A 72,089-nucleotide genomic window follows, 5' to 3' on the forward strand; every position below is an offset into this window, starting at 1 on the left:
GAGAAGGAGGCAATACATGCAAGATTGCGTCTGGAGGCTGGCACACCCTATAATGTCGCAACATATACTTGTTTATTTTCAAATATGTATCCATTCACTAGTTACCTTGAATATTTCCTGCATATTGTAGCTAAGGTTTGGACAAATAGTGCTGTTTTAAAACTGCCATGCTGCTTAGCACCCTTTATTGCCTAACCTCGCTCTGTTGTTCTACCTGAGGTCAATAACTCCATCTTGCATGGGAAAGCTGATTTGTCTAATAATTTAATCACCTCTTCGTATAAGGATGGAGAAAATTTGGCAGAGGAAGCTTGTTATCAATCTGGGGTACCGGTAATCAGTTATTATGTGTAATGAGGCTTTTGTCTTGCAGCATTCTGAAGAACATCTTGAACTTCTCGCACTTCAGCAAAGGGACTGTCATGTTGAATTTTCCTTTAACATTTTCCCCAGTCCCTGAAAAGAAATTATAGGTTGTTATATGGAAGCTCATTTGAAGCCTCAATTTTCTTGAGTATCCTGCTCTTGTGGGGAGTACCAGGTGTGCAAAGAGACTGTGGCCTTCAGGTTCAAACTCAACTGGCATTCTACAAATCTTTGATTTTTTTCCCTTCTGCTGAAGAGGCAGTGGTTGTCTTGACAGCAGGAACAAAGCTTCATCCTTGTACTTTGATGTGGAGCAAGGTTAAAATAAAACCAAAATAGGCTTTCAAGAAACTGAATATTTTTAAGACAAAGGTTGCAGTAAAGGCTCTTGTGCTGATAAGATATATAAAAAATTTTTGATAGTATTCAGGGCATTTTCTCACACTGCTCACTGTAACATATGACGAAGCCACCCATAAAAAACATTTGCTCTGCAAGGTGATTTGCGAGGTGTATAACACCCTGAACTCTAAATGATGTTATGCACTCAGAATCATATCCCAAAGGAAGACAGAAAAGCACTCAATGAATTAGTTTTGCTGAAGAGGGACAAATATTGAAAAATAACATGATTGCATAAAACCACTAAAAGGAGTCCTGGAGTCCTGAAGGACAAAAGAAGCTATTTAAAGAGAAAAAAAGCATTTTGCCTTTCACTGTTTCTTAGAAATTCCTACATCAATGATTTTTGTAATGTTGGCCAGATTTGCATGAACCCATGTTCAACTATTCTGTATTGATAAGAAAGTCAACATAACACTGGAGGAAGCATTACAAAACCTGTTTATGACACTGGAGTTTTGATCTTTTTAACGAAATTGTAACATGACTTCTGAATGCAGCTGAACCCAGGACACGTAACTTACTGTTTTCTCAAATTAAAACATATTTGACTCAACAGCGAAGCTCTATTTGTATAAAAAATTTTGGTGAAGGCAGAGGTTAGCTATTCATCAAGTTCATTTGGAACTATGAATTCTTGTTACTATGCTGTATATAAAATGGAATTTTCTACTTCACATTGTTGCATACATATCTGAATAATTTTTTTAGTAACTGTATCTTCCCACCTCCTCCCCCCATTGTTAGCACTTGGGTAAAATAAAAATACAATAAATGAACTAATAGTGAAAAGAACAAGCCAAGAAGCTCATAAACTTCTCAGGTGAACTACTGTGAGTATAAAAAATATGCCTGTATTAGACTGATTTCTCTACCATACAACTGAAAAGGAAATCCAAGTGTTAGAAGACCCTATTCACATTCAGATCTGCATCTGTTAGCAGTCAGTGAATAGCTTTTCTATTATTTATTTAGTTCTATTATACATATGGAGATCGTATCAAATCATATCTTAGAAATATACACCTGATCATATTTATATTACATCAGTTTCAATTGCTATGACCTGTATGTGATCTGCAAATAGATGTTTGCTTTACGAGAAAGAACATTAACATAAATTTCTAGTGCAGCAGACTTGCATTTGATATTACTAGCTGTAAAAGTAGCAAAAATGGTAAAATGGGGTCACACTTACTGATAGTTTTGGGAATATTGTCAAAGGATATTGCAAAGGAGCTCTGATATTTCTGAGTAGATGACGTTAGGAAAGTTTTTGATAGGGAGGCAAAAAGTCTTGCAGGGAGTTTATATTGACAGATGATATTTCTGGTTAACCTGATTTAAAGTAAGATTTAACTAGTCCTTAGTGTGGTTTTAGTGGTCATGGAGTGTTACTGAAAATTAATTGAGTCTGATGCTCATCTGAAACATTGCCACCTCTACAGTCATATGAATAAAACTTGCAAGTGGTGTTGCTGGTAGCAGAGCTCTTGGTTCTTGGAAATTCAGTGACTAGACACTGCAGATTTACTCTTGGTGTGTAAGAAGAGATTTGCAACATGTTACATTGTGAACTGTAGCTCTACACAGACCTACATGTAGCTCTGTGTTTGTGTAGGAAAGATTGCTGTCACTGGCAGTTTTCTGGTCATTTACAAATTGCTCAAAGTTGCTGGTGCTTGACTTTATGGGATGAACAGAATGGGATGAGCCCACCAAAGAAAGTTACTTATTGTTTCAGTTGTACTTTCCTTTTTATGCTTACTGAAAAACTTGTCTTGTGCTTACAAGAATTTTTATAACACATTTAAATGGGAAATGAAAATTAAAAGACTTACAGTATTATCTCAAGCTTCTATAGAGCAGAATTTTCTCATGCATACCTCTGTACAGATGAGTCTCTGTTCTACCTTGCACATTAGTACCTTGTCAGCCAAATTCAGGGCCTTTCTTCATTTGTGACACAGGCCAAAATGAAAAAACAAACATGAGGGGTAGATCTAGATCTCTTGCTGATCTTCTATTAAGACAAAATAAGCATGCAGGCAAATACAAACTTTATCTGCATTTAGATATTAGCATACTGGATGTGCAATACCTCATGAAGAAGATTATATCTTAGAATTCGATACATTTTTCACCTGCTGACATAAGTAAATCTGCTAAAATGAAGCTAGATTATTTTCTATTAAATGGATTTCAGTTAATTGCAGCTTAATCACTGCAGTATATAATTTATTTTCATTAGGTTCAATCAGTCTCCTGGGAGATAAGGGTTTAAGGAAATTCAGCAGTTGTAGCATCAGCTATCTTTTTTTTTTTCTGACCTGTGTTTTTAGACTTGTAATTTATACTATTTCAAGCAGTTTCTCTTTATATACCCTCTTCATAACTGTATATAATTATCTTAAAGAACACCAAGAGGAAATAGCAGAAAAAACAAAACGTATTATGAGTCTCTTGTGTGGTCCAGAGAGAACTGGGTCACAATACTATAGCACGGCTTTTTCTTGTATATGGCTTTGTATATTTTTATGTAATTATTTGAAAACCCACTAAACACTAACCTAATAAATTAGCAACTGAAAGCTAATTCATTTTAAACAAATATAGAATTAACATCTAAAGATCAAGATCAGAGAAACTGCTTAGAGATGTACAATTACACAAAAATAAAACCAAAACATAAGAACATGTCTGTGGATACTCTTCATCAGTAACAAAACGTATTAAGGCTCTGAGTTCTGGTGTAATGCCAGTAGCAGCCAGCATATGGAATTATTACCATATATTTCATCAAGGTAGTAAAATGTTGCAGGTAGTCCACAAGGCTTATAGCTAAGATTTCTGTTTCCTCTGAAGCACTTACTATAGCAAAAAGCATGCTGCCTGTTTTACGTGAAAGAGGTTCTTTCTTTCTTGTCATCTTTGAAAGATACCAGCCATGGGGCACTGATCTGTGGGACCTTGTCAGCTGCCACACTCACATAAATGGTTATCTTGGTGTGAGGGAAGTTGGGTGCAGCTCTCAGAGCTCAGAGTGTGACTCCAACTTGGCTGGACGGCGGCAGTCGCCAGCCACCTGTGCTGCATGAAGTTGGGCTGGGAGGCCAGCTGTGCCTGTGCTGCCAGCTGTGCCTGTGCTCTAGGGCTGAAACCACAACTCTTCCCCTCTGTTAGCCTCATGGGCTGCCTGTCCCTGGGATGCTGGGATGAAGCTTGTTTTTAACTCTACCTTTTATGGAGTTCCACTCATTCTCCTCCAGGGTCGGACCCTTGAAATCACTATTTTTACTTCTTTCACCTGGCCTTTTCATTTGGGCATTGCCTGCTGTTACATACTCAGTAATACCTTACTGTCCTTCTTCAGCATTCTTGAGGCATAGGAGCTTAACTCCTGTGGTGGTGAGTTGTTCACCATTGGCTGAATTGTAGGGTGACTTCTAAAGCTCATGCCGGCAGCTAGACACCATGCTGAATGAGGTTGCTGCTATCATGCTGTCTAACAGCATGTCAGAGCCTTAGTCCATCTCTCCATCTGCTTGTCCGACCTTTCCTCAGGCAAAACTGTGCCAAACACAGCTCTTTCTGTAACTCAGCAGTCAATGGATCAGTCATTGCCATTACTTCCACCACTTGGCACTGAGCTACACCACAACTGCAGCACTCCCATGACAGGTTTACTTTAACTGCTTCCAGTGCAGTCTAATATGCACGTAAGTGAATAAATGAACATTTGCCATTTGGCATCAATCTTTAACTTTTTTGTTTGTCTGTATTCTCTTGCTAGACACCAAGACAGGCAGGCAGACATCTTCTCTGCTCCTCTATGGCTGCCACCGGAGGCTGGTTTGCCTATGAAAGACAGTTTTCACTAAAGCTCTGAGAAAATTATCATGGGGCAAATTCCCTCCCGTTTCCCACTCACATGAAGTGATAATAACTCGACTGGAAACAAAATCGTTATTGTGGCTGCAGGTGGATGTAAAAGGAGGGACACTGAGGCTCTTCATCAGTCTGTGTGGAAGCTCTGCTGAATGTTTGATTTCTCCAAACAAACAAGGGAAAACAAAATTAGCGGAAATGTTCTGACTTCATTGCTGTTTTGGATGTGTATTAGTGATAAAACAATCAACACCGTTTTTCCTTAAGAGTGAATGTATCTTCCATCCACATCTGGGGGCAAGTGGAGCACATGTAGCAGAATCAAGGATGAAGCCTTGTGTAGGATGCTGACTCAGGTACCCTATTGCAGACTGAATGCAGGGTACCTCTAAAAGAAAGAGAGCAAATAATTTCCAAGATCATCTAAGTGAGTGCTTTTAATGCATCTGCAAGGTATTATACAAGGCAGTCCAAGGCAGTCTGTAATGGTTTGTCAGGCTTGGTTCTGAGCAATTGAAGAAGAGCTCCTTTGTCAGACAGTGACATGGAGGACTCCTACAAGCCACCAGCAGACAGACAGGGTGAAACAGGCCTTCCTGCTAGCAAGGAAGTGGAAGATACTTTCATGCACAACCAACAGGCTGGTTAGCCTTTGCAGGGAATGGGTAGGAAGTTTTGCCAGAGGTCATCCTACTTTGTGACAGCATGTGGAAATCATCTGTCAGCTGAGGTGCTGGGCTTCTCAGTCAGTGGGGATATAACAGTCCCTGGGGGGAGTGAGTGATACAGTTTGGATAGCTAATTGGGATGTGGATGTTTAGAGATGTGGAGGTCTTGGGCTAGAGGACGCGAAAGCATGCTGAGATGCCTAATTGCGTTCCTCAACTTTAAATTTCTCCATAATTTTAATTCATTTTTAGTTTCCCTGCAAATTCTAGCTGTAGGGTTTTGCCTCCTATATATAATCAGTGGGTTTTTTTGGGACACCTGTTACATTGTACCTTCTCTGAACCTATTTTTCTAGCTGACACCCTCAGCTTTCTCCAAGTGCTAGGGGACAATGTGAGGAACAAACCAGCAAACTTACTCATCCCGCCCAAATTACAGTAGGAAAAACTCTGTTCATTCTCACCCATACCTTCCACATCACTCCTAAAGTCTGTCAGCATTCAATGCCCATGAGACATTGCAACTCCAAGAGATTCTGCTATCAATCTCAGCAAATGAAAATGCTGATTTTGGCACAAGGAAAATCCCCAGCTGGTAAGAAGAGGCTTATGTACCATTCCCTCTGTCTGAAGGGGCTTTACCTGAGACTCACAGAACAGCCACAAGTATACATATAGTCTCTTCCTGTTACTTGTTTCTCTTCCCACCACCCTATCAGGTCACACAGGGAAAGAAAGGCAGGAGGAACAGGGGGGTGTTCTGCAGAAGGACCTTCTCCCATTCCGCACATGAAGAGGTCTCAGGATGTGAATGTGACCAGCCTAATTTTCCTTTGTGCTGTTAAAGATTACCATGTTGCTCAGAAATTGTGGCCTGTAAAAATGAATGTGTTCATTGTGAACCGCAGTGGGCAAATATTCCTTTAATCATTATGTTTCTCATATCTGTATGAAAATCATTAATAGAAAAAGGCTTTGCAATTATGTAGTTACTTTCTCTGTGAGTGTTCTTGTGCTCTTCAAAAACTTTGCTAATTTCTCAGTGGTATATTCAAAAGAAAGAGAATAGAACAGAAGACTTTTAGCTGGAGCCTATTATGTGTTTTTCCATCTGTTTGTGATGAACCAGAAAGAGCTATGTGTTAGGTCTTGCCTTATGGCAAATCCTGATCTGCAGTTGCTGTTTTCCCACGCTTACTTAAGCTTCTCTGCACATCCTCACACACAAAGCAGATGCCGGTGCCACAACAGGCCTGAGAGCCTCCTTCTGAGCTTGAGAGACTGTTATACAGCCAGGTCCTTAGGACTAGCCTCCAGCAAAGCCAACCAACCAAACAAAAAAAGCTGCTTACTGTTGACATCAGATGGTCTGAAACTGGTTTATCGATTGAAAAGGCAAATAAAAAAGCGTATGAGATCATCAGTTTTCTGCTGCAGTCCTTCTGGGTTCAGTAGCCTGTTTAGTGAAAGGTTTCACGAAAGGAAAATAACTGCAGAAAGAGCATAATATTTTTCCTGGTTTTGAGTTCCTGGTTTTCAAGAATGTAGCAAAATACAGTCATGCTGAGCCCTTAAAAGGAATAAATAGTATATTTCCCTCTTTTAAAAAGGATGATGGGATAAAACAAGCAGTAAAGTGTATCCTTCCCTGAATTGGTGGTAATTGTTGCCTCTCCCCAGGCTTGAAATCTTGCCATATTAGAATAATTGTGAGTATGCCATAAATATCAATAAGGCCAGGATCTCATCCCTTTTATTCAGACCTGGGCTCTCTTGTTGGTAATTGGCCGCATCTCAAACTTTCTTCCAGGAACCCATTCTCTTTGCATTATATCCAGATTCACATCCAGGTGTACAAACTGTCTATTAGAACTAGACAGACTACTGACAAGAAACAATGAGGTTGATAAATGTGTTGTTAAAAGACTAAAGTAATCTCGGACTTCTCTTAATTCTTTTTTTTCACTATGGTATTTGAAGATTTTTTGTAGCCATTTGGTGTCTTTTGAGTGTGAGGAGGTTGAAATTATTTCCACATGCAACATTATAAAAACAAAACTCATGGTTTATTTATAGAGTTACTCTTACCTACGGAACAATTACACTACAGTTATTAATAAACAGTGCCTTTTTATAACAATACAAAAATCCACCATACAAAATTAATTATTGCATTTTAATAACAGGTGTGATACTTGTTTTTCTTACATGTTGTAATTATAAAGGAAATTGCAGAACTTTATATTCAGACTGACAGAACATTCACAAATATACACAAATCTAAAAGGTAATTGATTTTGCTTCTCATCCTTCCCATACACACTTTTAGGTGAAATTCTGCTTCTATTGTCTCAGCAATTAAACTAAAACTAACTTCTGGTTTTTTATCTATCTTTTGTAAAAAAAAACCAAACCCAACATCTATATTACTATACAGTTTTTGGAATCTTATATCTCAGGGAACCAAATCAATAGTTGCTAATAAGTGTTTTACCAAAACAAAATTATGCTATTTTATCTTTGTCAATCTCATAATGCTTTTTTTGAAGACCTAATTTTGGCCCTAACCTAATCTGCATCAGACTCTATATTTATTCATTTCATGTTTCAGGATCATGTATGGATATTTACATACACCCTTGCAAGAGTTGACTCAAAGGGCTTTGTGGGTCAGCTTTCCACTTCAAATTGGGCTACCCGTATTTGTGAATGGATGTTAATGTCATTTGGCAATTTAATCTTCTCTTTTCCTTTTTAGAGGCCCTCTCTTATGCTAGAAATCTGCGTGAGTCAAAAATATGCAGCTCAAATGATATTTTTTTTATATCTATAGATTCTTGAATATTTGTTTTTCACATTCATCAATTGCTTGGCATTGTTGTTAAAGACTGTATAAAATTTCTCCAGTCTCTGCTTTAAAATATGGGTATAAGGAGGAAACAGTGAGAAATATCTAGCCTTTGTCACAACATTACTAAAAGTCTAGCGGGGGTCTGGGTCTACAGCCCTGAGAACTTTGTACCAAAAGCTCTTTGGATACATAATGGATACTCACAAATGAGAACCTATTTAGGTGGTGTGCTATTGAATCAAGTTCATCAAAGTTAAAGTAGCACATATTTTCTGAAATCTGTAGATGATTACATACTGGTCTACCTTCAATGAGTTCTGATAATCATAATTTCCTGCAATAGAATAAATGAAATTATGTTCTGCCTTGGAGTTCCTTTTCTTATACCAGTATGACTGTAAAATACTCAATTATGTTGCATTTCTGCCTAGCAGATCCTACTTAAAAGAAACCAACTCAACGACCATTTATTTGTTAGAAATCAACTACTCCCATTTTGTTTCTACTGATTCCTTTAATGTGTTCATCCTAAATCACACCTGCCAAGAACAGTTGAGAGCAGGCAACTCCTGACCTACAAGAAGCAGGCAGTGACTGACAGCAGTGTGCTTTTTCTCTTGGGAGAACTTCTGAGGAACCCCCTCCCCAGCACATAAACCATGCTACAGCCAACAGCATCCAAGAGGTAATACACAGGGAAGAGCACAGCCTTTGTTTGCTCCTGCTGAGGATGGTGGGAGCCCATCCTTGCTGCAAGCAAAGGGCATGGGGCAGCCCTGGTGAGGGCAGAGATGCTCAGCACCTTACCGAGGTGCTGATGCTGTCCAGCATCATGAAGATCCAGAGCTTAAACTGCCTGCTCAGGTTTAGTGCAGGGACTGAGGTTACCAGGTTACCCACTCTTTTTGCATGGCATCTTTGAACTATCCTAATATCTGCAATAAAGCTAAAGAACTCCTACTTTTGAGGTTTCAAATGTCTCATTTATGAACAGTGCTGAACCCCACATTTTCATCATTTGAGGGAATAAGGTTTAGAAAAACTTTCTCTTTATTCTTATCCCCAGGTTAATAAAAGGAATTCTTAATCTCACTCATGACTGGGAAAAGTCAGTACAGTGATTTAATGGAAAAATTGAGGTTGCTGTAATTGTATTTGATGTATTACTTGATAGTTTTATAATCTCATTCTCCAAGCCTGTTGAAATATGGTGCTTTTAAGATTATAATTAATGGGAATAATGCAAGAGAATCTCTGAATCTATGCTTGAAGTTATTTTCAATTTCGCAGCAGAAAAAACCTGAGCCCAAATTTTAGGGAAAATCTTGCTATATTTTTTGTTCTATATTAATGTTATTGATCCTTATTAATTTTAAAAAGTCTTGAAGACAGTTTTTGAACCTTTGTGGTTCTAACAGAAAACCTCAACCAGATGGAGAGACCAGATTTCATGGAATGCATTCTTCTGTAGGCTTTCTGGTATTGCTGGGGTTTCATTGAAAATTATTTAAAGGTTACTTCCTATAATTGTGGGTATTTTTTTGTGACAATAATAAGGAACATGTACTGTTAGGGTTTGTTTTGTTTGTTTGTTTGTTTGTTTAATCAAAAGCTGATTCTATCTCCTGTTTACATAATTTTCATAGAATCATAGAATCATAGAATTGTTAGGGTTGGAAAGGACCTTAAGATCATCTAGTTCCAAACCCCCTTGCCATAGGCAGGGATGCCTCACACTAAACCATGTCACCCAAGGCTCTGTCCAACCTGGACTTGAACACTGCCAGTAATGGAGCATTCACAACTTCCTTGGGCAACCCATTCCAGTGCCTCACCACCCTCACAGGAAAGAATTTCCTCCTTATATCCAATCTAAACTTCCCCTGTTTAAGTTTTAACCCATTACCCCTTGTCCTATCACTACCATCCCTAATGAAGAGTCCCTCCCCAGCATCCTTATAGGCCCCCTTCAGATACTGGAAGGCTGCTATGAGGTCTCCATGCCGCCTTCTCTCCTCCAGGCTGAACAGCCCCAACTTTCTCAGCCTGTCTTCATACGGGAGGTGCTCCAGTCCCCTGATCATCCTCGTGGCCTCCTCTGGACTTGTTCCAACAGTTCCATGTCCTTTGTACGTTGGGGACACCAAAACTGTACAGAATACTCCAAGTAAGCAATGAAACAATGATAAAAATTTCATTGTTTCAGGAAACAATAAAAAAATACGTTAGTATTTGCTGTGATGATAACATAAAGTCATCTTGTTCCAGTGGGGCTGAGACCTGTGGAGTTTTGTGGTATCAACAACAACTGATCTTTGGTTACCCACGTACTACTTTTGCAACATGCTTATAACATACAATTAAACAGACGTGTACGAGCAGAATTACACCAATACTATAAAGAAAACAATGGATAAGGTCAGATGCATAATAAAATCTGAGTGAATCTCAGCTTCTGATCTTGTTCAAACACTTGATCTTTGAACTGATGTTTTATGGTATCCTTTGTTAAAGCTCTTTGATATGTGTAGTTCATCTTTCCCCATCCATTACATTTTAGAAGCCAATAAAGTATTCAGACTCATTTGGCAGTGGAATATGGTAAATACTTTTTCATTTACTAACTGTGTGCATAGCTCCCCTGAAATTATTTTGTGCTGAGAATCACATGCAAATACATCAGATGTGTATTTATTGTCCAGTCTCTGTAATGCAGAGAAGACCTGCTGTTATTTCTGGGGAAAATCAATTTAGCAATCATTTCTGAACAGTCCAGCCCTCAGAAACTGCACCCCTTCCCGCTGCAAAGAAAAAAAATGTATATATTGTAATATTTGTTTTGAGAATTTATATATTGGCTGACCATATGAACATGTTCTCATTGCCTACTCAGGCCTTTGAGCAATTTGCAGCCTTTTGTTAGCAAATAAAAGCGCTCTGAGCCTCCTACTTGAGCACTGAGTTTACCAGCTGCTATCCACTCCTAGACCTCATTAGGGGCCTGCTGTTCTGCTGAGAACCACACCACATGCTACGCCCCGCATTGGCAGCAGATTAGCCTGTTGCTGCTCCTTAAATTACCAGGTACAAAAGGTTGCTCTGTTTCTCCATAGAGAACTACCACTCTTATCCTCTTTGAAGAGGCTCTATATCATGATCTCTCTAACTAATTAAGGTCTGCAGACAAGCCACAGGTTGTTATTAGAGGATTTGTCCCCATGGCTGATATCAGTAAGTTTTTTTTTAGGGTTTTGTTTGTGAAGAATTAAAGCTGCTGTTTCTCAGAATAAAGTCCTAGAAAAACCAGCAAATAACATACATGCTAATGTAAATGTTTTAAAATTGTTTCCTAACATCAACTCTTATCAAGCATATTTAATGTTATTTTATTTCTACTTTAGAACATTATTTGGGAGAAATATTTTATAAATTAAAAAAAAAAATCTAAATATGAAGAATAAAAGTAATTAGTTTCTGTGCATCTAGAAATAATTCCGTTCTGGTCACAGTCACAGTATTTTCCTATAATTCTGTTTGGACACGGGGCGTTTAGAAAGAAAAGGTTGACCAGGACAGGTCAATTGAGAAATATTCTTTTTTGTTTATCTGCGGTGCAGTTCTGGTGGATTTATGTGAACACGTGGCTAATTCAGAGTACTACGTGGGAGAGAGGCTGTCATTTACTGACCTGCTTCAATGTCTGCACAAAGCAGCCCTCTGCTCCCACAGCCTCTGTTCGTGGTTCCCAGCAAGTTATCAGTCCCCATGTGTTTATGGCATCCAGCGGGATTTTTCTAGCTTGTTTTTGTTTGTTGTGTGGCAGATTATGTCCTATGTGTTGCACACTGGCATTAGGTATATGTTATTCTCATCCTCAGATGTATAATGCCCAAGAATGAGTAAGAATTAATTGCATTTCTAATAAGGTAGCATGTGTTCCACAGCTATCATGTATTGATCTGAGACCTTGTCCAGCACTCAATGTTTAGTCTAATCTATTGCTCAAATATCATTATATGCTGGTTCCAGCAAAGAGTTGCTATGTGCCTGTGATCATGAAATTATTTACATATAGAAGAAACGTCAATCTACGCATTCTTCAGAGAGGTTCAGATAATAAATATGGAAAGAAGAAATGAATATATCAGTTAAGGAAATAAGTTAAAGACCCTTTTGCTAAGAGAATATTGATTATACAGCTTGTGGTTTTTCCTGCTATTCAGTATGCAGCAGTGTACCTATGGTGCATGGACCTGATCAACAAATGCATTTTGGCATGTAGTTGAATAGTCTTCTTTTAACCTAAAAGGGAGAAAAACAATATTGGAATCTCTTGGGGAAGTCCATTTATGTGATCCAGTGGCCATCAATGGCTCTGTTGTGTGTTCTGCTATCTGTTCAAAAAACAAGCAAGCCCAGGTATTCCTTCCTCCAGGATCTCACAGCAGCATCATAAGGTGCTCCAGCAACTCTACAGTACATGCCAGTATAAATACACAACATATTAAATGGCTGAGACATTCCAATGACAAGGAAATTTCTTCATTTTATATGCTTAGTTTTGTAGATGACTAGCACCAGAGTTCCTGGAGGTCCTAAATATCTATTAATGACAGTATTAATAGGCAGTCCTAAATGTTTATTAAAAATCTATTAATTAAATACCTACTAAGGACTTGTGTATCACATGCAAAAATTCTCATTTGGTAATCTGTAATTAAGCAAATAATGCTTGCTTGAAGAATGCTTTATTTCTGAGAAAGAAATACTATTGTAATTTGAGGACTTCAAATGGTGAAATGGCATCATGTTCATGGCTGTTTCAGGGTTTGGCATCTTTCACTGCTGAAAATTTGCCCCCGTTTGTGATCAGAGTTGTGTTATTTCACTTTGTAACCACTACACCTTCATCTGCTCCATGAAGGAGCTACTTAGTACCAGAAACTTCTTCCTTGAGTATCTTCTTTACATACTAGCAAAGCTAATGACTTTTTTTTTTTAACTTTTGAGAGCTGAATAAGCCTTCAAAATCCACAGATTAGTTAAAACAGTAATAATTTTTTTTTTCCTTAGGTGTCAATTTTCCCATTTTTCATTCCCTACAAATAATGCTGAGGGGTAATATAGCTATTACCTTGGCATCTCTTCTTAGCCAGGACTGCTTAAAGACAAGTGCAGCTTCAGAGATAATGAATAGGAGAGTGACTGTGTCTTCCCCAAGACCCTACAGCTACCAAAGTGTGAATCCCAGCTGTACCAAAGAGGTGCAGATGCAGAGACTATGCTTATAGAGTTGGGAAAACAGATTCCCAGCATAGAAAAAGCTGGAAGGTTGTTGGGTCTGGCACCAGAGAATGGCTCCTGCCTCACCTATGGATCTGCTCCTCCAGAATAAGTTCAGTGTTCTGAGCAGTAGACATGGGCAGGAAGGAGTGGAGATCTTCCTTGAGATGGATGACGAAACAGCCTAGAGCTTATGAGTCAGTACTAGCAGGCATACGATATAGATGATGTTGTGGTGTGAATCTGCTGCAGACCACCTGACCAGGAAGAGCTAGATGAGGCCTCCTCCAGACAGCTGGAAACAGTCTCACATTCACAAGCCATGTTGTTCTCATGGGGACCTTGAATCACTCTGAGATCTGCAGGAGGGACAACACAGTGTGTCTGGAGTGCAATGATGATAACTTCCTGACACAGACAATCAAGGAGCCAACTCTGCTGGACATCATCTGTGCAAACAAGGAGGCTTGCATGGGTGGACAAGGAGCTCCTGGCTAAGCTAAATGTAAGGGGAACCTGTACAAGAGGTGGAAGATGGGACAGGTGATTCGAAAGGAATATACAGACACTGTCTGAACATGCAGGGATGAGGTTAGGAAAGTCAAGTCCATTTGGAGTTGGATCTGGCAAGGGACAAGAAGGGCTTCTACAAGTACATTGCAGCAAAAAAGATAACTGGAGGAAAGTTGGGCTCACTGATGAATGGACAAGTGCACCTCATGACAAAGGACATTGAGAAGGCCCTTAAGTTACTAAGTACTTGGTTGGCCTTAGCCTTTACTGGTAAGATTTACTTTCAACTGAGCTATAGAGTGCCATGTGGAAACAACAGAAATGTATGCACAAATAATCGCATTATTGAGCACTATTTACCTAAAAAGAATTTTTAAATATGAAAGTCAGTCTCATCAAAGGACTGGTGTTTCAGGGAAGTAGGGACAAGGCTTATTTGCCAGTTCCTATGATAATATGTGCAAAGTAGGTAGGTCATTGTATGAACAAATGTCTGTAAATAACCATTTGTAGTGCACTTGTGCTGTTTCCACGTGGCACTGTATACCTACTTTGTGTAAATGTCATGACTTGGAACTAACAGTGCTGGTGGTGCAGCTTTTTGAATGACAGCACTGTGAAAAATAGCTCTTTGATATGTGTACTTAGTTAAAAGTCACAGAGACAGAAGCAACTGGGACATGATTGCTGTGGGCATGGCTACAGCAGAAACCTGCCAGCCAAAGCTGTTCTGTAAATTCAGTTCTGTTACATGCTAACTTCTTGTTACAGATCCAACCCAACACAATCAAGTAATTATATGGTTGCAGCTGGTAAAGCAGACTGACATTTATTTGATTGTAGAACAAAGATGTGTGAAGCTGGTCTAACTACTCAGGACAATGTGGAGGGCTTTAAACAAAAATCACAAGGGTAAACACTGAGAAGCAGTATTTGAAGGAATGTGTAGAGTCCAGCTGATACACTGTGACCACGGGGTTTTAATTGGGTTTTGTCAAAAGCTGGAGGGGTGGAAATTGCATGTTCACACATCAAAAGACTGAAATATATGCTCCAGGCTTGTTTACTTATTCTTTCTAACACCTCTGTTTTCAGTCCTGCAAGCTGGGAACCACGTCACTAAAACATGTTGCAGTTGGAAAAGTGCTGATGTTAGGTTACAGTCTTTTCAGCTTTAAAATGTTCCTTCTGGAGCCTCATACATGTGTGATCAGGGTGTTCAGATTTATTTCTTACAGATTTGTTTCAGAGTATTCAAGCAAGTGGTGATTCTGGCGAGACTGATTTTCTGGAGACTCAGTACAGTTGAGAAGGGTAGCATCCATAGCTGCAAGTTATAGTGATTAGGACTTTGTGCTAGTGAAGTGAAAGTTTAGGGTTGGTTATTGTTTTCTGAGACTTGAGGAAAAGGATGTGCATAAAAGAAACTTGTAAATGCATTTGGAAAATGTCACCAAAGAAGATCTAGTAATGTATATTTAGTCAAGCATTTCAGATGCTCTTTGCCCTTCCACTCAACCTGGGTTTATCTGATATATTGATTTTCCAAAGCAGCGTCTCTGTACAATATAGGCTTTGGAACTCTCAAAATAATAGTTTGTTGGTGGGAGCAGGAGCTCAGATGACCACAGTAGCCCACAGAAAGATATTTTACTACAAAAATTGCTAATACTGACTGAACTGGTAGCTTTCTACTTGGAAAAAAAAAAAGGGAAGAAAAGAAAAAATGGGCAGAGTGAATATAGAAAGATGAGAAAGACAGTTAACATGGTGGTTGCAGAAGATAAAGCACAAGCGGAAATAAGAGAATAAGTTTAAGGAGGAAACATCACACATTTATATTCTGGTTGAAGTGTTTCAGCCCTTGTAGAGGAAGTTTTTTTCAGGAATGCTGTTAGTCATTAGTTACTTGGATACAGGCTGTGAAGTGCAAGTCACTTAAAGATCTGATTCCTTTGATTCCTGGCTCAGATATAACAAACGATTCAGGAGTTTGGCAGGAGTTGGTTCAGGAAGAAAGTAGCATAGATTAGTATTCATGATCATCTTTGGATATACAAAATGTCAGGTGATTTCATGGGATATTTGCTCTTCTTTAATGCATAATGTTGTGGCGCAGATTTTTGCACTCTTAGGTTAGGAGTACTTCTATCTCAAAAATAAATAAACCAAATCTGTAGTTTGGTACTATGGGGATGAGAAGAAGTCTGAAGATGACAGCAAAGATAAAAGGAGTAAAAATAATGAAGTGACACTGATCATTTCAGGTTTGTGTAATAAAGAAAATGGAAATTAATTCTCATTGGGAAGATGCTCATGGACTGTGGTCCTCTTAATTAGTTCAGCTGGGTTCCATGGAAGAGAGAGCCTATTGTCCAGCAAAGCAATTTTTCCAGTGGTATTTGCTTTCTAAACTGGTAAATGCTTTAGTCCATTCTCCCCTGTGTGAGCTGTTGAAGAGGTTAGTTGCCTTCAGGTTCTTACAACAAAGATTTCTTTTTTTTTTTTTTGTTGGCTAGCATTACACCACTGTTCACCAGTAATGCAGCTCCATACCCCTTCTTGCTCCTGATTTTACTGCTAAAAGAAAGACAGCTTTTTGAATTAAAACCCAGTTAAATTGTGCTGCCTTATGTCAGCATCTCATTGCTGGTGGTGGAGAGCCTCTGCCCAAGCTACATCATTAGCTCTCCTCAGGAGAAGCCTTTAGTCTGATTTGCTCCCAAGAGCTGTCACATGGCAGTAAGTGGCTATGGTGCAAACCCCAGAGGTAGAAAGGCAGACCAGGGCTCCAGGGCTCTCCTCCTCACAGACCCCACAGCACCCACTGTGCTGGAAGGGTGACAGCAACAGTTGCTGCAGCTGTATGAAGATTGGCCACTTCAGCATGTCTATCACAAAGTCCTAGAGACACAGCATCCTTTGTTTATATTCTAATGTGGGTGTATCTTCTCTGAATAAACACACAGGTTGTTGGCTGTGTAGTTACCTGTGCATATAGCATGCTCCCCCTTCTTAAGGGTTCAAGGTCTGAAAGAACCCAATATATAAATTGAGGGAAGGGGATGTATCAGGCTTCAGCTCATTAATCATCAATGGACTCATTTACACTGCCTCCCCTTCTCCGCCCCCTGGTTAAACAATATTAACTTCTCAACCTCCATCCACTGTTCAGCATTGCATCACTCCCTCAGCAATGTTTCCATTGTACTAGAGTCCTCTCCTTCAATACTTCTGTCCTAATATGAACAGAATAAACTGTTGAAAGTGTCATGAAATAAGTTTGAGCAGGGGTTAGAATGGGGCAGTATCACTGACCAGCACATTCTGCTACCGATGGGCAGGATGGGATAAAGGATGAGGAAACAGCTACTGCACGCACATTGTCTTCACTGTTCTCATTAAGGTGTGAAAAAACAAGGGTGAGAGAAGCATAAAGTTATCTTTATCCTTGAAATCAAGAATGAAAGTCTAAGTATGAAGTATGTGGCAGAAGGAATAGTAGCAATAGGTTCACACATGGGAATAACAGTCAAAATGATAATCTGAGGAGTAGCCTTAGTTGTGTAGTTTTTCACAAATTGAAGGAATTTAGTATAGACATCAGAAAGTTGCAAGGACCATGCCGCTAAATCATTAGAGCCTGAATGAAATTTAAAGCCTGAGAACCATTTATCTATGCATTGTCATATTTTGGTTAAGAACTCAAGTCCAAGACTTCAGCTTTGGTTGTGTTAAATTTAGGACAAAGATTAAATATTTCAGACAGAATGCCATAACGGCAGGCTAGGATATTGCATTGGCTAGAAGAGGGCAGATGTAGAGATTGAGGCTGTACTTTCAATTAGGATTAACATAAGAAAGGCCATACCGAGTTAGATCTAGCCAGGTATATTGGTTGTAACAATGGCCAAAAGAAGGCACCACTTGGGGAAAGAGAATTGCAATAGAGCAAGCATATGGTGGTAATTTCCTGAAGAGAAGTGGAAAACAATAAAGACAAAACAAAACAAAAAAATCAATAAAACCTGGAGGGGAATCTCATAGACTGAAGGAGAAATAAGGGGATACAGAAAATGAGATGCTCTTATAACAGCTACTCAGTAATGCAGTGAAGTAAGAGAGAATGTATTTGCAAGTTTGAGGGAAATCTGATGTTGAGGAAGTTCAAAGCGCTGGTAAGTGCAGGGAAGAGTATAGGTGTCCAGATAAAGGAACACTAGAGGATAAAGAGGTGCTGTTCTTCCACAGATAATTATTCACTGAAAAAGGATGTCATGGGATGGTTAGTGTATTCATGAATTTATAGTTATTTCAGCCAAAAGAAACATGAGAAGGTATTTAGGATGTATTAAAAACTGCTTTGAAATTTCTTGAATGCTTTATGTTCTGACACTTGTCAGGAAAGAAATAAGAAACAAGTCTTGGGAAGGTGAAGGCAGTTGTCCTTGCTCTTTGTTTTCCTAGTTCAGAAGCCAAAATCCATCTCATTTGAAAGCATGATTTCATATTAGAGGGAGTTGAAATTAGAGAAAGAAGAAAGGCAGTGGCTATATCTGCACAGCTATTCTTACAGTGGCTATATGTAGGAGGAATATGGGGACATGTTGGTGTCAGAAACATATATTGGTGATATTTTGAGAAACTGGCTAGTAGTTGAGGAACAATACCAAGACAGATGAAGGAAGAAGGGCACAAGAACGAGTTTGAGAACTGGTATCCAGAGGGCAGCTAGAGTGGTTAGAGGCTGGAAAATCTTGGAAAAAGATGGAGTAAGATAGTTGCAGAGAGGGCATTATGGGAGTAGCAAGCATTCTCTCACAGATGGTGGGTATGTTCTCTCAGACAGAAAGAGATGGAAACTGATGAAGAAAGAATCTACTTGTGCACAGCACCATGAATATCCAGAGTGTTGAAAATTAAAAGAGCAGTGCAGTATGATCCACAGGTGTGCTCCTTTTTGTAAGAGAAACTCAAAATGATGCTGCTGCTATGATTACCACTGTAGTGCCCCTAATCCTTCCTTGTTGGTAAATCACATGGCAAACCCAAGGCTGGATAAAGAGGTTACCAGCTATCATGATTGGTTCTGACAAGCAGCAGCTTCTCACTGTGTAAGGCTGATTAATATATGAATGACTCATAAAATAGAACAGAAGAGATTTACTCAGAGGTGAATTTGGTCCTTGAGGCCATGCCGTGCTTTGACTTACAGCTCTGATGGTCTGGGGTCAGCCGGGAGTAAGGAGACAATTTGGTCCATCGCAGTTTATGGCATCTATTTTGAGACTTACTCTGGCACAGCTGCATGGCATGCACAATTAGTGTTCAATAAAGAAATGGTAATTATGTACAGATGCATCAGTAACAAAAGCTTTTGACATTCAAAGTCAGAGTTTCTGGAGCAAGCGAACGTGGTAGTGATACCAGTTAACCCCACATAGCAGCATTCAAACAAGTAAGTTGGATTTTCTATTAATGCCTGCAAAGCTGCTGCCTTAGCTACTGAATCGCTGGCCAAGTTACCATTTTAGAGTATTAGTGCTCTTGATGCTGTTTTCAGGCAGTGAAAAGACCTAGAGAGGAGAATGTACTCCAGACAAATCAGTTGACTTTCATCTGCTCTGTCCAGAGCTGGAATGAAAAGTAAAACTTCTGAAATTCATTTAAAAGAAAGATGCTTTATACAAGTCCTTTCAGACTGATTGGAAAATTGGATGATTTTGAAGCCTGACATCTTAAAGTATGATATGGAAAAATGACATTTTACATTGGTGGTTTAATGTACATGCTGACATTTGGGATATCTTGGTTCTGTCCCTGGACTAATTATGCCTGAGATAGGTAGGCGGTTTTTGCTAAATACATAAGCTCTTTCTGCATGAGTTTTCCTCTATGTAGAATGGGTATAAAGCAGTGGACTTAATTCCCTAGAATAATGCAAGTCATTACAGTGTAATGACCTCAAGCAGAGAGCGAAAAGCAAACTTAAAAGCCCACGATCTTAATTTCTTACTCAAGTTTTCTTGAAGATACTGGAAATAAATTAGCTGTGGAGATCTGATCTCATAATTGCTGAATTCAGGGCATGATTTCTAGCTGGATAAATGCAAGGTTCCTACTAAACAGAGCTGTGAAATCCTAGATTTTCTTCCTAAAAATTAGCCAGTCTTTAGTGACTTTTAGTTTGCTAACATAGCTCTTGCTTTTCCTGCTGCTTTCTGTGAAATGGACTCTTTTTCGGCTAGACCGAGATGACTGGAAAGGCAGCCTCTAAGTGGGGGCCGACTGTATTCCCAGTCTACCCTCCCTGCCTGAGGGTATCAACCCTGGGGCCATGGGGAAAAAACCTAGGCAAGGCCAGCCCTGCCCTGGCGCGCCTGCTGGGATTGCTGGCCAGCCTGTCACTAATGCAAATGGTGCTGATGTTTTCTGCAAAGCAGACACCTGCCCATGGGGAACTGGACTGAGACCACCAAATTGTTTTAGGTAGGTCAGCAAACAGCTGTCTGCTTGTGTAATTTGGCTCTCCTAATTTGGAAAGGGATCTTATTCAGAGAGAGAGCTGTTTGCCTGCTGACAAGCTCACACGTATTATGCTGTACATAATGTGCACGATTAATGCCTGTTTACTGGAGCAATTGTGCTCTCTGACAGAGCTATAACTGCTTTTTTATGTGTCAGTGGCAAGCAGTAGCAAGCTCTTGTCCCTTTGGGAGAGGCAGTACAGCATGCAATGCAAAACCTTTTGATCAACAGAGATATTCTAGCCACATGGTAAAGTATGTATTTTGTTGGAAGCACCTCTTCTGGTTACCTACAGGTGTGCATGGTTTAGGCTTGGCAGCCGGTCTGCAGGTAGTAGACAGCTATGATTTTTATTGTTTTGATTTTCAGTCTTCTTCCTCATAGATAGTGCAGACTGACTGGCCACTAAAAAACTTTTTGGCCTAAACGTACTGTAGCTACTTTCACAATTTGCTTTTGAACCTCAGGGACTTCTGCAATCCTATTCTACATAGTGCTTTCACCATTGTTATAGGTATTCTTCTTTGTCTTACTCTGATTTTGCCTGGGAGTGCTAATCATGTAATGCTAGCACAGTTCTCCCACCCTTGTATAACAGAATCTTTCATACAAGGAAACTTTGGTTACATTATGCAATTCACTGTAAGCTTCAGTCAAATGTATAACATTTTCATGTGTTGCATTTACTTAAAAGTCCAGCTTTTTTTAAGATTGATTTCTGTTAATACAGTGCATGTTTTACTTAAAGAATATGGCAGACCACAGTGCTGAGAATTTACAAAGCAGTTAAAAACTGCAAATTAAAAAAGAAAACCTAAGATTGTGATACAAAATGACATTAAATTTTATTCTTATTTGATATAGTTTAGAATTTTTTTTTCATGTGTGAAAAATATTCATATTCAGCTGGTAATTGCCAACATCCACTTTTACACCGGCACATAAGTTTTCCTATTTGTCATTTTCCTAGTTTTGTAGGAATTAAAATAAAAGATGCAGAGACTACTGGAAGAAGTTGAAAAAACGAACAAAACAGAAAGAAGAATATATTTTACTTTTTATTTACCTGTATCAGGCATCCAGCTACTCAAAACCAGAAAGCATATGAAATAAAAATTTCACTCCTGGTTTCCTGCCAGAAAATAATGTAGCACATGAGCAGTTTCTCAAAGGAAACACTTGTCCTCTATTCCCTTGTTGTTCCATTGTTTTATTTAGCACTGCACCCTCAATTTAAATTGACCTACCCATTAATTTATTCTTAAATAAGTTAAGAATTTAACTTATTTCACTCTGCCTGTGAGATACACCTACAATTCTCCCTTGTTTCCTCATCAGGGTTGAAGAGCTTTCCACCTCTTTTCTGCATCCCCAGCTGTGTGTTCTCATCCTCCTCCATGGGAGGTTGCTACCCCCCTTTAGCCCTGCTTCTGCCATTGTTTCTGCAGCCCTGCTTTCAGCTGGATCTGCGAAATGAGCTATTTAACACAACCTCCCCACCCCCAGTGCTTGTGAGAAGGAACATGTTTTGTTTGTGACTAGGTCATTTTTTCAGATTTATTTTATAGGTGTCGTTGAACAGCTTAGTCCATGCAGTGGAGGAGGTGATAACTGGGGAGGTGGTGATGGGGAGAACTAGAGAGGAGCAGGTACAGGGAGGAGGGACCTGGAGCACCACGAGATCTGCTGGGCGAGGAAGTGCACCAGGAGGGGAGCCTGGATCTTGAGGTTACCTCCCAGTGGTGCAAGCATACTGAGAACGTCGTTGCAAAAGGTGTTTTTGGAGAGCTGGGAAGTGTTACCATGTAGGAAGGAGGTTGTGTGTTTGAGTGGATGATTGGCTATGGGAAGAGGGGGGCTGGATTCAAGGGTGAAAAATGAAGGGCTGTTAACTGTTTCCTTTTGTAACTAGCTATCTGTTGGATGAAAGCCAGTAATCTGGGATCAATCCTTAATACCAGCAGTTCACAGAGCTCATCTGATTTATGGGAAGCTGAAGTTCAGATTCCTCCACTGGTGCGTATTCAATTGGTCATGTGCGTTGGGAAAAGGTTGCTTCATGCGAGTGTCAGTCTAGTTTCAGGTAGGTGTTAGGTGCAGACCTGGTATTTCTTTGTTGCCTGAGAGTGGTCCAGCAGGCAGGACGTGCCTCTCTGATAACTACTCTGCATCCTGCCTGCACTTGTCTTTATGTGTGAGTGTGTGATCGAGGTCTGGGTCCCACTTCATGCCCAGGTACTTGGTGATCCCCACTTTGTGGCTCATCACCTTATGGGGCTTGACTGGCTGCACCTGTAGGGCAGAGACACAAGGAAACACTTACAGGGTACACTGGAAGTCACATAGGAGCTTGTTGCACCACCCAGTTTGCCCAAATGTTTCATATTTTGTGTGTGTATCTTTTGAAGGAGGAACAAAGCGATTAAACCCAGTGTTCAGGACATGCTAGTGGTCTATCACAACACTCCTATCACTCTGCATTCTTCCAGATGCAACTTAATGGTCTGGCTTTTGTGAGGATTGATAACAAACACCTGCCATTCCTCAGCTGTGTGTTTTCATTGACTGCAGTGGTTGAGAAAGGCACACAGATCACATTTGCCACTGCACTGCAACCTACCTTTGCTTACCGTGAGTTCCCTGAGCCAGCTGCATTCAGCTGCTGTAAGGGATTTCAGCAGCTGCCCAGGGTCCAATCAAACCTCCATCAATGAGGCCTGGTGGGTGAAGCCACCTTTTTATAAAGATATAAGCACAAATCTTGAGCTCTAAAAGCAGCATAGCCTTTCCTAAATCACAGGAAACATTCCCTGGGTGAATTGAGGACAATTTTCTTATGCCTGTTTTTCAGTGTACAGCCTGATGGATTCTCAGGCTTCAAATGCACAGCTTGCACACATGCACAGAGCTGCTACAGCACTGCTTGCTGAAGGTTCAAACATTCAACTTTGCGTCTGTGCTTGTGAGTTTAGAGCCCGACAGCTTTCATGTCATCTGCGTCTTTTGTGACCCCAGACTTTTGTGCCTTTCTTTTTTCTTTTCCAGCTACCATGGGTCCTCTCTATATTACGCAATATTGCCTTAATTATGTCTATTTATCACCTGTTATACAGAAAATTCACTGTTGTTCTTTCATCCTCTCAGTCAATTTTAATTCTAATCTCCAAACTATTCATCTTAAAATTACAGTGAGTCCCTTAATAGCCTTCTGTTGCTGAATTTTACTGAAGGCTTTTAAAACAGAACTCTCCCCCTCTTCCCCCCAGTTTTATTTTTCCTCTGATATTTTCTTGATTCCCTGGAGGAATTATTTTATGTTGATAAACAAGACCTTTCTTTACATATCCTATCCTACCTTGTACTTTTTGTAGTACACTTTTCTTATGATTCAGTAGTTCCTTATTGTTGAATTCAGTTTACCTGGTACTCTGGTAGAACACCCCATTCTCATCCCAGAGATCTCCACGATGGTTATTTCCTCCTGCCTCCCCCCCCCCAAAGCTTACTGTAGCTTCTTCCCAACCTCCACTTTGAAGAAACAATCCCTCACGTTCACTATGTAAGACAGAAGAAATGGAGACAGGGCGAGTTATTTTCATCTGTGTTATTATGTGTCACTGACCTGGCTTTATGTTTTCATAACTCTGGTTGTCAAGCAGTGTTTGGTAATGACAAGGGTGCGAAAGCATAAGGAGATCTAGCCAAAGAGTCTAGTCAAAGGTTGGGTGAATCTCTTACCTTCTTCTAGACCAATAGCAGATATTTAGGGTATACCTGAAGGGCTAAAGTTTTTGTAGCAGACTGATCCCAACTCTTGTACATCCTCTAAGCTTCCAGAACATACGAGATTAGCGATTACGTCAGCCAAAATTTGAATCATTATGCTTAACAGCCCCCTGTGGGCTTGTGTCTGAATTTATATGAAGGAAATCAGGAGAAGACAGCCATGCGTCCAATCCTCTGTTACAGAAAACAAGATGTTCAAAGTACGTCTTAAAAGTTTGTAGTCTTTTTCTTGAGCCTCTGTGATGTTATAAACTCTCCATTATGTCATTTAGAGATAGAAGTCTGGACTTCTATCTGTATAGCCTGAAATGATGATTATGGTGATAGGAGAGACAGTCTGATGCCTGTAGTATCAAGAGCTCTGAATTAAAGTTTTGTTCTGTCACTGATTTTCCCATGGTCGGGTATTTTATGGTTGACTTCAAATTACCAGTTGTCAGCCTGTCAGAATAGTAGATGCGGGGCTCCACGGTTAGATCTAGGAGGGACTGAAGGTGTTAGAATATCACACTGAAATTAGGAGAGTTTGTAAAGAGGAAATTAAGTCTTCAGCCAGATCATCTGTCCTCTCTGGCTCAAGGTGCATAGGCTGGAATATGTAGCCAGAGCTGGGAGAGGGCTGAGAGTGGGAACGAAGGGCAGTGCAGCAGCCCACAGGTGGATTTGCTGTATGTCAGTGTGGAACTGCAGTCCTGCATGGTGTTCTGATCTTAATTTCATTCTCTAAACCTGGACACTTGGGTCCACTTTTTGCTCCAAAATACGAGTGCTTTCAGCAAGCAGTGTCTGTTTTGTTTCACTTCTGCACTCACACTTTAGGGCTTGTTGAGATAAATAGGTTTGGTTTTGGAATTCCTGGCTGCAATAATACTTTCCTCAGCATTTGACAACTGCAGATGGCATTTTAGGTAGCTCTTCTAAGATAAGGATCTTGTGGCTTCCCTGGTTCTTTGTATAGCACACTAGACATATAATGACATGAATTCCTTTGTGTATTATTACTCGCAGTCACACAAACACATGATTTCATCTGTAGGCTACCATGTGACTCAAAATGAGAGTCAATTAATTGCTGTTTTTGCCGTGGCTGGAGTTCAGTCTGTATCACTGAATGATCTGTAAACAAAACAATTCTGTAGTTGAAATGGTTACAGGATATTTAATAAAGTTCATTTACGAGTATCAGTTATACGAGTAAAAATAGAGTATAAAAGGAGCTTAATATTTCTAGTTCAAAGTTAATAAACTAACCCAGAAAACAACAGCTGCTGTTACATTGTTATGTGCTCTCTGTGGTTTGGATGTGAAGTTGCATCCAATTTTACATCAATATATTATAATTTGGGTAAAACTGTTAACTGAATGTGTTAGATACCCTCTGATACTAGAAGAGTCCAAGAAGTCTGAAAACTAGCCCATGGAGCCAAATAGGGATTAGGATGTCAGTTCTTAGTTGTTATCAAAATGAAGCAATTATCTATGTGCCTTTATTGCCTCAGTGGTAGTTTGCAAATGTTCCTTGGAGACATCAGCCTAGAACTGTTTAGTCAGCAGAGCACATCTTGGAGAATTCCAGGAACTTTCACTCCCTTGTAATTTGTGATGGGACCAAATACATCCCTTCCTTCTCACTGTTACTTTCTTTTTTCCTCTCCTAGTGAGTAACAAGACAGAAACATAGCTATTGCCTTTTTTGCTGCCTTCTTCCCCCTTCTGGCTGCTTAGACTCACCAAGTGCATCTCAGGTTTGCTCAACAAGCCTGTGGATAAGACTCATGCATGCAGAATGTCAAGTAGTCTTTGTAAAGTCATTGCCAAACACAATGAAGGCAGAAACAAACAGGATATAGATACTAAAATTACATCCTGAGCACACAAATAATTTAAGCTATGGTACACCTTAGTGCTTTAATTTAAAAAAAACACTGAACACTTAAAAGGTCTTCAGTGACGCCAGTCTTGTGTTCTGGAATATGTTTGTCTGATTTGTAGCCCTTAAAGTCTCTTGGAGCTCTTTTGATTTCTTTTTTCCCTTTTTATTTTTTCCTCTCTATTGAATGTCAGTCAGTAGAGGATGATATTTTGGATCTCACTTTATTTCTAAGCTCTCTTGGGATCTGAAATCCTATGGTTCAGAACCTCCACAGCCTGAGTACCTTGAGTGCATGGGGCTTTCTCAGGGCACAGCCAACACCACCTACATACTGAGCTCCATACTAAGCTGGCAGTGTCTGGCTTTAAAAGAGTGAAAGAGAAGTTTTGGTGCTTCCTCAGTCAGAGGTGTTTGGTCTGTAGTGTGCTCAGGCAGACCTTAGAGAACCTAGGTTACATGTCGTCTTTTTTTTTTTCCCTGCTGATCATTGAGTAGTCCAGAGATCATTCTGGGGAGTGCAGGACTACTCACCGTTGCAAGGAAGACCTGCTATAATGAGTTATATTTCTGATCAGCCCTGTCGCTTCTCTGCTTAATCTTGTTTGGATATATTTCTCCTGTAAAGTATATAGAGGTTGCTGATCTACAGACTAGTGTTTAATCTGTGTGCCTGTGTATATATATATATATATACACACACACACACATATATATGTATTTTAATCTCAGTGTATTGCGAACTCTTTTTCTATGTAACAGAATAGGAGGGGTAGAAAACATTCCTGCCTTTGCCAGACTGGGTCCTAGAAAGTGTGAATCCTTGCAGGTAGATATGAAACAAGGACCAGTGCAGCCCACAGTACAGGTGGGAACTTCATAGATCATGTTGGGACAGTGAGTAGATCAGACAGTGGTGGGTTCAGAGAACATGGGAGATGGGGTGCAGGTGATCTGTTAAGTCCTGCAGCTTTTTCAGCTTCCCAGTGACAGTGCTATGACACCGGTGTGCAGTAGTCTGTGCAGTGATAACATCTAGGGGCTGCAAGTCTCTGCCGTAAGGACTCCTTAGCTGAATAAAAAGGTTGAGGTGCTTCTCTACAGCCTTCATTACAATGAAGACCCCATGCTCTATGGAGGGTCCTAGCTATGAACTGGGTGAGGAACACTTGTGAACATGACACTTCATCTCCAACAGTAGGTAGATTTAGAATATGCTGATATTTTCAGCTTGTTCTGACAGTTTTTTCCTCATTTTGCAGCTATTTTGAAAGGCCTAGTTTGAGGCAATAAAAAGTATGTGCATTGATATCTTCTCTTGGATCAGGACTGCATTCTTGAACTGAATGTCTCACTCATCCCCATTCACAGCACTTGCTTTGCATCACAGAGTGCTCTCACAGTGCTCAGTCTGGTTTCTTTTTCAAGAAACTACACCAAAAGCTGTGTTCCAGGAGGACAAATGGTATGCTCCAGTGCTGAAGTATTTGGTCTGTGGAACCAGGCTGGAATGCTCTGATGTAAGCCCACAAAATGCATGTTCTGCAGTGAGTGGGTTCCCAGCACCAACACTTCGACACTACAAATTGGCTCCTGTTGGGCTGCAGTACTCCCTAATACAGACACAGCCTAACTAAGCTTTTGTATCATGCATAATACTATAGACCTAGCGCAGGGATTGGAATTTTTTTCCCTGGCCAGGTGCTTTGAAGTTGGGCCTTGTAGGATTTGGAATCAAAACTCTTCAATCCTTTTTAGGTGCAGACCTAAATGCATGTCCTTTGGCATCCACCCATATAGTTCTGCTGTTAAATTTACCAAATAGAGACATTTGTGATAAGCATGTGAAGGAGAGAAAGGGATTTACAGTCTACATTGAAATCTTTCAGCAGGAAGAACACGCTCATTAGTGCAATATTCACTTTAATCTCGTCTTTTTCTTCTGCTGCTGCACACTGCTTTTCTACCAACACTGATTAGCAGCTACAAACCTGGCCTGTTTTTTCTTCCTTGAGCATCCTGCATATGGGGGATGGACCTTAGCTGTTGGTAGACAGGCAGTGAGGCTCTCTCTGTATTATGTTAATTTTGCCACTCACAATGTTTTCATTATAAGCTTCATTGTTTAGTGTTAATTTCCTGGCTGTTACAAATTATATCAGGATGAATTGCAGCACAAAGACTTGTAGACTTGATTTGATTTCCTTTCTCAGAGAAGGTGCAAAATTTTTCCCAGTTCTGTTTTTTGTTTGTTTTGGGTTTTTCTTCTTTGTTTTTAAATGTCTTTGTAATGTGAGTTTTCAGATACTACTTTCCTGATCACATGTATCTAACCAGGATTCTAATTAAAGGGAAAAAAACAATACTATTTTTTTGTTGGCTGCTTGTCCTTAGTCTGCCGAGGTCCTAGAGCTGTCAGTGAAAATACATGGGAGATTTTCAGAAACCAGTTGCCAGCCATCTCTTTAACAGAACTGAGCTGCTGGTTTTCTGTGTATGTGCATCAAGAAGAGGACAAAATATGGTGCTTTTTTTAGACAAAGAAAAAAACTCAGAAAGCATTTTATTTGTTCTTGTAGGTGGCTAAGCTACAAAGGACACCATCTCTGAAGCACACTACTATCCTTAGTGGCAAAAGAAATTATTTAGAGTTGTAAATCTAAATATCAAAGTTTAAGTCTGCAGGTATTCAGTATAGGCTCTCACCTTTTAGAAATGATGTTCAATGGGCACTTGGGAAAACGTGTTAAACAGTAAGTCACAGTTTCAGAGTGCTTATTCATCCATGAACACGAACACAGTAACAGACAATAAAGCAGGGTCTGAGAACGGCTGCTGCAGGTTTTTACAAAATAATAGGGAACGTGGAGTCAAAAGCTCTCAGTTTTGAAGCTGTCATGGAAGGGTATGACTCTCTTATGACTCCTGTTCAGTATAACCCAAGATTCATCCTATAACTAAATTCTACTCCATAGATTGAGCAATTTAGAAAGTATTTGAAAAAAGTTATTAGGGCTGATAAGCTATTTCACTTGTTAGATAGGTCCTTTAGTCTTGGCCCCTCTGCTTTTTAAAGATATATTTCTATTATTATATCTGAATACCTTTGGAGCAAAATACAGCTATAAATAGAATCATAGAATAGATATAGCTGATTTTACTGGTTGCTACAGAATTAAGTGGCTGAATACCATCTTTCCCAGCTGGTACATTAATTTGGGACACAATAATACATTAAACAAATTCCATCTGCACTGGGACAAGCTATAGCTCGTATCTAGGCAGAGGTATTCAGATTTGAATGCTTATTTTAAGTGAAAGCACTCCAGTTCATGCCAAGCAATATCTTCTGATCTACAGCTCTGGCTTTACCCCCCAAAGCTTTTTGTAAGTCACCAAGCTGCAGCGTATTTCTTTGCATGCAAAACCTTTTTCTTACATGGCTTTCAAAAACATAATGTAAGAATATATATAGATTCAACTGGCAGCTGACTGGCTACTGTGTATGCCACATTTGTGATTGTAGTCGAATGCAGCGCTCCAGGAAAGAAAAACGACTCTACAATTTTGGCTACTGCTGGGCATGGCTCAGGCCATCACTCAGACTTTGCTGTGCAGCTCTGTCAGGCACATCAGTCCTGGTTTGCAGCACCTCCGGTCTCCCATCCCCAAGGCAGCATGGCGCCAGCAATATGGTTTACAAATGGGTTGAGGTAGGTATACAGAAAGGAGTGGAGAATTGCCAATGACTTTGCTGCTAGAAAACCTGTGTATTGTTTTTTTTCCCTCACAGAGACGAGAAGGAGCCCTTTTGTATTAGCAATTACATTTTAATTAATTGCAATCTGGCCTGTGTACTAAATCTGGTTTGCAGAGTGCCCTGTCTTTAAAAAATTATTCCATTCCACTAGGGTCACTGGATTAGATTCTTCTCACAAAAATGTGCTCTACTGGTTTTGCAACTAAGACCACCAAATTCACCAATGAAGAATCTCATCTGAATAAGTATCAAAATATTTGGCATATAATACTGAAATTCAGAGCAATACATTTTACAGATATTATTATTTAATGGTTGGGGATCAGATGTTATGTGTCACAAATTGAAAAACAGATATTAAAAAGTAGTTTTCTGTGTTTAAGGAATTGAGAGCTTGAACCTCCATGTCCAGTGGAAGTGCAGATCTGGGCTTTACTTGATTATTAAAGTCTTCAGCCTGTTGCTCATCTATCTGTGATCAGTTTTACCATCACTGTGATGTATCTCTGTTTATATCTGTAGTGAGTAAGTAAAATTGGTTGAATTAAAATTTTAGTCAACAATTAAAATAATTATGCAACTCTATTAAGGCACATGTGTAATAAGAGAATAATTAGGAGTAACAAGTTTTGGCATAAGCACAGTAAATTTGCATGGATCATTGTCATAGTGATATTTGAAAGTGTGAATACTTTGGTGGGATAAGTATATATTATTTAATTGTAGAAAAATATGCCAGAAGATAGGTACTAATGCTTGCTACTTTCCCCTCTAATTTTACCGAAAATCTTACTGAATTTTAGCGTCATATAAAGAATGAATTTTCAACAAAGCAGGTAGAATGGTCATCCTGCAATTAAATATTAGCAATTTATTCTCAGAGAAATAACATCTATGAGTTTATTTCTGATAAAAAAAGAATCTCCCTCTCCCATCTACAAATATTTATTATTTCCACTAGAAAACCTCCTTGTTGCAGTTCTAAGGAGAATTTTGTGAGCAGGTGAGGGTCTTGTTCTAGGATTTTCTATGCAACCAGATTTTTGATATGTGGATTGTCAATTTTGTAATCCATTATTGCCCAAGTTTACAAATGACCAGCTAAATCAGTATGGTTAGCCTAATCTGACTGTGTTCCCCTTCTACAGCTGTATGTGTGCTTTTGGTACATTTTCCTTTGGTATTTTTCCCTGTGGATACTTTGCCCTATCTCCAGGATCTTGGTGGATTTCCTTTTATTTATGCATGATGGAGGGAGTTATGGGAAGGCAGTGGGCAGGTGATGCTATCAATGATCCTGTGAGCTTGCTTGAATTTTTGTTTCAGTTTGGGTACCTGTACCCAAGGGTTAAAAGCATGGGCCATGTTATAAATGACATGTTTGAAAACTTAGGGGGCAGAGAGGAAGGACTGGGTATGAGCTGCTGCAGGATTACCATGTACAACTACAGTGTAGACAGTGTGTTAGTGATGTTAACTGCATAGCCCCACTTCATGGAGCTTTTTCTAAGCCTGAAATTGGTCTTCATATCTCCTTGTAGTCCCCTATAGAGCTCAGGACACCCCAAAAGTCCATGAGAAATTGCTAGTGTCTCTCACAGACAAACACATACAATCTGCATTCCTTAATATACAGATGAATAACTAGATGTCATTTTGTGATTTTCTGGCTTAAAAAGATGTGACCTAGTGACTTAGAAGTTAATCTATCCAGTCTTTGTTAGCTGGTAGAGTGCAGTGTCAGATTTGGAGATTTGGTAAAAATCCTTTCCTGGATAGCAGTCGTCTTTTTTTTTTTTTTAATATGCAAGTGTGCATAACTTGATGGTGCAAACCTTTATTTTACAATTTATTATCCAAATTCTTCCTTGTTCTACTCAAGGAAGTGAAGCTTAGATATGTATGTTCAGGCAAGAGCTTAAGATTTATTGGCGTCTTCTGTCATATCGTACTTGCAGGCTCTGTGGAGACACTGGAGTCACCAAGGAGAAAATAGAAGTGCTGCACACAAGTTCCCTTTTAAATGAAGAACTGGGAGAAGGACTGCACCTCTGGATGGAAACAGAGGTGCACGTGAAAACCCCTCAGTAATGTTTTGATGATGAACCATCCTCTTCAGTGATTTCCCTGAAAACAGAGGTGCAACTTGAGGTGGCAGTCCAAAACCAGTAGTGTCATACCATGTCACAAATTACTCTTATCTTTCAAAGAAGGCATGTGACAGTACTGTGCATGCTGTCCGTGCAAGTGCATCCTTGCTGGCACTTGTGTCCTAGTGAAACAGGTCTACTGACTTGTGAGCCAGTACACAGCCTGTCTAGCAGATGGAGGTGAGTGAAGTCAGCCAAAAGACCATGCACTAGCTGCTCACCAAGTGTGCTAGCTAACGGCAGGACTCCCTGACAGAAACATCCAAATGTCTCGCAGTAGTATCATATCCATATACTGGTGCTTGGCAAAGATCAAGTAAATTACTTTAACAAGAGAAATAGAAAGAAAAGAAAAGAAGAAGAAAAATAGAAATAAAAAGATGAGAGGTTGTGTTTATGTTAACATTAGCAATATAGCTGGAGTATGTGACTCGACATTTTAAAAAGTGATGTGTCACTCCATCTTCTATCGCCACTGGCAAAATGAGGCATGCAGGGGAAGGGCTAGCTCTCTTCAGGAATGAGTTCAAGGTTGTAGGGTACACTTGTAGCATATTAATTAAAAGAGCCTGATCTCCTGACTCTGTTTTCTGCCCTGTATGCAAGACCAGTAAAACAAGAGCGATCTCTAGCACTCTGACTCTTAATAAAATGATCTCTATTTAATGCTGTTGGCAATGAGAACGGAGTTGTGTTTGTAAGAATGATTTTTAAACCCCTGTGATAACCAAACAGCAATATAAACCAGCTGAACTATCATGCAAAGAGCTAAAAATGGCAGTCTGGATAAACTGCCACCATAAATGGAGAATGAAAATGCAGTCTGTATAAAGGTCTGCTAGTAACTTGTCAGACTCATTTGGTGCCTCCTGTGATAGTAACATTTGTCATTTGTAGAACAATGTAGTAGACCTGTGCTGCCATGAAGAGAAGTGTTACTTGACATTCGGGATGCTACGTAAATATGCTAAGAGCTAGTCAGCACTTCTCTGGCTGGCTTTTTAAGGGCTTATGGCATGGGGGTTGGAACTAGATGATCATAAGGTCCTTTCCAATCCTAACTAGTCTATGATTTTATGATAATTGAACCACACAATCTCTCCAATGCAAAAAGGGCTTAAGTGGAGCAGAGTCTTACTGCTGTGATTTTGGAAATTCCTTTGTGGTTGTGAATTGCAGGAGTCAGAAGAAAAGGGCAGAATGAGTTGTGTTTGACAGACAGCACAGTCAGGACTATGAAGCTTCAGAGTCGTTGCGGCTCCCCCTGCTTCGTGCACTGGAGAGTTGGTGGAAAACCTACTAAATAGTACCAGTACCTCACCAGGCAGATGGTCAGGCAAAGGCCAGAGCCCTCTGTCCCTCACTACCCGCCTCCTCCAGTTCCCAGATGCAAGATGAACTGGCATGGGGGTTGCTATAATTTGCTGCTGGTGTAGACCAGCAACAAATTACTGCCTTGAGGAGCAAGCAGGAATAGGGAAGAGCACCTCTGAGGCATAAGGCCTCTGGGATGATTCCTTATGCACCACCCATCTCTCAGGGTTATGCCCAAAGGCCCAAGCTACCCTCTGGAGCATACATCTGAAGTCACCAGAGAGCAGAGAACCTCTCTTCCACCTCCTGAATTTCCTTCTCCCCTTCTGAAGTGTAATCAGTGTAGATAGATGTCAACTTGATTACATTTGAAAAAACAAACCATATTGGTATGTGTCTTGAACCTCAGTGTGATAGAGACACGCTTCCTGACAGGCTTAGAACAATACCTTTAGCTAAGGCGACTTGCTTCTACTTGCTTGCCTCTTTTTGCATTTCCACATTTTCAAGAACTTTGAACGCAAATGTCCACTTTCCAACAGTGCCTTTTGAACAATAACTGGTAAAGCAAGACATTATTTGGCATGAATACTGGGGTCATGATTGGATTCCAGAGGGGATATATTCAAATATGCAGCCAAAAATTCAAACATTAATGGTGGGCCCTTTACTCCCACCTTGAACTTCTATTTGCATCACAAATTTTACAGCTTTAACTAGTTGGAAGAAACTTTAATTTGTATTTGAACGTAGCCATACTTAAAGATAGACCAACAAATGCTGAAAGTGATATATATAATGCATCACCAAGGTCAGGGATCCCAGTATCTCAGAGTCATTGATGCATTTATGACCACTGTTTTCCTGCTAGGATGAGTTGTATAGTAGTTTTGCACTGAAAAAAAGGCAACTGGCAATAGGATTCACCTTAGCAAATGTAGACACTTGCAATGGAGGTCTCCAAATCCCAGCTAAGCATCCTATGCTATTCAAAGTCACTGGAGAGAAATAAGCAATTCTAGGTGTGATTTATTTTGTCTTGATTTAGATGTCTGTATGAGATCAGATGAATCAGTTTCTCAAAGTGCTACTGACTGCACAAAGAATTCAGAATGAGCAGCTCAGATGTTTGCATCGTAATTAAACAGCAATCGTATTCAGGGAGAATAGAGATTGCAGAAGGATTTAGGTGTTTGCATCTGAAATGTGGATATTCAGAATGCTTTTTTAGTTTCCTCTTCTCCTTGGAGATACCAAGAGCTCTTGAGGATCAAATCTATAGACTTGCTGAAGGCAAGCATGCCTGTCTGTGAGGCACCTTGACTCCCAGTGACATCCACTGCCCTAGGCTTCCCCTGTTCAAATGAGGAAAAAAGCAAAAAACATCAGTCAGGGCACAGTGAATCTCTGAAATATCACAGAGTACAGGCAAAGATGCAAAAAAAAAAAAAAAAATATTTAAAGTTCTGGATTATCTGGATATACTTCAGAAGTGGTATTTTGGGGTGATATTTTGGTTATTGCTCCTTTTGTTAAAATACATATTCTCCCCATGTAAGGGGAAAAAGAATAAGGCTGTAATTTATATATGATATTGAACATACTGTATCATAATTACAATGGTATTTGGTGCGTGCCTACACATATCTGTGTATGTATATATGTGTATAATAAAATCTGCAAATATTTCCAATAGCTTAAAATATTTTAAATTATGAGAACACTGTCCTGGGTTCAGCAGTAGCAGTCATTTTTCCCCTTCTTGGTAGCTGGTGCAGTGCAGTGTTTTGACTTTCAGCTCGGTAACAGAGCTGATAGCGATGTTTTGGTTTGGCCAAGGACTTTGTGAGCCTCATGCTCTGCCAGGGAGGAGGGGAAGCCGGGAGGAAGCAGAGACAGGACACCTGACCCAAACTGACCAAAGAGGTATTCCATACCACAGCACGTCATGGCCAGGATGTAACTGGGAGTTAGCCGGAAGGGCTGGGAGACTGCAGGGTTGGAGGAGGTATCGGTTGGAGCTTGGTCGGGCTTGGGGGGGCGAGTTATCGGTCAGCTGGTGCTGAGGTGTTGTATTCTCTTCCCTTGTTATTTCCTTTATCATTGTTATTATTGGTGGCAGCAGTAGTGATTTGTGTTATACCTTAGTTACTAAACTGTTCTTATCTCAACCTGTGGGAGTTGCATTCTTTTCGATTCTCCTCTCCGTCCCTCTGGGAGTAGGGGGAGGGAAAGAAAGGGGGGAGTGAGTGAACGAGTTACCTGACTGGGTTTAAACCACGACAAACACAAAGACAGCAATGCATTTAGACCAACAATTCCAGTTACTCACTGCTAAATATGCAAGCTTGGGAAGGCTCAACTATGTGGCTATCCCTCTTTTCAGCCTCATTGCCCATTTTTGAAGATCTATAGCTTTCTAAAGCCTTTGATGGCTTGTTTAAAATTATGTCAGGTAGAGGGTAGGGCTCAGATTCTCAGAAGTAATTTGATGCATACTTCTTCCTAAAATCTACTCTCTCCCTCTTTGGCACTCAGCAGACTTTGTCTAAGTTCTAAGAGTTCTTATGAGTATGCTCCAGCAGCAATACAGTTTTTCCCATTAATCTCATTGAGAGCTAGAGCATTCCCTCTGATGGCTGTATTTTTACTTCTTTGGTCCAGCATGGTTTAACAAGAAAGTGACTATAAATCTCCTTCTTTTACCTAGTGTCCTACTCTTCCTTTGGGCTGTCTAAAATATCCTGGATTTATATGCAATTAATCAGAACATTTATTTTTCCAATACATCAAACTATCCAAGCTGTTGTGGGTAGAAGCTGGTCTTCATAGTCAGGGTAAACAACACACTGCACAGGACACTTCATGCGTTGAAAAATTTGCAGGGAAAAGACATTATCAAAGCTGCTTTTTGTCCAGTACATTTGATACTCTCCTAATTTTCCATGCTAAATGTATGCAGAGTAACTCAAAAGGGAAAAAAAGTACTTCCTGCTTTGGTAATGGTAGAGCCAAAGCTGTCACTAACAACATTATCATGCATAAGGAATTCTCTGATTTCTTTTTCTTAGGTAGCATTTTGGAGGAATTGTAAAGTATAAAAATATCCCAGATTTTATTCGGAGAATAAGTTCCTTTTGTGGGATTTCTGGAGCCCTAAGGGGCTGGTTAACAGTTAGGAGGACTGGAAATAACTACAAAAAATAGGGCACTTGGAAGATTACTAATTTCTGAACTTCCCTAAAGGAGCCTGAACGAGATCTGTCATCTGCTCAGTAACATCTTCTAGAATAAATCAGATGGATTATGAGTGGCCAACCCACAGTCCAGAAAATTTTGTTCTGAGAAACTGGAGGCCTGTGGGATGGAGGGGAACCTCCGCATGGTTTGAAAATGCAAGTCCCATCAGACACTGACTATTTACCCATCTCTTTTGCTAGATACCAGTGTTGAAGGTTTTGTAAGAGCACATGTCTGTGACTCCTTGGGACACCAAGTCCAATTCCTCACACAGGTGGCAGGTGGGTGGTTGGTCCAGATGTGCCCACAAGGGCTTTTTGCCTCAACCTCCAAATCCTAGCATTTTCCATAGTAGACATAGCCAATCAGAAGGGCAAAGGCCTCAGTGTTTTATTAAGAACAAAAGATATCAGCACTGTTGATGTCTTAGAACCAGCAATAGTCTGTGTGTTATACAATATAATTATTATATTGTTTTCACAATACAGTATGGCCAGGGTTTTATATTTTTCCCTTTTTTTATTTTTATTTTTTTTTTGCAAAAGAAGTAGAAAGCAGTGCTTCTGGCTTTCAATGAGAGAGCACAAGACAGAAGGTCTGAATTCTGCCATTCTCAGCTACCACAAACACCCCAGCCTGCAAACAATTCTGCCTATTTATGCAAAAGTACTTTTTGATTAAGGTGAAATACAAGTTGAAAAATATAGAGTAGACATTGCTTTCCTGGAGGTTAAATACAATAACATTCTCTTCCTTCCACCTTTCCTCCATATCCCCTGTCATTTTCCATTTCACCTAATTTCTGTTTTTAAAGCCATCTTCTCTGGGTGAATGAGAGATCGAGATGGGAGAAGTGCTTCCTCAGGCACATCAAGGTGGAATAGTAACACTGTTTTCCTGAAGTGGGGAACAGTCTGAAAATAACATGGAGACATCTGAGAGAGAGGTGCACAAGGAAGACATCTTTGACAACGCATGGAGGCGAATGTCAGGCCAGGCAAAGTCTTCAAGCCTAATGAGAGAGGACTGGACGTGGGAGCTCTGTTGATGAACAGCGATAGAAGGATGTCATCATGCTCTGGCTGAACAGGCTTTTCTCTTTGTTACAGGAAGCACATGTTGTCCACATGGGTTGGTACAACCATCTTTCAAAATCACATCCATCTGGACTGCAATACAAGTCCCCAGCCCTGGGAGGCAGACTTGGTCCTCGGTGTCATTTTTCTTAACAGGAGGTGGGTGATCTCCTGACTGAAAGGGTCCTTTACACAGAGAGCAAGACAAAGCTAAGGCCTCCCTGCCTTTTCCTTCTCCAAATCACAGGAGAAAACATGAAACAAACAGAATAAGCTGGCTGAGCCCCAAAACTTGTTTTCCTGTGTTATAATCCTGTTTCTCCCTGTAAATCGAGCCCCAAAACTTGTTGTTTTCCTGTGTTATAATCCTGTTTCTCCCTGTAAATCTGTTTTGTCAGACAAAGTAAATCTTTACTTGATACATAATACTTGTGAGGGTTGATGCTTCCTGACCTGTGTGGTGGGAAAATGTTCCTGCCTCTTCCTGGGTGGACTGCCTGGGGGAAACAGACATTTTGTGGAGGCCAGAGGGGAAGATATACTTAACCAGGCAAGAACCAGGATGCAAATTTACGGAAAAAAGAAATAATGGTATCTTAAAGTGGATTGTAAGAAGAAGGATGCAACAGTTGGAGCCCTTTGGATGGTCCTAATGGACGGCTGAATGAAATGCTGAATGGATGGCATTCAGCAAGTAGTCTGCTACTTCTGCCTACTACTTCTGAATGCTTCTGCCACAAAGTAGTCAGAGAGCCAGGGCAGCTGGATGCATTGGCTGCCTGGCCACAGACTGAGAGCAGGAAGGGTGGCACAGCAGAGTTCCAATGTTTGCTGTTGGCTGTGTTTCGTCTCACCTGGTGGCACCTGGCAGATATCAGTCAGCCAAGCAGCTCTCAAAAAGAAGTCCTTTTAGTTTTCCTTATGAAACATGCTCACTTTTAAGAAGGTATGTATAATAAACTGGGAGATTTTGTGTGAAACTAGCTACAGAATTTTTGTTTTGTTGTTAATTTATATAATAGGTCTTGGTTGCTCTTTAAGAATTACATTTATTACAGTGCTTATTGAACATGGAGCTGGGTTAGAAACAAAGATTTACTTATTTATAATTCCAATTTAAAGACTAAATTCTCATGAGAAGACTGAATTTTTTTTTTATGATTTCCATTTAAAAAATTTGGAAATCTCATTATCTAGAAGTTTTATATATAAAATCTTTACAGCACTCCAGCAAAAGGTAAATAAAAGTCACTTCAAGAGTTCCAGTTTTGGATATCTAAATTATATAACATTATCCGTGTTTATTAAAACTGTATTTGTACATGCTTTCATTACTAAAACCTTTATATGTCAGTGTCCAAATACTGATGCTATGCATAAAGTGCTCCGTGAGGTACACCCGTATGTTGCCAAAGTAGCATGAACATGTGCATTGATGTTGATCCAAAGGAAGCCTAGGGGTTATTCCCTTCCCTCTTGTACGCTGATTATTTCTGCCAGGCCCAGAGTAATCTGTGTGAGAGCGCAGGAGCCATGGCTTGGTGACAGGATATACATGCAAACAGATAGCTTGCATGATGATTGCAAGTCTTTTTTCCTGAATGTGCTGTGTAGCAGCATCTTTGAGTTGTAGGAGAAGACAGTGTGGGGCAGCTGAGAAGGACCCAGCTCCATTGCTCTGGGGCTGGGTTTGGTTGGTGCATAGCACCCAATTAATATGAGGCCCAGAAACCCTCCCTCTCAAGCCCTGTTTGTAAGGATATCAAAGATAAACTGTAAATATGCCATACAGAATGATACTTTTATGTTTTTATGCTAAAAATGGGTAAAGGAATTGTTAGGACCCTTATGAGGAAAATGTATAATATATGGCATTAAATATTGACTTAAATATCTGTTTTGCCACCTGTTTCTATTATTTCAGTATGCAGTTGCTTCAAGGTAAGGTACGATTTTTATGTCCCTTCTGTAATACTGTATAATACATTAGAATTTTCTAAGTCTTGGAAAAATCAATCCCCTTTCCCTATTCAAATGCAGATTTTAAAATATCAGATCTTATAGCAATTATATTTCTGATCCTTTTATTGTTAAGTCTATGTGATTATTAATTAATCATATAAAGGTTTTTTGGATGTAGATGGCTGAAAACCTGATTGGAAAGTCATGAGAGATGTGAGGGTCTTCCTTGGAGTGATTAGTAACATGCTAAGTAATGACACCTGTGTAGTCATGTCTTTACTAAAAAATGATGATGGTAATATGGCTAGTATTTACTGGTAGGATCAGTAAGATACTGTATGTGTTAATACTTGACAGGAAGAGGTATCTTCTGTTTACACTGCAAATTGCACAGCTTTGCAATTTTGCAAAGTTGACAGTGAGTGACTTTTCGTGTTAGGTATGTTATGCAATGTTGTGTTCAGCTGGGAAATGTGTGTCACAGTCTAGCTAGATCTGAGCAGAATTTAGTTAGCACGCAGTAGACTCAGCTCTTTACCTGATATTTTATTTAGTGAACTGGGTGGTCACAGTAAGTGACTAGGACTTCAAAATAACACATCTGTCACGCAAACACTCGTTATTCTAGTTAAAAACCAACACTGAATACTTTCCTGTGCATGACCATGTTTTCACATTTGAATGGATTCTGCTGCTTGTTTGATTTTAAAGTAATAGTTATTATTATGTAGAGCTGTTTCATTGAAAAACGCTCATCCTTGGCTGTGATAATGTGTACCAAACAACCTTTGATTTTACCTGAAATAAAATAATAGGACTTTAATCTGTGTTATCTGTGAGCTTGTATGTGCACATGCACACACGGGTGTTGGCATTGTGACACAATGCAAACACCACAGGCACATGCACATACATAGAAAGAGAAAATTATTTTTCTCATGTTTATTTTCTTGGCACTTCCAGTTTGGTTAGATGTGAGATAGATGAAACATTTGCATCTTCTATCTGCATAATGAGTTCTATACAAAATGATTGCAGCTAATGCAAAAGACAGGGTGGCATGTTTTCAGTTTTAATGGGGACACTCAGAAAACTTCCAATCTTTCTTGACATTTCTTATAGCAAAATAAATGTGGTCTAGGTTGGAGTGTCTATTATGAAAATAAGAGAAGAGCAAGTCAATTATATTTCAATGACTGAATAGCCAGGGGTCCTCATTAAAATGATCAGAAAGGCTGCAGTGTTGCTTTCTTGTATGTAGCCACTGATTAAGTTGTATAAGAATGACATGGCCTTTTTGGGAGAAAAGCAGAGTATGCCGTGGTCTCTACTCAGCCAGCCAGAAATCGTTGACACTTACAAAAGTGAGATGCGCACTCCGTCAAGAAAGGGAAGTTACTACTTATGGGGTCATGCACTCCTGATGTATTTAAAAATAGTTGTGGCTGTTTTATTGGGCACAGTCAGAGAAAGCTTTGAATTTGTGCTAGGTTGTACGAAAATGCCTGCGGTATGGTGGTGATATGGTATGTTTTCCTTTCCACTGGCTTCGATGAAGTATACATAGCTTAACAGAATAGTACTATTATTATGATCTTTGTGTATTTGAAGCTTTAAGCAATATTTTAGTTATCAGTTCATTACTATTCATTTCTTAGAATTTAAATTCTTCTTATTTGGCAATTATTTTTTTGGTATAAAATGGTAGGAGCAAAAGGCTCGGTAATTTTTTTCCCGGGAGAGACTGTATCCTGAAACAGTAAAAAGAATACTTGTTTTACCCTCCCGAGGGTCTGCAGTCTAAGGATATATAGTAAGGAAACATAGGCTAAGATCTGCTAATCCCTGATCAAGTGGCTGTAGAATTAAAAGAAAAATATTTTCTCTTCCATGTTTTTTAATAGACCTTACACATTTACTTTAAAATAATCTTCCTGCTATGACATTTTATACAATTTCACCTCATAAAGGATACTTGTGATAAGGATTTCTATAAAGAGATATACCTTGTATTTCTTTTTTTTTTGTATTAGAAGGTATCATAGAATGTTAACATTTTACATTTAAGAACGATACAAAGCAGAACACCCATGTGTTAATTAAACTGTCATAATTTTTCTTCCCCCTTTAAAATAATTGCATCACTAACAGTTTCTGAAGATCAAATGAGAAATAAAAAATGAGGTTTAATAGTGATATTTTTGTTCTTAGTACAGTGCAGCAGTTTGAAACAATAATCTTAATCTTCCACCAAGGTGGAAATACATCTCAGCATTGTATTCTACTTTTACCATCTGATACATGTAAAAATTAATGTGACAAATTAAACCAAATAGAATTGCTGCTGTTTCTAACTGCAAGTAGTAGTTAATCTAAACTTGTATTCTAACTCAAATTACATCATACAGTGTTTAATCATTAACAATGGTGTTTCATAAATTAAGACAAATTGAGATTTATATTACAGTCTGCTCATATTTTGGTGAAATACTTTTCAGTCTCAAGAAAATCAATAGTAAAAGATACTATAAGCTAAATATATTAATGTATCAGGTGCTTAAAACTAATTCCATGTACTAAAATTAGCTAATAGTGCAGCTAAGTAATGATGCTCTTCATTTCCAATTCAGGAGCTCAGTAATGGACAAGGAAAATGGCAAGTGCCTGCAGTCAACAATAAATGAATTGGTAATTTTACCAATTATTATGTACCACAAGATGCCTCCTTTAAAAGTTTTCATTCTTTATTTACACACATGGCATGTAAACAGGAGACAAAGCGTCTCTGCCTTATTTACTTATGAATGCATGACTTGCTTTAATTCTTTTCCATGTAGTTTCTCTGATATTTGGACTCTAAAGTGTTTGTGAAATTCACCCAGTCATTTCCTGTTTAATATGTGCAGAATCTCATTGTATTAAAAAGAATCTGGTTTATTTCTTACCAGTTAGCACTATGCAATAAGACTATGTAATTTATGTCTTTATTTTTACAACAGGGATACAATTCATAAATAGGACCCAATTGATGAGGCTATTTGATGTAATACCCTGAGTAAGAACGCAGTATTATGGTGCTTAACACTTGACTTTGGCCCAAAACACCTGCAAGTCTTTTCTCAACATTTTAACAGCTGGTCTAGTATACATATAGCAGTATGTGGTACTGAAATTACATAATGACTAAAGAAGATAAGTGGAGCTATTTCTTGAAAAAACTTTGAAAAAGTTTGAACAGTGAAGAGTAAAGCTTGATATTTTTTAGGGTACTCTGGTTTTGTGCTTCTCAGCGTGCACAAACGTGAACAAATTAAAATATTATTCAGAGAGATTGGGGAGATAGCTTTAGAGACTTTGCCATCCTTTTCTAATGTACTTACATAGATTTATGATTTATGAGTCAAAATATTTTTTAACAAAACTAAAGCAATGAAGTACTGTGGGTCTTTGAAAGTAATTAATGCTATATTCACTGTTTTCTGAAAGTGAATCAACACCATGGCAGGCTATTCATCTCACTGGTCTTAACCGTTTGCTTACACTTATCTGAAAAATCACCTCAGAGCTGATTTTTCTGAGGGGAAACATGTTGCACGAGGTGGATATGATTGTACTTTATGTACAATTCTCAATAGCAATTCACCATCTTTTAGAGGCAGAATTTCTTACATGACTTAGCTCTTTATAGATGTGCATGAAAGGAGTGGAATTTTGCAGGAAATATTTTATGTTGTTATCTGTGTCTTTACACCTGCATTTTCCTAGTAAGAAATGTAAAGCAGAGCTTGCATTATGGGAAGTGTGCTGCCCATGTTTTAAGGGGTCATGCAAGATTAAGAGATTAAAGTTGAGAACAAGTTACTGTATGTGAATTAAAAAACAAAATTAGAATAATTCACAGGGAAAAAGCCCCACTGTTGTAGAAACACACAAACACAACCTAATGTCAACAATGAACTCTACTTTAACCAGCCTTTCAACCTATGTATCGTCAGAGTAATTGGTCTTTTAGTTGATTTGACTAACTGACAGCTAAGCCACTAATAATTACCTGTGGCAGCATTTATATTTTTTTCATTTACACTATAGCACAAAATCAATGACAGTATTTTAAATATTAACAGTAGTTGAATGTTTAGCTTATAATTTAAATAATTATTTATGGAAACATGATCACCCATCTGTGCGTACAATAGAGGGACATTTTAATTTAATTAAAGAGAAAATAATAGCATATCTGCCCATCTAATTTTGTGGTTAAACTATTCATGACTTAATATATTAATTTTGTCAATTTGTTAGGGTATCATTTCAAATTTTTGACAAGCTTTCATCTTTATTTAGCTAAATTTGAGTTCAAGACAGTGCTTACTTAATAACTTATGCTTTATGAAGCTCTTCAAGAACATGATATTCTCACTACCATCTACAATTTTCCTACACTGTGGTGCTGAGGCTCCTTAACATAATGTATTTCCATATGAATGATATACATAAAGCAAAGCATATGTATGTATGGTGCTGGCAGAGTAGAAATGTGTTGTAAAGACAACCACGAAGAAGGTACGCTGGAGAACTCATTTCTGAGGTAAGCTAAAGATAAGGATTCAGTAAAAGCTAAATTAAGACAACTGTTTGTTCTTTTGTAAAATACTAGATCAGGTACTGTGTTTTGTTTTTTATTAAGAAGACATATTTACTTCTAGTGATAAGGAACATTTCTGGTTTATGACTGAATAGAAAATAATAGGCTGGAAAATAATAAACAGTGTTTTAAATTTTAAACAATTTTGAACTAATTAAATTTCCAAATACGAGGTTGCAGTTATGGAAATGGAGATACTTAATTTTAAATATATTTTAGTTTCTAAAATTTTTTCTGGTATGTCTATTTATTTCTCAAGCTAGTTATAATTTACTTTCTACTGGAAAAAAGCCCATAGATTTTTTCTGTAAAACATTGTATTACTCTTCTCTTCTGACAATTGTGTCATTTTAGAACTAATGAAATGTAATCATATTGAATCACTAATTTGAATAAAACCTCAATATATTTCTTTCCAAAGACTGATAAAAAACCCCCAGTAGACATGTTTCAAATGACATGCTGTAGCTAAATGATTTATCAATATTTTCCACATTTTTGTAAGTTTTTACAAATGTTGTCTAATGATTCTTATTAGTAATATTTCATTATTTTTGAGAGTATGTTTGTTTTAATTACAAATATTATTTGGATGATGATATTAAAAAAAGAAGAAATTTTGTTGAAAAGTTGAACCAGATATTTAGAATAACCAAGGAAAATTATTTGTTACCGTGTATGTCAGTACTACGTGAAAGTATATTTTAAAAAATATTTGACTGAAGAAATTTAGGATATATTAGACTTTTGAAGGTGTTTAAAAAACTAAGACAAAAACTGTTAAAACTGTTATAGTTACTTAAAATAGCAAATGAAAATATCTTCAAAGCACAAAATGCACATGCATTTCTTTAGTGGTTAGTTTGATACACAATCATTCTTTTTTATCTACATATAGTTATTTACTCAGAGAAACACTGCTATGGAATAAGTACATTTCAGGTATTAAAAGTTTTGTTTTTCTATCAGTGCATTAAAAAAAGTCTTGTTACACTGTCTTTTCAATAAATACCTCTAAAATGTTCTTGAACTAGGAGCAAAGATAATTCATTTCAATTATATGATAGCTTTAAAGTAGAAGAGGTTCTATGTCTTTTATTTGGTTAATGTGGTTCACTTGGCCCAGTTTGCTACTGCAAAGTGTCTAAGGGTAAGAGATAAAATAACATCTTCTACCATATGTGAGTACAGGAGGTCTGTGAATTTGCCATTTATTTCAGAGTATTGTTTTAAAATAGTAATAAAGTAGAAAAACATTTTATACTTATTCTGTAAAAGAGAAATATTACAATTTAAACTATCTTTCAGTGCTTTCAAAGAACAGCTCATTATAAGCTTAAACCTTATCCCAGTGAATTTACAATAGAGTGAAATGGAAGTTTTTGTTGAATTACCCTACATAGAAAAAGAAATAAGTGTCCTCCCTTAAGTATATCCACATTTCCCTGATAATTTTTTATAACAAGATGTATGAGGTCAGTACATACAGACACATAATTATAATATCATATACTATTTTTTGTATATTGATTTATTGTCTCTAATATATAATTACCAATTATAAATGAATACATTACACTTGTTTGGACACTCTGAAGATCAAGAAATTAGGAGTAGTCATTAACTATGTATGTCTTTACAAATAGTTACTGCAAATATATTTTTAACTAAGAGATAACAAAAATGTCTCACAGCAAATGCTATCTGACATTTCATATCCACTCAGAAAAAAAAATAAAACAATTGCTATTGGCTGAAAAGTTACCATTACAGTAAAAGAAATGTAAAGTGTATGAAATAAAAATGAGATAAAATCCACAAAATAGTATTCAGGTAACTTAGTAGAGTTTATTGAAAGTAAGGATACATGTTTGCAGGTCTGTCATTGACATTACTGAATAAATCTAATAATTTTCAGTTAAAAATCTTACGGAATTTAGAGCTCATACAAGCAGTATGTTCAAAGCCATTTGTAAAGGTACTTTAGGTTTTTTAATGAACTGAATTGAAGCTGGAAATGTTCTAAGATGTGTTTACTGAAACATCAGGTAAATTAGTCTCTTAGTTATTACTGTCTGGCTTTGTACACAGAAGAAGCTACTTACCTTCAACAGAGCATTACTGTTTTCCTGGGGTGACCTGCTAGCAAGAGCAAAATACGAGTAACGATACTAATTGTGTGGATTAATTCCTTCAGTTTTCAAACCAATCAGATTTATCAGATTGTTGCTTCATTTAAATTCCTATAATTCTATACAAGTCGATCAGCCAGCCTCATATACATTTCAGTTTATCTGCTTTCAGCTCATGCAAAAATCAAAACATCTGCAAAAATCAAAACATCGTTCCAGTTTCCACATTTATCTCATATCAAGATTCATAGAAGAGTCCTTCACACAAATAACCCCTTCTTCTCTTCTATTTTGTCAGTATGGAGGGCTTCATAAAGTCAGGGTCTATTTATAGATACTAAAATATCTACCTCCCATGGTTCCATTTTGCTAAAATTCCTTATAAAGCCCCCTGATAACACCTGCAATAGAATAATTTAAAATTATTTTCTGACAAGTGTAAAAAGCTTTGAGCAAGACAGTGAATTCCATAATAATTTTTTTTTTTGGTAGTTTTTACTTGATCTGTGAAGTTCTCTGACTTTAATCAGCTATTTGGTTCCCTGATTTTATTTCTTTTTATTTTTGTTGTGCACCTGAAAAACTTTTGGGAAATATTTAACATATATTTAAGAAAAATTCTTGGCAGATCAGCTACTTTCATGTCACATGGGATTTCTAAACAGCTTGGACTGCAAAGATCTTCATAAACAGCTGAAGCCTTCAGATCCAGCAAGAGAGGTGTGTAGTTGTAGTTTCCAATAAATGCTATTTAAACGTGAATAAATCTATAGTAAAAAAAACAATAAACTAGAGAAAACATTTTTTTTTTTGTTTCATAGAGATGTTGTAATGTCTAAATAAGGACTTATAATGCATCTAGTTGTGGTAGGGATGCTATTTCTGGTCCTTTGAACAGCACCGCTGATAGCTCCTTTTAGAGATTTGCAGCAAAACTCCTTGCCTGTGGCTCAGCTTCCAAAATTCTTGGTAGCTTCGCCTGCTGGGTAATTTCTGCTCTGCTAAGGACTTAGTAAGACCAGGTGCTTGGGGACCAGCTGTATGGCTCTGGCTTTTTTCTCTGAACATCCCTACCTGCAGATTTCTGTAGGGATCTGTATTACACTGTCCCTTCTTCACCACCTCAGGAAAAAGCAGGAACCATGATCTGGTTACCACCTGCAGCGGATAAATTGTAAAATTCATTCATCACTAATGAAACCGCTGCTATTGGCATGAAGACATTGTAGCTGGAAGAAAGTGACTCTTGAACAAAAAAAAGACTGTCTCCACTGGACTCAAGAGGAATGGAGCAATGCTGGTTAATAGAGGTGGTTTGAAGAATAAACTGTGTCTCAGACATTAACTTTTTATCATTTTCTTCCTTTTAAATACACTGATTATCAGTTTTTTGTGAAGCCTGATTGATGTTTTGCTAAATATAACCCGACACAAATGGGCAAATTCTATACAAGAATATAGGAACAGTTGATTTTCTCTAGTTGGCCTCCTGTTCATGAGAGTAACCAACCCTTCTACTGTGGGAAGAGTGTAAGCACAGGATAGTGTTCCTCCCAAAATGTTCTCTCCGCCTGTGGGAGCAGTTGAAACCTTTATTTTTCTGTCTGCAAGCTAGGGAAACATCATGCCTTCTTCTCAAATTTAGATATGGCAGTATCTGTTATCACAAGGCCAGATTATTTTGATTGGCTCTATCTACAGCTGAATGTGAAGACAAGCCACAGATTTCAGTCCAGAATTGGTGGCCTGCCTTCTCCACGGCTCAGGCTATTCTGCAACCTCTCCATGAGGGTGTCCGCTGGCTTCAAGATCTGATGCGGATGATAGTTTAACACTTTGGCTCCAGCTTTCCTTGCAGCCAATGAGTTGAACTCTCATATATGTGATAGTGTTGGATGTTTCCATGATGGCTAAGGAGCTCCTGTGAAACTGCTGAACTCTTGCAGCTTCAAAACTTTCATGTGCAAAGCAGTGGGGCCCCAACTGCTGTTTGAGTTGCCAGACCACAGGGTATATCTCGACCTGTCTGCCTTTCAGAGCTTAGAAATTCTCCATTGGATCAGAGCAAAGATCCATTTGCCAACTGTTCTTTTCAGTTGTAATGTGCCTAGCTAAGAGGGTGAGGAAAAAGGATACAGTAGTATCGTTCCAAGATATTCTTCAGTGTTTTGTAGTTCAGAGAATGCGAGAAACAAAGAAATACCATTTAAGAATAAATAATATAAGTAGATCTAAATGGATTTATTAATGGATTTACTCATCTGATTTACATTTTTCTAAATTTGAATATCTTGCAGCTAGGATTTCCATAGCCTAAGAGTTCATCTTGTAAAGATCACAGCCTTTTTTTGTTTTGAAGCTGCTAGCCATAGTTTCATGTGATGTACTGAAAAAGACAAAAAATTATTGTTCCCTATTCGCTTAGACAGCTCATAATTTTTTAGAATTCAGTCATTTCCCTTTTGTTTTCTCCTTTCACTGGGGAATCCTGGTCCAGTTCCTCATAGAGAAGCTGTTATAGTTGCTTGGCCTTTTTCGATTCATCTGTGTGTTTGATCCTCTTCTTTGTAGCTTTACCAGTCCTTCTACACCTTTTTCTACCTGAGTCACTGGCAGAGAACACTTTCATGATGTGAATCATTTATACAGTGGTATAATAACCTCCCTCTGTTTTCTAAGCCTTTCTTAATAATTCCCATATTTCAGATTCCTATTTTGATTTCTACTTATCAATAAGCTTCTTCCCTCCCCTTCCCCAAAACTATCTGTTATAACCCAAATTGTCTTTTGTTTTAAGAGGTATTAGCCAGTTCAAATCTTACTCCTATATAAGTAAATATTTTTTATTATTTTTATCACCCCCCTCCCCCCCCAGTTCTCATTAATGTACACTGAACTTTCACTGCTGTTTTATCTTCCAGCCACTCAAAATCACAACATCTGCACATTCAGTACTCCCTTTACTGCCCTAAAAAGCTTGGTCATTTCAGTAAATACTGTCACATCAGAAGTAGGCTTTTTTTGATATAATTTCTGCGCATATCCACAACATGGAACTGAACTTCCATTTAAACACAACAGCAGTGCTGTATGACTTGATACTTTTGTTTCAACACATGGTGAATTCCTACGGAAAATTTCCTGTTTTACAAAGAAGCTCTTTGACACTGGTATTTTAGTGTCAGGTTCCCATACATTAGTCTCTGTCTTTTCCTTACATTTACTTACATATTATCTTAGAATTTTACTTTATTATCAATACATTACTCTGCAAGCTTGAAATGAATACAGAAATTACTTTTATCTACTTTGTAAATGTAAGTGTTTTTTATTGGTCCTTATAGGGATCTCACCTAGTATAAAGAAAGAGTGCTTTACCTAACTTCAGATACATGAGAATTAATTGTCCAAATCAAATCTAGGGTACTGATGTAGCAAATCGACCTAGTTGCAATGCAGTTACCCTTATTGCTTTGAACAATTAGCTAAACTGCAGAGGTCAAATATATATCTAAATATAGCCTTACATCTGAAAGCAGTTAACATTGCAGGTATGTCTGAAGACTAAACATAAAACAGCTCCTAATGTAATTGTTCAAGTTTACTGTATACCTCTTGGAAGCAGAGTGGACATGGGATATTTCAGTGTATCTGGTATTACTGTTTAAAACAGAGACCCTTGGATAATTCCTTGAATTACACTGTGGTGAGTTGATGATTTGATGAGTTGGTAATGGTGAGCACTGGTAAAGATAAAATACTCATGAATACTAGCTCATGTGCTGAAACAACTCATGCAGCTAGGTTTTTGGGATCTGTTACATAGATTTGGTAGCAGGTTTTGCAACTCTGTCACAGTTCTTAAATAAGAACTCTTGATATACCTGCAGAAACTGACCCTAAACTGGAAGATGAGGACAGTGTTTTCAAAAAAAAAAAAAAAAAGTTTCTCTAACATAGAAAAGCATAAAGGGTAAAGGAAAGAAATTCCTATAAAGTTGAAAGGTGTGAAATCTGCCACCTGTGATAAAAGCTAGTCCTGTGTTGACCTTGTAAGACTTGTATTTCTGGAGTTTGTTTTGCTAATTCTAATTCATTCATATTTTTTCTGTCTGTGGAAAATTAAGAGTCCCTTATAATAGTAAATGAAATATGGTGTTTTTTAAAACATACATGACAGATCAAAGGGATTTATACTGTGTATGGTCTACAGAAGTTTAGAGTTTATTTCCAGTATAAGTTGTATAAACTCCATTGTAAGTGCTATGAAAAGAAGATGATGCAGATGAATGATCAGTTGTTGCTTTGACCCATGCAGTATGTCCCTATGCAAGAAAGATGCATAAAGATAGATAAAGAAATTGTTAGTGTGAATTTAGATAATTTCTAAATTGCAATTTACAGTGACAGGAAATCTCCAGTTTTCAAAATGTGTTTCATTATGATATTGTGATCTTTAGGTTCTCCAATGTTTAGTTCTTCAAAACCAGGTAAATATATTCTAAATTGACTTAAGATAGTCACGAAAGACATGCAAGCCTCAAAGAGCTTCTCCTATTCAAATTCTAGGCAATGATGAAATTGTCTTCTAGCTGATTGCTCGATGATGTTTACCAGATTAGATGGATGCCAACATTTTGACTTTGTTGATTCTACTAGATTGTTTGAAGATACTATCAAATATACTGCCAATGATCTCTTATTTTTTATATCTTTCCAATAAGAATAATTTACTTTTTTTTTTCCCAATAATTTGTGAAGATAAGTACTTTAGCTGAATTCAAAATTTGTAAGATAATAGCACTGTTCATATAGCCTGAACTCTAAATTGCTAAAATAGCTCATTTTCTTGCTGTTACTTTGGACAACAGTTTCTTATCAGTTTTGATAACTAAAAATATTTTAGAAGCTACTTCTTTTCAGTAATTTCCACTCTGCCTCACTATTTTATAAGTGTTTGAGTACTGGCTGGTTACTTTTTATGCTCAGAAAGACATAATGCACCAAAGAGAAAAAAAAAGTCTCCATGGACCAATAAACTTATTTTTGGGAAATTCAGGGGAAATTCAGGCTACAGACCCAAGTTAGTTTCCCTCTTCTATGAAGCTCCCTTAAACATCCAAGTAATGCTAGCTTTTCATCAACCACTTCATAAAGGTTTTTGGCATGAATATTTAGCTTAAGTGCTTCTTGTCATTGCTTTAAGACAATGACATGAACACTGTTGTTCCACACCTTGCCTTCTCTTACCAAATTAGGAGGCAAAGTGTTTGAATGAAGAACATATTAAGAAGAAAATGTACAGAATTTGAGGGCTGTTGTTAAGCTTTAGGGAAACCTGAAGCTCTGTGTCTGCAATAATATTTTTCCTGTCTTCTTGGAAGGTTTCTTCTCTCAAGGAATAAACAAGATGTTTCTGATTGTTAAACAGTAATCACAAAGAAATTATGATCTATGTATCTTTAATGGTTGACAAATTTGTGACTTTATTTTTTTTCAGCTGCAGAGTGGTCGGTCTTTTATACTGGGTTGCAGACATGTCCCTTTAATGATTTCTTTAGACTTTGAAAACAAAATTACACAGCAGAAGGATGACACATAAGGAGCTGATCACAGAACAGTGGTTCAGTAAAATCAGAACCACATGATCTGCCAGAAGCTGACCTCATTTCTGAATGCTTTTAGATTATATGAATGGTTTTTCAACAAGATCAGAAAATAGCTATATGCATATTAAATTTCTATTTTTTTTTCCCTTGATGCTTTTTATTTTCATTGATGTTTTTATTTTTTTTAATTAAATGAACTGCCATGCACTTCAGATTAATCAATCAATCAATCAATCAGAATTGTTTGTAAACAGATGTGAACTACAATTAAAGTGCACATTTGTTGTGGCCATGATGTCATAATACAAATGATAACTCTTAAACCTATTAACATACTGAGTAAGGTATCTCAATTTTAAAATAAAATAAATTTTACAGAATGTATATTTCTAAGGAAAGAGAAACCATTATCTTCTCACTAGTTTATAACTTCTTTTCTGATGTGAAAGCAAAACAGCTGTAACCATAATTAAAGAAAATTCAGGACCAAGTTGAAACCATGTCCTGGAGCCCCCTCTAAATTTAGATTTCAGGAGTCACAGCTCTAGAAAGGGGCTTTTTCTTTGGGCTATTCAGCAAACCTCTGCTATTTTAGTAACATTGGTGGATCCAAGCTAAAGGGAATGCAGCACACGATAAAAGATTCAAAATGCTTAATGGAGGAAATAAGTGGCTAGAACAATTCTCAGCTGACGTTGGTTTGTCTGATCAATTTGGTCTTTGTTTAAGTGTTATTTTGAAGAAATTTAATAAAGGTAGTGGGATCACATATCAGAAACTTCGGATTAAATCACAAGGGTGAGGAGCTATGCCCCTTCCCACTGCCCTACCCTACACAGAGCTTGCACCATGCCTGCAGTTCCAGTTAGCACCTCCTGTGCTCTCAGTAAAATCAGATTCCTTTACACCAGTCTCTCCTTCACTGTTTTAGATATTTCACTTGCCACTAGAGAATGAAAGAAGAAAAAGGCACATTGCAATGCTGGTGCTGCCTCTATCTGCTGACCAGATACAGCATGGGCAGTTCAGGCAGAGTTTCTGAATGCTGCTGTAAACCACTTCACTATTGATCCAGGTGCCGTACCAGTTGGTGCTAAAAGGATAGTTTAATCTCCATGTCATGTCTAGGTTGAAAAAACTTTAGACTGCCCCAACTCCCATATCTGTGTAAGGCCTTTGGATAAAACCTCTTTATCACAGCATAGAAACCTAGTGGAGAAGACCAGCAAACGTCCTCCCTCCCAGACTGGGCCAGCAATGGTATGTTTAAATGCGCTGAGCCAAAGGAATGAGTGGGACGTGTGGGGAAAGCTGCTTTTCTCCAGGCATGTGCAATTGATATCTTTCTTCCAAAGCCATGCAAGTGACTCATTAGCTGTCACAAAGGAAGTTTAAGGTCTGCTGCTCACACAGACCCAGTGCCTGGGGTAGAAAATACGGTTTGCAAAGATGGCAGCTGGAATCACCCTTGAGCTCTGCAGGCTAGTGGTGTGTTTTCACCTCTCATGGCGCTCCTCACTAGTTGGATCGGTTTCTCTTTGCTTACTTCTAACCCAACAGGAGCATCAGAATACCATAAAAAGAAAAGTTCAGCTGGGGGGGGGTTGTGGGGGGTGTGGGGAGTGATAAAAAATTGTTGTAGCTCTTAAAAGCAAAGGAAAATGTTTCTCTGGGGAAAAGATGGCTGCAATGCATCAACCATGCTATAAAAATATTGTATTCAGACCTTTTCTTGGAGGTCTCAGTTATCTGTAATTTTCTGCTATATGTCTGTGTGACTCAAGAGGCTGTATTTATATCTTATTGACACCACCTATTTCTCATTTCTGTCAGAAGAAACATTACCTATATGAAAACATATTCAGCCTCATCCTTTGTGCAGCCTTGTAGAGGTACTGAAGAGGGTTTTATATAATTGTGACAACTTCAAAGCTTCTTCCTTATGCTTAAACTTATTACAGTTTTGATGCTATAATCAGTGAGTTTCTTTGACTGCCTTCTCTAATTAAATATTAAATAATACATGTGCTTAAATAGCATTCAAATGATTCTTTACAAATTTAGATGTGAATAGTAACATCTTTCTGTTTTGAGGGCTTCTTCCATTTGAGGGTTTTAAATCATTTTACAAACTTTAGTAAACCGAATTGCACAACATCTTTTTCAGTTAAGTGTTACCTGTGTTGATTTCCTCTGGAAGGATGGGCTGGAATGCTCTCCTGGAAATCTAAAAAGACTGCTACCAACCAAACCCATGCTGACTCAGCTGATGAGCAAAACTGGTTGCAAAACCCAACAATATGTGTCAGTGTTAAAGGCTGAGCATGCCTGGAACAGAAAAAACTTTCTCAGCAGTGGAACAGCAGTAGTATGAAGAATAATTTTGCTTCACTAGAACCCTGTTCCAGAATTTCCATCTGAATGTATGGAAGATTGCCATAAAATTGCTACAAAAGACAGATCTGGTCATGTTCACATCATTTTATTTCATCTAGGTGATCATCTAGGAGTTAATAAATAATGTCCTCCAAAGGAATGCCATGCTTCTTCCATTAAGCCACTCTGACATCTCTTGCCTACAATGCGTTTTACACCATGTCCTTTTGCTTTTTCTGAATCTTTCGTTCCAGCTGTTTATTTTTAGTGACTTTAAATAATCTTGTTTTCTCTCTGGTATAAGACTACCTTAACTAGAACACTGTTTCTTTTTGAACTTCTTAAGCACTTTAATACTGCAGATACTAATGCCAAAAACTTAAGGACTTAAATTTTTGGCAGATTCTAATGCCAAAAACTTAAGGACTTAAATTTTTATTCCTGGGTCATGTCAACATTCTCCACCCCTTCCAGTGATTCAGTTAAAGAAAGATAAAAATAATTCCTACAAAGTACTAGGTTTTGCTCATACATGATGTTATCACATACTGTCTTGTATCCTGAAAAATGCAAGGAGAATTTTACAGGACATGTGCCTCTTTTTACTCTAATTTCCAATTAAATTTGATTTGGCCTTCCTGGCAGTTGTGAAAATAGTGACTTTGGCCCCATTGTTCAATCAGGAAACCCAGTGTTGTAATGAATTGTTAATTTTTTTAACCAATTTAGCTACTTTATTTCAAAATGAATATAGGAATATGCTGTTCACATGCAAGCACATGCCTGGAAAGCTAATGAAGTCTATTCTCAGATTTGCCAGCTATTATCCTCAATTTGCATTTGGCTATGATAATAGAGTTCCAACTATATCAATGTCTGTCAAGCCATCTTGCTTTACAGTTGATATAGCCCTAGTTCCATGTTAAACACACAGTTAATATACCCGGGATAATAAGGATTTTTTTGCGTCTGCTTTACTATCCTGTCCCATCAATGTTTTTCATGGCTGTTTAGCTTGACTAATGACTTCCAAATGACCACAGAAGACAGAAGTCTCTCTGGGTGTTGCAAAGTATGGGAGATTAATTTCAAAAACCCTGTTTGAATTGCATTAATGCAACTATTTGACCTGTGTCTATCTCCAGGGCAAAATGTAGTCAAGCAAAAGGTAGTAATAATAAACAGGATTTCAAATTGCATTTACTCTTTTTTTCTGAAATGAAGTTCAGTTAATTGACTTTTCATTTTATTTCCAGATGCAGCAGTAGAAAACTGCTGCCAGTCTTACCCAGTTTTGGTTTGGTACAATCTGCTGTCCAAGGCTTCTTGGGATGGAAATCTTTGTAATGTGTTTAGTTCTTTCATACATATCACAAGCCCTTTTTTTTTTGCAGTGTGTTTTAATTTATTTTTCTATGGTCATCTTTATTCTGATGTTTTAAATCTGATTAATTTTTATTTAATTAATTCTGCAGTTTTTTACTATGACTATAAGGTATATGCAGCCTGAGGGGAGGGTTATTATCCGTGCATATAGCTTGCACAGGAAGGTGAACAAAATTTGTAGTTCTGGTGCATGGACCCAAGGGTATGCAGTTAAAGTTAAGCATTACCAGAAAATTACCAAAGTATCCTGTAGTCTGCCTATAAAAATTTGAAGCCAGTCTAGGAATGACAAAAGGCGTGTTATAGAGATCTTTCTTTGTTATATTAGATAAAGTTTTAGATGAAGTATGCATGCAGTTAAAACACTGAAAACCCAATACTGGAATTTCCTATACCTTCACCAAAGCCTAGACAGTGGTGTGGTCATTAATTAGAATTTTTTTTTTCTACTTGTGCATGTGAGCTTCAGTAACTTTTTATATTAGTTGTCTATTGCTAGGTTATTTGATCTAAAAGACATTGATGTTTAAGCACGTATTTGAGTGAATAATTTTGATACAGTATTAAGTATTTGTCACTTAAATCTGGTTGCTTGCCAAGACTGTATTCTTAATGTCAAGGTTTTAATATTAAATATAGATTAATTTTGTCAATTGTGATGTTGACAAATTTAATTGACCGTAATTGTCAAAATTGCTGGTCATTAATTTATGCTCAGATTTTCTGTGTGAAAATATAAACCTGCAAAAGTGTCATTGTCAATTATGGTCCATTTGAAGTGACCTAATTAGCATTGTGTGATGAACCAATACATGGAAGAGTAAATGGGGGGACATGGTAGGGAGATAATTGAAAGTGACATGAATACTGACTTTGTACTATTTGAGTCATTAAATCACTTTCCAATGAAAGGACTTAATTTTATTTCATGTTTTTATTTGCTAGAACAACACACAAGGAACACCTGAATTCTTTCCACTGGATAAAAAAATTGGCTGGATGAATAGAAAAGCTGAAATAAAAGCGGTACACTACTTCTGTTTAGCGATGGGCAATCTGGTCCATGTTCTCTGGGATCCTGAATGCCTTCCTTACACAGTTCCTAGAAAGGAAGTAGTTGGTGGCAGACTCACTTTGCACAGGTGAGTGGCCATCAAGAGAGGAGGAAAGCTAGAAGTCACGCCATGCCACCATGTCATCTTGTTAATAATGCCATGATTCCTTTATTTATTATACCAACATGCAACTGTAAAAGATCAACATTTCTTCCAAACATTTAAAGGTATCAAAGCACTGCCACTGAAAACACTGCATCCACTAGACACTCTGGTTTTGTCTGTGTGAGTTGCATTCAAGACTGGATCTGGTGTGGGATCAGGTTTTGAGAACCTATACTCTGTGCTGTTTATATGCATGCTGTCACATGCATATAAACCTCCCTGCAACTGAATTTGTAAAGAAAGATGGGACAACCATTCTTGGAGGCTTTCATGTACTGGCAGTGCCATGGAAACCTCTTAAATGCAATAATTGCTGTATAGGCAATATCTGCTGTTGGGTGAACTCTGGCTGGGTGCTGCTCTTGGCATTCAGGGGCTTGTAAAAGCCTTTTAAACCCTGACTGTTAAAACAGCATTTTCAGTGAATATTGTGGGAAGGGGAAGCACCCACCATTTCCCTCTGGGATGAGTAGTATGCAAAGTTAGGAGCACAGGGAGTGCACAACTTAAAAGCCTGAAAAAGAGGTGAAGGTGAAGCCAGGAATGATGAAAGACAAGATAGAAACAAAAGAATCTTTACTATATGGATGTTTACAGCCCTTGTTCTAAAAAAACCCAATGTCTTGAATATGTTAAAAATGCTTATATAAAAACAGAGGGAAATTCCTTAAGCTTCTTTTGAATCGACGTATTCACAGAAAATATCACTTTTCCTTCCATGTTTTGATTATGAAATTGTATCTATATGGTTGAGACTGGATACATCATCTAAAAAAAAAGCGCCTTAAAAGATCTACTAATGTGGCTTTGAAAGATTCAGGGTACTGAGTCACATGCCAACATAACTAGAAATTGTATACATCCAGTTTATTCTTCCACTTATAAGGAGGAAGATATGCTTTTTATATGCATGGCTTTCTTAGTAATATTAAAATTAAACTTGGCCCCTACTGCAGATTTTGGTGCCTAAATGGTTTTTTCTGCCTAACACACATAGCTGTCATATCTCTGATACTCTAAAGCCAGAACCATTTATCTTGTGAAAGGTTTTTCAGAGACCTAATTATATCATCAAGTGGGGTGGTGCTCATAATAGAATGAATGAGAAATAATGAGAAAAAACGAATCCAATAATTATTTAAAGTAGTGGGTGTTAGTTTCTCCTCTGATCCTATGGTGGTGGTAGCTGGGAGTAGCTTCAAAGTGACAATGCACATCTAGACATTGAGGACATTTTTATTCTTCTATTCATGTTTTACTGCATTACAAAAATCCAGTAGATTTAGTCTGTTTTTCAATTACACTAGCCACTTACATAGTGCAAAGCTCTCTGTAGTGTTGTACTGGTCAACAAAAGACAATGATTAAATTCTAAAAAAGCATTAGATGAAACTGCTACTACAATAGGCATCAGTAATCAGAAGCATAATCGCTTTCTACTGGAAATCTGTAGCTGTAAAATGAACAGAAATACACATTCAGCTTTGAAGTCCATTTTCATGCAAAGATCAAATAGCTCTGTCAGATTTATACCTCACAGTTTTGAAGTGTAAATGTAAACCAATTCAGAGACAAGGAATTATTTACGGTACCCCCGTGGAGCAGGCATGCGTTCAGAAAAAGTATGCTTGACAAAATTATTTCTGTTTAATTGTTAGAATTTTAGGGACAATCACATTTGATGTGGGAAAAAGACACGGAGCTGATTGCTTTACAGGTATTCTATGGGCCAACGTACTCCTGGAGCACTGAGCTCCTGGTTTCAGGGTCTCTAGTGCCCAAGTGGCAGCGTATATTTGATTAATCAGACTTATGATGGAACTTAACTCATTGACCTGAAGATCAAGTACACAACTGTGAGCATGCATTTAATAAGTTCAGGTCCAAACAGCTAGCAAACTGCTGCAATGACCATCCCAACACTGCTCTCAGCTGACAGGCTTGAATGAAAATTGAGTATTTCCAGCACTTACATAGTATTCAGCTTCAACAATACACAAAAACATTTCTCAACTACAAATATGGCATAAGGACAGATGGATGACTCCCTCTCTGGAGCAGGAAATGGGGCTCGTGAGCAGGAAGGAGGTGCTAACACATCTATGTGCAAGGAAAAGATGAATTTTGATTTTTTTTTTCTTTAAATTTAAGAACGTCCTAGTGAAGCCTGGGCTTTCAGTACTCATGGTAAAGCATACGTGATAGTAACTCAACAGACTCTGCGTTTAACACTTCAAGAGCAACAACTGTTAAAGTGTCTGCACAAAAAGCTGTTCACAAATAGGGTGTCTCTACATGCCAATCCCTATATTTCAGTGGTGGAGCCCCTCAAGGAAAGTGCATTGACTGAGGGGTTTCTTTGACTGCTTTGAGTGAGACTTAAAATGGCTTAAAAATTTGAAGGTAATTTTCTGCTAAACCCTTTTTATGAAAATCTCAGCATCCTCAGGTGTACAGATATACAGGTAGGACTTGCTTGCAGATATCTTTCTCAGCAATATGGTTGCTGTTGCATTATGCATCTTGAACTATTTGGACCTGGAAATGCCTCTGTCTTCTTACTAAATAAAATACACCAGAAGCAATTTTAAAGCAGATTCATAAATTTCTTTCCAGTTGTAATTTAAAACATCATTGTTCTGAATGGCAAGATACAGAATAGTCAAGCTGTAGGAAGTCACCTACTAAAGTGATGACTGAAATTTCACAAAGTTTGTGCAATACGCTTTTAGGAAGAACTATATTTTCACTAAATAATCTCTCTGCTAGTGATAAAGAGAAACAAGGACTTGTGTCTCCTTCTGTCTATGATTAAGCTGCAATGTTGTGAGAACAAGGCAATTTTAGCCAACTGAAGACTCTTGTTTCAACTGGGCAAGGATGTAGTCCTGAATTTACTCAAACCATTCTTGCCTAACAAAAATCAAAATGAAAACTTTAAAAATAATGAGTCTCAAAAGCATTCCGATTACTTTCATTCCATAATTTCAGATGATAAAAACAAACAGTGATAGGAATTCTAGATATAATGTAAATAGAAAGATGGACTAGATAAAACCAGCTGAACACTAGTCTGTCCTCAAGACCTAACAGGGGAGTAATAACATGCTTTGGAATATGTAGCAATGACTTTTGGCAGATATGCCGTACACAATTCCATACCACAGAAAGCCATTGAACTTGATTGTCTATTTAATCCATTTCTGAAAGAACATCACTAAGTGGATGCTTATATTGTTAGTATTGTTTTTTTTTGTAGCCAGAATGACACAGGACTGTCAAAATGGTAGTTGCTACAGTGGTGATACCTAGTTAGCTTACGATGTCCAGCTGCAGTTAAGTATTTTAAAAGTTAACTAAAAATGCCGCTGACATTTGCTGCAGACTTTCTTCTATTGAATAGGTATTTTTATTATATTAATTCTATTCTAGCCTAAGCAAGAGTACCTTAAAATACAATGAAACATAACACTTTAAAAAAAAAAACAGTTTTTGCAAACATAACAAGAAAGAAATACATTTAACAAAAATAAAATACATATACAAACATTATTACTGTCACCTTAGATATCATTAGGTATTTATAACTTCTTTCAACAGTGTAACACTATTTAGTTATTCTTTGTAATTTTGTTCTGGAAGTACAATATTGATTGGTTGATAAAATTCTGACCTACAGGTTATTTGGTAGAACCACACAAATTTTATGTAAGGCCCAAACAGGTTAACACTCAGCTACATGCATGCATTGAACAAAAAAGAACAGCTTTATGGAGTTTTATCAACATGATGGAGAATAGAAAATCCTACAGAAACTGTATGAAATACTAAAAAGAAAAAAAGTATTTATATTAACAGTAATGAGCTTTGTGTGCCACCCACTGAAAACAAAACTTCAGGCTCTTTTCTAAGCCTCTTTCTATGTCCTTGTTAATGAAAAAAGACCATAAGGTCTTCTAAAAACTACTTGCACTTTTTTTTTTTTTCCTTTGGAGTAAGCATATGGTACTATCAGCCTGCAGTTTTCCCTCTAGCACTTCTGAATTCCCTGCTGCCTCAGTTCAGCCGCTTAAATTAAACAGTATTAAGATGATTTTACTTTCTCCTGAGCCTGCTTTCTGAGTTTCATTTTGCTAATCAAACAGCAGTCTTTCATAAACACAAACTGTGTTAAAAATGTGAGTAAAATTATGCATGCGTGCAAACATGTCGATGTCTTACCTTTCTATTTGCCTGAAAAGCTGTCCCTTTTGGAGCCATGTAGATAGAGCACAGAAGGATTTATGAAGGGATGTAAGTATAAAGGTAAAATGTAATAGCCAACTAGCATTTTAGGTGCCTCAATTCAGTGCTAATATCTCTATCCCACCACCAAGTTGATACATTGTCCTGGAAATGTCTAGATGCACCAACAATTTTTCTTCATGTTTCTTTATTTCATGTCTTATGTGTCTAAATTTTATCACTAGACATATACAATTGTAGATTGGTTCTGGCTAAGATGGATATAATGGTCCCCTTAGCAGCCCTCATAGCACTGTGCTTTGTATTGGTAGCTAGAAAGCTGTTGATAACACACTAGTGTTTTGGCTGCTGCTGAGCAATGCTTCCACAGCATTAAGCCTGTCTCTCTCCAACATCCTTCCCTCACCAGTAGGCTGGGGGTGGGTAAGATTTTTGGAGGGGACATAGCCAGGGCAGCTGACCCAAACTGACCAAAGGGATATTCTGTACCGTATGAAGTCGCTCAACAATAAAGACTAAGTGAAAGGAAGAGAAAGGGAAGGGGCATTTGTTATTTACAATGTTTGTCTCCCAGAGAAGCAACTATGCCTACTGAAGCCCTGCTTTATTTGAAGGGGCCAGACACCAACTACTGTTGGGAAGCAGAGAACAAAACAAAACCAAGATATCTTTAACAAAAAATCTTTTGTTTTCCTTTGCTTCCACATGCAACCTTTGGTTTTGCTTTATTAAACTGCCTTTATCTTGACCCACAAGATTTTTTTTCTATCTACTTTTCTCCTGTCCTGCTGAGGAGTGAAGTGATAGCACTTGGTGTCCAGTCAAGGTCAATCCACCACAAATTATGTCCTGGTCCTGAGACTATCTTCTGGCCCCTTCATTTTTCAACCCTGCAGAGAATCATAAAATACACTTGTGCTGTGTGGAAAAAATTACTTTCAAAATTTAACTAACAGCTGTATCATGATGTATGTACACAAAGAGCCAAAATAAGGCTGTCTAAAAAACTAATTCTGGGGCATGTAATTTTGTCAATGCTAGCTTCTGTGACCTTTGAAGTCTTTTCAAGGTAATCCTCCATGTGTGTACTACCTTATACACAATATCAATAGTCCTTTGTTGCATGTCAAATTTTCTTCAGAACAGGGGCTTTAGTGTTACAGAAGCAAAAGTATTATTTTGCTATTAATTTTGTATGATTTATAAGTCATCTCTCATTTATTTATTCCACCTCTCTGGCATGTTGTTAGGCTTTTTTTAAACCTCAGTGTTATGTCCAGTGACGCTGTCAGTTGTGTCATGGCCTAAGAAAAATTGTTCTTTTCTGATCTGCTGGTACCCTTTCTTATGAATTTGGCAGCATTATGTACCAGAGGAAACAAGCACTGATCAGAAAAGTCACAAGACATGTTTACATGGTATCTGGGATTAACAGAGTTCCTTCCTCGTATTGCAGCCACTCCAATCTTGTGAGACTCCACCTGCAGTACTGCATTCAGCTCTGGGGCCCCTAACATAAGAAGGACATGGACCTATTGGAGCAAGTCCAGAGGAGGGCCAAAAAGATGATCAGAGGGCTGGAGCACCCCTCCTATGGACCTCAGTGTAGAAAGTGCCTCCAGTGGTCTCTTGGGGCAAGGGTGCACAATGGGCAGGGCTGCACTCGGTGCTCCCTGGTGGAGGTCCTCCTGCAGCAGAGGCTGAGCTGTGGAGCGCTGTCAGTAGCTGAAAGATGTCAGGGAACCTGAGAGGGAGCTGACCTGCTTGCTCCAGGCACAAACTGTGCGGGAGCCACAAGTGTCCACCACAGCCCATACAGAAAAGGAGGAGGGTGTTAATCCAGGAAGCCGGGAACTAATAACAAAAATAAAAATAAACCAAAAAATCAACGAATAAAGGAGGAAGAGGTCAATAAAAAGCAAGAGACGTCCTCCAAATTCCAGCTTCCCCACCCAGAACCACTTCACAGTTCTGCAGGGGCCTAACAGGGAACCACCCACCACACCAAATGAACAACCACCGATGCATCAGTAAAGAGGATCACTACTGGTGCCTCCCGGAAAAAGAGGCAGGTCATACTTTGAAAGGCACAGAGGCACCCATCTGTTGGCCTGACCCAGTCTCAAGGGAGGCTGTTTGCCTGCCAGGGGCTCAGATCAGGGATGATGCTGGGAGGGTGCCTGGCCTAGTAAGTCCCCTGACTATTGCCCACTCCTTGTGGTCCATGTGGGTGCTAGTGATACTGACAGCAGTAACCTGAGACCCATTCAGAAAGACTACAGAGACCTGGGAGAGGTGTTTAGGGGCTCTAGAGCTCAGATAGCTTTTTCATCAATCCTCCAGGTCAAAGAGGAGGACCTTGAAAAGGCCAGGTGGATTATGATCACTGCTTCTGCACTATCCTCAAATACACACATCTATAATAATAAATGCATTTTGAAGAAGAAATGCGGTTCTAATTTCTAAACCCTTAACTGGCTGAGTAAAGCAATACAAAATAAGATGATGAGGATTGTGGAGGAAGATACATATCATCTTACACAGTTGCACTTGAGTAAGATTTTGAGCAAACCCCCCAGAAACTACTTTTGTGGCTGTTGTTGACAAGTGAAGCATGTGGTAGAAGGAGATTGTTGTCAGTGTAAGTGGTGGTTACTAGAGAAGAGCTGTCACAGATAAAAATGAGGTGAAAATGCTTCAGTTGGTGAAAAATGACCTTGGCAAAATTGGTTCATTTCAGGGGAAGAGTTGGAGTATGAGTCCCTAGCTGTCAGGACATGCTATACACTAGAGCAGGTTATCAAATACATTTTGCATTTGATGAATATGCAGTTAAGGGCACAGATAATACCATTAAGCCTATCCCTGAAAAGCCAATAGAATCGTTTAGAAGTCAAACATTGAGAACCTCAGTATTTATTGGCCTTGTTCCATGCACACAACTCTTGTCAATGTCAGCTGTGCACAGATCTAGCATGGCTTGGCTTATGACCCTGAGGTTTTATCTGTTCCGCATTACTAGTGCATTACTTACTGGGCAGTGACAACAGAGTCTGCAAAAACCTTGGTTTCTTTGGAATTAGAAGTCTGAGGTATTATTTGAAGGCGAGTAAGGATTAGAAAGTAGACCAAAGGGACGTGGCACGTTAGGAAAGGCTTAGTCTGAACCAAAAGATGGTGGTCTTTGTCATTCTCTTCCACGTGAATGTGTATCGAAGATACTGGACATTAGCAGAAATATACACCTGTGCTACAGCTTGGCATTCAGAACCAGCTGCAGATGAAGTGCTCACTGGGGGCTGAACCACTCCCCATTCATCTCATTAGAGAGCTTTGGAGATATTTACTGCATTACTGATACCTCTTCTGTGGAGACACAAGGTTTCTGTTGTTGAGAAAAATTTCTCAAGATTTTTTTACAAGAATAAAGTTAATTCTGAATAGGAATGCAAGGCCAGACCTTAGGAGGTGCATGTGGTTGCGTATAGCAATTTCTGGGGCTCAGAGCACCAAGCAGAGACAGTGGATGCAGTGATGGAGCCTGCCAGAGGACCTGACCCATTCCATCCAGCAGCACTCACTGTCACAAGCCGAAAGCTGGCTGTAGTGTGGATAACTAACACTACATGAGGAAAGTGTTTAAACTGTGTGTGGATGTGGATGCCAGTCATTAGTCCACCTAACTTAACCGGAATAACATACGGTGGTCAGAAACAATCACACTTCTCCCTGAGGCCCTACAAGAAGACCATGGAAATACTATATGACATTGAAACAGAGGTACAAAATAACTGGATTCAATATTCTGGTTCAGACCCAGTACCCACTATAGCTTTCCAGGTGGTTTTCATCCTAGAACTCTTATTTATGTAATAAAATGAGCTAATAGTTTACTTACACATGCTACAAAGAAAACCATGTAATGAGTAGAAAGAACGTTCTGTTGCCACAACAAAGACCAAATATTTGGAAGGCCACATTCCTCTCTGCCCCAGTCTCCCTCTTCTGGTTTTGGCTAAGATAGATAGACTTAGTTTTCTTCATAGTAGCTGGTATGGGGTTGTGTTTTGGATTTGTTCTAAAAACAATCACTGAAACAAGTGTTGATAAAACAGGGATGTTTTAGTTATTGCTGAGCAGTGCTTGCACAGTCAAGGCTTTTTCTGCCTCTCACCCTACCCCATCAGCAAGGAGGCTGAGGGTGCACAAGAAGTTGAGAAGGGACGCAGCCATCTGAGCTGTGTCTTCTCTCTGAGTGTCTTCTCACTCTGAGAAAAGGGAAATATTCTCCCTCCCATCATAGGCATTGTTTAGCCCACACCCAGGTTCCTCTGGGAATTACAGGCTGTGCATGTCTGGGAGTAGGGGGAGGGAAAGAAGGGGGGGAGTGAGTGAAAGAGTTAACTGACTGGGTTTAAACCACGACAATGTTCATTAAAAGGCTTAAAAGGAAACGTACTGAGATACCATCCCTCCAACCACAGGGAGCAGTAACCACATTTCTCATTGCCTTGTGGCTTGGATGAGGCAATAGATCCCTTAGTACAGGCATATACTTTCTCCTCATGAGAGCTATTCCTCCAGTTGAAGTTGAATGAACACAAAGGTAAATGATGACAATGTGTTTGTACTTCCGTAAGTTTGCCCTTTCCTCCTCTTCAATTTTGTCAAAAAGAACAATGATGCTGACTGATTATGCAATTGAGTTCCTATTTCTGTATTCTAAATTGGAGCTACTACAAGTTTACTGCCTAATTTCCTCAAGTGCTCATAGATCCTTGTTGCAAATGGGACCAACCACTCTCAAGCAGGTAAGATGATAAAAATGCAGGCAACATTCCTCCACCACATGTGAAGCAGAGAAAGAGGCCACCGTGCATCAAGCAGAAAGATGGAAGCCATGCCAGCCATTAACAGGGACCAAAGTGTACTTCCAGCATGCACTTGCAGCACAGGCTGAAAAGACTCTGTGTGAAGAAGCATGGAAATATTTTTTAATATTGTGTTCCCTGTTATGCCACTCTCCGTTTTCAAACACTTTTGCTCATGAGATACTATTGTCAGCCACAGGTCACTTTTTGGATGTTAATTTAAATCAGGTTTTGTTTTACTAATGCTTTGATGCTTCCAAAGACCTGCAGATGTGCTGCACATTAAAGCCCCAAACTAAGGGCAGCCCAGAATTAATTGAGAAAGCTGGCTTAAAAGCAATTATACTGTTTTAATTGTATTTATGTATTCACTGTCATGATAATTTAAGGACTTTTGACAATGTTAAGAGACTTTATCTATGGTTATGGGAGGTCAGAGGCAGCTGTACAAACTGTTAGCTGTCCTGGGATTAGTTGAGAACCTGCTTGGCCTCTGGCAGGGAACAAATCAGCCCAGATGCTTGTAAGGGAGCAACAGACAAGAGCAAGACTCCTGGAGTTTGGCATGTTGCTTCTTTTCTCTTGAGCAGTGTCCTTGCCATTGCTGCATCTTTGCTGTTCCCCTTAAGGACGCAGGTTCATTCTTGATTTATATAAAGGTTTAAAAATATGAGTTCATGATCCTAATGCAGATACACAAACAGCCTAGTTGTATCTCCAGGTAACAAATGTAAAAGTCAGTGGAAACTCAGTATCACATAATGTTTTAACTTAGCCTTTGAAGGTTTTTTATGCATATGAAAGTGTTTGCAAAACAGTACGAAATATTGTGTGAAAAATGGCAGTACTTTTGAACCACAGGTTCTTAAATTGGGAAACATATATTCCAGATTAAGTGTATTAAAAGATTTTTTAAGTGATTCTTACATTAAGAACCCCTGTTTGCACATACTTTTTCTGTGAAAATGGTTCTAGTGTTTTGATGCCTGTTTACTGTTCTAATATACTTCATGTATTCTGAGCAAACTAGGATTGTTGGGTTTGCTATTGTTTCTGCTCAAAGTTTTCAGATGTGAAGTTTTGTTCAAGATCACAGATACAGCTATAACAGAAAGATTTATGCAGTTTCTCAATGTTTCTGCAACCAGAAAAAAAGAACTTTTTGTAGAATTATTTTAATGTGATATTCAGCTATTGGTTGCAGTGTGTGTTTCTTTTCATGGAGGTAAACTGTTGTGCAGAAACTAATATTCCACAGAGAGAAACAGACTAAGCTGGACAGCACAAGCATGGTGATGGTAAAGGGAAAATGCCTAACCCTATTTCATGCCCATTTGCTGCTTGAATTTCCCCTTGCAGGCTCAACCTCCCCCCACTCCCCTGGCAGGTACTTTCAAAATTAACAACCCTTTCAGGGGGTCTAGTGTAATAATACTTAAGTAGGCTTTTCTGAACTGAAATAGCTGTTTCAATTTTATGTTTAGTTTCAACATTCATATAGCTGTTACTCTAGGCTGAAAAGCTCAATTTCCTTACCATTCATGCTCTTTGTACCCTTTGTGTTCCCTTTTCACACTAAAGAGCTTGGCAACATTTGGCAGCCTACTCCTGGCAACTGGATTTTCCCTCTTTGCCAGGTTCTGGTCTTTGCAAATTCTTTAAACCAGATCATTGCCTGGGATGTCAGAATAGAGAGTCTGGGGTTTCTTTACAACTTTAATCCAGAATGTCTAAGACAAGGGATTTCTCCAATATATTCTGCGAAATATATATGCCCAAGCTGGTTACATGAATTCAGCCTGCTACTTTTTCCCAGATACATGTCGCTTCTCCTCCCATTTTCCTCAAATCTCCAGTGCAGTACTGCTTCCAGCAGTCATGCTCTTGAGAGCACCAGGTTTTTATTAAGACAGATTGACTACAGCCCAGTAGTAGGCAAAAGATCTTTCAGAAGCACCAATCTTGCTCCCCCTGTACAGAGTAACTTTATTTTGTGCTCTGCTACCAGATCCTAATGTAAAAATGTAAGTACTAGCTACAGGAATGCAACATAATATGTCTGTGGCTTTTACCATCGCGTGTGTGAAATGGTTCATTTAATGAAAAGGAAACATGTTTTGATTTCCTTGAGATCACAGTCAGTCTTTAGATAATCAGGAACAAATGGGCATTGCAAGCATGCTTTAAGCTGAGGTCTGCTAAAGTACTTCTGAAAGTTTTGTAAAGACACATGAATCTCAGACAAACCCTTGTGCCTGACAAACCCTGGGCCTGGGAAATAAGTAATTTTGCTAGGAATTACATCAGTTGATCTAAACAATTAGTTGATAAGACTTTGGTGCATCTGAAATTCAGGACTCCGGGCTAAACTGGCATATAAAAGAATGCTGCCACCTATTCAATCAGTTGTCTTGTACCAAACATGTGCCTGACTTCTTTGCATTAAATTTAAGCAACATGGAAAATGGTGGAGATGAATACCAGATAAGTACTGCAAGTAATGTAATTTAAATGAGTAAACCCCCAGTATATTAAAATGTGAAACAACTCAGGTTAAACCTTGGAAAAAATTTGCCATGAAACTGATTGGACAATATAATTAACATATAACATAATGTAACATAGCATAGCATAACATGACGTATACAATACAATAGAAATATAGGTCCTTCATACTAATTACTGATTAATCAACTTCTAATAAAAAATACATTTTATTAGAAGTGCATTTATTAAAATACTTATAGCTTATATATATACTTATATACTTATATAGCTTATAGCATTCAGGGCCTGATCAAGTTGCAGCTTTGACTTGTACATTTGTTAAAGCAGAGGAGCAGTGGCTTTATAAAAGATGTATATGGCATGAAAGCCCCCCAAAAATGTAGTATTTTAGTGTGGAAAATATCCTCTGACTTCTTTTTTCCTATTTCAACTTATTTCTCAATGTCAAAGGACAAACCCTGCAATGTGTGTATTTAACAGGTGAACAGAAAAGTGCTAAAACGGATTCAAGCAGGTGAACCGAAGCCTGGGGAATGGAGCTCAAACGCAAGCCGAGAGCTCCACCTGCTGCTGGGCTGCAGCGAGGGGGCTCTGGGCTAGCTCCACTGCTCGACCGTTTGCTCCGTTTTAAAGAGGTTTTAAACATGCAAAGGGGTCTTTGTTAATTAGGAATACGAATATTTCGTGGAAAAAATATTTTTCTTTCTTCCAGTCCCGTTATTTTAATTTACTTCTCTCTCTCTTATTTTTTTTTTTGCATCGTTTTTGAATTGTCATCTTGAGAGCACTACCAGCATCTGTATAATATTCTTGTATAATCAAACGTAGGATTTTGTATGAAGAAAAATTTCCTACATGATCCTGTGATGTAAAACCAAACCTCTCTTGTGCTTCACCATCTCTTCAGTGTTCTTCTGCATTTTGAAGAATTTTCTGTAAAAGATGTAGTAGACAGCTAAAGCACACTAGCCTATTCAGTGCTCTGTATTTACTAGCATCTCTCTACTCTGCCTTTTGGTTTCCCAATAGCTTGCTTAGTAAGGACATATTGAGGACAATGCTGTCTGGCTGTTTGCCAGATACAGTACAAAACAGAACCCTCTGTGTCTGTGTGACCCCTGCTTGTCATTCTAAAAAGTGACCAGAAGGAGGACGTGCTTTGCTACTCTGACACACATTTTAGAAATGCGTACAATTTACAGCGAAATAAATTGCAGTTCATGCTATACTATAAACACAGCTAAACACATAAAGAGGGATAATATTCTGCAATTTAAAAACACATTGATCTTATCTAACAGAAAGGACAAGAGAAATATTTTCATAAACTCTTTTCTCTCAGAACTGGACTTAACTGTAAGCATACACTTGAAGAGGACCTTGTGTACAGGTACAGCTTTTGCTTTTTTTTTCTTCTAGCTATGCTATTTGTTATTTTTATTACAATGAGTCTTCATTGTTTAGGTCTACATTAGCTCTCAGTGTGGCCCAGCAGATTTTTAGGGTGACACAGTCAGTACTGAGGTTTCTAGATTCACACTACACATGTTTTCAGGGTGTTAACTGCAGATTAGCTTTAGTCTGGTCCCAAGGACAGGTTGCCTCTTAGAAGCTGGGTCACACTAAGTCACTGCTAGAAGGAAATCCCCTCATTTTTTTTTCATACAAAATAAAACTCACTCAAGTAGGGCATCCTCCTAGTCCACTAGGCTTGGGCTAGAAGTTCCTTAAAGATTCCTTCCAAGCTAAACTATTCTTTGTTTCTGTGAAGTGTTCTGAGAGAGTTTTGTGATTTCCACCATAAGGTGGTAAGTGGGGATGCCTGGAAGAGTCACTTCAAAACCACATAGATTAAAAACAGATTAAAAATGTGAGAATATACTACAGCAATGCCCACATAATTATCAGTCTGCTGTTAGCTTCGCATGTTCTGACTGTCAAAGAATGAACAATAGTATTTCAAAGAGGTTTATGACATATAAGAAGGCATTTATATCAGGATGGTGAAAATTTGTGACCTTGCACAGAAATGCTCTGTACATCTGATAAAAAAGCAGAAAGCAATGACTACATCTGAAAACAATCTGTATTGGGAAAAGAAAGGTCTGTCTGTTGATTACTGTTACATTGGCAATGGGATCACAGAGGGAAAGTTGCAATAATTTGAGCAGGAGGGAGGGAAACAAGGTAGATGGTGAGTTTGTCTGCGTTTGGTACTGAACTATAGGCTGGGTATTCTCTCATTTCTTCTCCTCTTCCTTTTAACCTTCTCAGTTCTCCTCTCTAATCTCAAAGGATGCCCTTTTCCTGCCTCCTGTCCCTCCTTATCTGTTCAAGAAGGACAGGGAGGAGAAAGAACAGCAATGGGCAAAGTAGATGTTTTGCTGTGGAGAGTGGAGGGATGTGGTAGTGGGGTACTCGGTGTGGGAATGAAAGGGGTGGCACTGATGCTTCATTGAGGCAATCACTAGAACAGGCACAGGTCTGCAGCAGGAGTGGAGGGTGACCCTGTAGCCTATACATAATAACCGCCTCCAGCTCTGCCCATCCAGCTGCTTCTTGGACTTTTCAAAACTGGCTGAAGCCAGAAATGAGTGCATTGGACCACATAAACCCAGGATTAGGATGCTGGACAGAGACAGCTGCAGACCATCAATTTTGCACTTCTGTTTTAATTGGTCCAAATCATGCTAGTGGCAACTTCTGAGGTCATAAAAAATGCCAGAAGTTATTCAACCCTTTAGAAGTAGTAGCAGATACCTCCTATGAGGATGAATATTCCTTATTGTCACGCAGCTACAATGACTATCTTTGTACTTTGATCAAGAGTTCCCAGGAATCCAGGCATTCAGTTTATTTTCTGATACCTGAGTGGTCCATCTGGAACTTATTCTAAGCGCTAAAGCACACACCAAATACATTTCATGCAACTTTTAAACACTAGAAAGAAGGAACCCTGACTGCTACAGCTATTGTTGTTGCTGTCTTCCTAATACATAGGGTGAAAGATGAAGTGATGGCATTTCTAGGAAATTGGTTCATTTTGAAACAAGAGGTGCAGGTTAACTTACCACCCAGGTATCAGATGTAATTGAAAAAGGATTTGGTGAGGAGTATGCTTGTTTTCTATTGGGTCTTATAGCAGGCTTTTCATACAAACTCAAGCATTTTTTCGCTGAATTAACGCTGTGGATAATGAATCAGGACATCTTAATGCTGCAGAGTTAACGGTATTGTCTCAGAAAAGGCTGCTGGGAATAACATTCTGTAAGGACAGTGGGTAACAGAATAGAATAAAGAAATAGGTAAGACTTGCAAAAGAAAGTATGGGATAATTCTGAATGCATATTCTTTATAATTATTTAAATTATTAGGAAAATTGAAGCTGTTTTGGTGCTATCATTAATTGCTTTCCTAACAATTCCAGAAAAAAATACTAA

At 38.5% G+C, this 72,089-nt stretch overlaps 1 long non-coding RNA gene across 2 annotated transcripts; it reads left to right on the forward strand.

Annotated features, from left to right (window-relative positions):
* Positions 1-22,125: 22,125 nt before the first annotated feature.
* LOC134158344 (uncharacterized) lies at positions 22,126-37,952 on the forward strand. Of its 2 annotated transcripts, XR_009962733.1 has the most exons (3): positions 22,126-22,273; positions 31,874-32,245; positions 37,729-37,952. It is a non-coding gene; the product is annotated as an uncharacterized LOC134158344 (long non-coding RNA). The 2 variants fall into 2 exon arrangements; XR_009962734.1 differs by lacking the exon at positions 37,729-37,952 and having other exon boundaries at positions 31,874-32,444.
* The last annotated feature ends 34,137 nt before the right edge of the window (positions 37,953-72,089 follow it).

This window comes from Pezoporus occidentalis, unplaced genomic scaffold (assembly GCF_034315485.1).
Source record: "Pezoporus occidentalis ecotype Australia unplaced genomic scaffold, CSIRO_AGI_Poc_V1 ctg13, whole genome shotgun sequence".
Taxonomy (NCBI): Eukaryota; Metazoa; Chordata; class Aves; order Psittaciformes; family Psittacidae; genus Pezoporus; species Pezoporus occidentalis.